At 38.5% G+C, this 67,495-nt stretch overlaps 4 protein-coding genes across 15 annotated transcripts in view; 2 read left to right on the forward strand and 2 right to left on the reverse strand.

The window, feature by feature from the left end:
* Window positions 1-5,068: 5,068 nt before the first annotated feature.
* brwd1 (bromodomain and WD repeat domain containing 1) lies at window positions 5,069-38,079 on the reverse strand. 2 transcript variants are annotated; one of them, XM_084126792.1, is made up of 43 exons: window positions 37,849-38,079; window positions 37,694-37,752; window positions 37,571-37,600; window positions 37,300-37,359; window positions 36,340-36,399; window positions 35,989-36,139; window positions 35,809-35,901; window positions 32,912-33,072; window positions 32,607-32,828; window positions 31,056-31,156; window positions 30,897-30,967; window positions 30,704-30,804; window positions 30,561-30,601; window positions 29,119-29,220; window positions 28,883-29,036; window positions 28,663-28,797; window positions 27,663-27,791; window positions 27,305-27,530; window positions 26,127-26,312; window positions 25,820-26,003; window positions 20,688-20,778; window positions 20,458-20,598; window positions 20,299-20,372; window positions 19,553-19,775; window positions 18,571-18,687; window positions 18,384-18,491; window positions 17,398-17,522; window positions 16,984-17,066; window positions 16,784-16,895; window positions 16,636-16,697; window positions 16,268-16,423; window positions 14,604-14,724; window positions 13,749-13,874; window positions 13,594-13,663; window positions 13,465-13,518; window positions 12,839-12,964; window positions 12,397-12,549; window positions 12,139-12,308; window positions 11,866-12,008; window positions 9,542-9,679; window positions 9,094-9,414; window positions 8,857-8,988; window positions 5,069-7,576 (listed from the first exon to the last, which is right to left on the reverse strand). In XM_084126792.1, the coding sequence occupies exons 1-43, from the start codon at window positions 37,895-37,897 to the stop codon at window positions 6,168-6,170; spliced, it is 6,570 nt and encodes a 2,189-aa protein (XP_083982918.1). In that variant the 5' UTR covers window positions 37,898-38,079; the 3' UTR covers window positions 5,069-6,167. The 2 variants fall into 2 exon arrangements, with proteins under 2 accessions (XP_083982918.1, XP_083982919.1); XM_084126793.1 differs by lacking the exon at window positions 36,340-36,399.
* Window positions 38,080-40,665: 2,586 nt separating this feature from the next.
* Window positions 40,666-45,064, reverse strand: hmgn1a (high mobility group nucleosome binding domain 1a). The gene is made up of 6 exons (XM_084126768.1): window positions 44,846-45,064; window positions 43,610-43,636; window positions 42,139-42,168; window positions 42,006-42,047; window positions 41,794-41,919; window positions 40,666-41,699 (listed from the first exon to the last, which is right to left on the reverse strand). Exons 1-6 carry the CDS (start codon window positions 44,861-44,863, stop codon window positions 41,640-41,642), a joined length of 303 nt encoding a protein of 100 aa, XP_083982894.1. The 5' UTR covers window positions 44,864-45,064; the 3' UTR covers window positions 40,666-41,639.
* Window positions 45,065-45,441: 377 nt separating this feature from the next.
* get1 (guided entry of tail-anchored proteins factor 1) lies at window positions 45,442-51,251 on the forward strand. Its single transcript, XM_084126767.1, has 5 exons — window positions 45,442-45,597; window positions 46,584-46,749; window positions 49,706-49,773; window positions 50,538-50,652; window positions 50,821-51,251. Exons 1-5 carry the CDS (start codon window positions 45,508-45,510, stop codon window positions 50,892-50,894), a joined length of 513 nt encoding a protein of 170 aa, XP_083982893.1. The 5' UTR covers window positions 45,442-45,507; the 3' UTR covers window positions 50,895-51,251.
* A 3,885-nt stretch (window positions 51,252-55,136) lies between these two features.
* The window catches only part of sh3bgr (SH3 domain binding glutamate-rich protein), a 31,411-nt gene continuing 19,052 nt past the window's right edge, over window positions 55,137-67,495 (forward strand). For 6 of the 11 annotated variants that reach the window (XM_084126755.1, XM_084126760.1, XM_084126759.1 and 3 more), the window contains exons 1-6: window positions 55,188-55,357; window positions 59,557-59,742; window positions 60,464-60,544; window positions 62,650-62,727; window positions 64,120-64,263; window positions 64,612-64,638. In XM_084126755.1, the coding sequence (XP_083982881.1) occupies window positions 55,313-55,357; window positions 59,557-59,742; window positions 60,464-60,544; window positions 62,650-62,727; window positions 64,120-64,263; window positions 64,612-64,638 (561 nt within the window). In that variant the 5' untranslated portion in view covers window positions 55,188-55,312. Of the gene's footprint in view, window positions 55,358-59,556; window positions 59,743-60,463; window positions 60,545-62,649; window positions 62,728-64,119; window positions 64,264-64,611; window positions 64,639-67,495 lie in introns of all 11 variants that reach the window. The other 5 variants (XM_084126762.1, XM_084126765.1, XM_084126764.1 and 2 more) reach the window with 2 other exon arrangements.

Raw genomic sequence — 67,495 nt, forward strand, 5'->3', positions numbered from 1 at the left:
AAATCAAACGTCCAGCACTTGTGGAGCTCATGTCATCTGCTAGTGGACAAATGAACACGGACAAATCAAACATTAACACGACATTTAGAAAGTCATAAATTCAGCTTCTTATTTAACTTTTTATTAAGATAATTAATACTTTGTATTAAATCATAAAAAATAGAAGCATTTTCCCAGAATCTCAGACTTTTGGTCCAAAATTCTGGGAAAAAAAGTCTATTTTTTATGATTTGATTAATTTTTGTTACATTTGTACACAGTAAATGTGAACTTGCACTACCATGGGGTTGGTAAGATTTAGTAATGTTTTTGAATTTGTGAATTTATTTGATAAAAAATATTATTAGAATTCAAAATATTAAATAGATTTTAGGATCAAAGCTGAAGTTTCTGAATTGTCTTTATGATCCTTCAGAAATCATTCGGATATGATGATTTGCGGCTCTATTGATTAATATCAATGTTCAAAACAGTTGTGCTGCTTAATATTTCTGTGGAAAGTGTTACAAACCCTTTTCAGGATTCTTCGATGAATAGAAAGTTCAGAAGAACAGCATTTATTTGAAACCTTTTGTAACAATGTGAGTGTTTACTGCACTTTTGATCAATTGAATGCGTCCTTGCTGAATAAAAGTATTAGATTATTTTTAAAATAATGCATCTTGTGACTCCAAACCTTTGAACAGCCCTGTGTTTAAGTTCATTGATATCTTTTTTCAATTAACAATGTGCAATAAAATAGTAAAGTTTGACAAAGAAGCGCCAGTAATAATGTGTCACTTGTGTGTATTTGTAACACTGGTGAAAGTGTAGGGCACATTATGATGAGTTAAGATAAGTGTCTTTATACTGCATTTGATCTCTGTCACCATGAGACAAATCACACTCATTATCAGCTCAGGCGTGGAAACCGCAGTCTTGATCAGGAAGTATCAGTTATCATCACATTAATCACTTTTCAGATTTCACAAGTGTATTTATATTCTAGCACACACTGGTAATGAATTACACTGTAATAACAATGTAATACGTTCGATGTTTTTTTGCATGTAGGCTGCTGTATCATTATAAGTTTAGGTAACACTTTATTTTACAGTGTCCTTGTTACATGTTACATGTACTTACAATAGTATTAACAGTAAATTATGCATAATTACATGCAACTAACCCTCAACCAAACCCTTATCCAACCCTGACCCTAAAGTAAGTACATGCACTTAATTAATATTACTCAGTACTTAAATATATAATTACACTGTAACAATGACACCGTAAAATAAAGTGTAACCCATGTGATTATGCATAATTTATAGTTATTTCTACAATAACTACATGTAACATGTATAACAAGGACACTGTAAAATAAAGTTACCTAAGTTTTACCATAACCCATCACTAGAGGCTTTCATAAGCGTGAATCAAAAATGGAAAAAACACATGTAAAAATATATTGTAAAAAAAACTGGAAAACATTATGCAAATTGATCAGAATAGCAAACAACGTGGATCAAAATATTAAAAGCGCATTTAAAAAAATAACAAGCATGAATTAAAACTTTAAACACATTCAAAAATTATATTGCACAAATCTTAAACTCATGTTTGTGTTCTTAAAAGTTGTTTTCCTTGGTTTTATTACTTTTGTACTTTTTTTATTTACTCTTTTGTACACTTGTGCTGTTTTTCTCTTCGCTCTTCTTTCCATGTTCTGCGCTTGCTTTTCCAAATGTTGCCGTTGGAGTTTCTGTAAATTAGGGCGGGCATAAGCCTCACCATTGGTCCACTAGTTCTAGATTGACAGCTCCTCCGTTAGCCAATCAAGCGAAGAGAGGAGTTGTCCAATGGAGTGATAGTTACAAAGGTGGATTTGATATGCAGTGATTTATTTACATACTGAGGCTTTTGTGTTTATTTACATAGGTTAATTGCTTTTTAAATAATTTTAATGTTGCTGTATTCAAAATTAAGCTATATTTAAAACATTAATCTTATAGTATTATGTCATTATGTAGCTATGTAAATAAATTCCGAACGATTCTGAACAGACAACCAAATAACATACTAGAGGTTCTGACTAAATTTTACCTGCTGCAGTCAAAATGTTTAATTAATTTGAATTAATTATTGTAAAAGAATTGTTTGAATGAACGATGATGCATTTTTGAAGGAATCTATTGAATGAATGATTCAATGACAAATACATTTAACAGTCTCCTGTCGCCACCTACTGGTGTAATGATGCAAATAATACAATCTTTATTTGAAGCGTCAAGTTACTTTGATTTACTGATTTAGGTGATTTATTCTTTTTATCGCTACCGTTGACATCAGTGTTCATATCCGAACTTTCATCCCAGTACTGTAATGCATAGGCTGTAATGATGTGAATTACTGTAACACAGAAATACGTTTTCATACATGACAACTGCTCTCTTTGGCTCCAGCACGCAGATCTGAATCAGTGTGATTGTGCTTGCCGAAGGTTTAATAGACAGATCCGAATCGTTGTCATTTAGGAATAAGATCATGTGGTGTTTGAATTGAGATTGCGATCTTTTAGTGATTAATCTTGCAGCTTTTTCTGGTTTTGGGGTGAAACCTAAAAAGGATGTAGGGCTAATTAATAGCCTAGGTCATGACAACATATGTTTTTACATTAACTCATCAGAATCATTTAAACAATTTCAACTTTTTTTGATTTCAACTAGATTTTTTTAAAGTCAAGTTTAAAATAGCCTAATTTAAGTTGAAATGCCTTAAATTCAAGACAGCAACTTATTTTTTTTTTAAGTGGAAATATGTTGTAAATATTTAATGTGTGGATTGAGTTTTTAATGAGAGTTGCCCAAAGTTCTGAAGAAAGAGAACAAAAGATTTTGGCATTTTTCCTAATAATCCTAAGCAAAATGTCATTGGGTTTAAAAAATAGAGCAGAAGGGACATGTTGCTTAAGAAATAGAATTTAGGGCAAGTGTTCCCATCATCCTCTTTAGTGTTGTAAAAGCTTGTAGGCCTATAATAAAAACCTTATGAGTTAGTTAGTCCTCAAAACCACCAAGCAATTCCTTATCCCATCAAAATGTGATCAAATGTGATCAAAGACAAGATTGCTCTCACTGACTGAAGAGGAACATTTCAAGGCACTGATCAAAAACAAGCAGCTATAGAAAGATATAATTCATCATTTATAAGCCAAATCACATCTTAATAATTAGTTTCACTAATCAAAACATCAAAAGAAAACGCAGCTTCTCCATCCTCAGAGAAAAATGAAACTACAGTTCGTCAATATGCTTAACTTCATTCAAGCTATATTACAGATGTGCTCTTCAGTATTGATATTAGGAAGTGTGCAGGAGCAAAAGCCAGAGATAAGGACAGAGCTGACTGTACGCATACACTTCAGGTCATGTAGGCTAAAGTTCAGTTTGCTGTCTGTGATATGTACTCTTGCACAATTGTTGTTCAAATCATTGCAATCATGCAGCTTCATTATAACACGTTCTGCTATTTTACTGCATCGCTGAGTGTTGACAGTGAGGCACAGTTCAATTTTGTAGTAGCCTAGTTATTAAATCGGACCAGTGTTTATACTAAGCCTACTTCCTTGTAGTATTTAATCTTGCAACATTTGTCATTGTGAATAGCCTAGTAAAGATACTATTTTAAGACTAACATCAGGCCATTCCAAACCCTTAATGAACACCTCTGGAATTGTATGCTCATTGCATTAAGACGATAGTAGGCTACAAATGGCAAAGCTGCATAAGCCACTTAAAGGGATAGTTCACCCAAAAATGATAATTCTGTCATGATTTACTCACCCTCAAGTTGTTCCAAACCTGTATGAGTTTCTTTGTTCTGCTGAACACAAAGGAAGATATTTGGAAGAATGTTTGTAACCAAACAGATCTCGGTCCCCATTGACTACCATAGATATTTTTTCCTACTTCCTACTAAGTCAATGGGGACCGAGATCTGTTTGATTACAAACATTCTTCCAAATATCTTCCTTTGTGTTCAGCAGAACAAAGAAACTCATACAGGTTTGGAACAACTTGAGGGTGAGTAAATGATGACAGAATTTTCATTTTTGGGTGAACTATCCCTTTAATTTGCCCAAAGAACCAGTAAAAAAAAAGATGTAATTTCTACACCAATCTTACAAAAAAGAAAGAGCTTTGAGTTGAAATGCTAAATATTTTAATTTACCAACTCACAATGACCATATTTAAAAGCACAATAATTATTCTGACATCGATCAGAATTCATTAAAATTCCACTTTGCATAAACACGCCAATCGCCATAACCTGATTGAGCTACCTGACATGTGCATGAATTAATCAGATTCTTGGGAGATTCAAACACCTAAATAACGACTGTAACAGAATATTAATTTATATCTATCTACATATGTGTGTACATATGGTTCAGTCAAGTAACAGCGCATATGACTATATAACGAAAATTACAAACCAAAATATGGACTTGATCATTAATTTGTGTACATGTAATCATGAGCAATTATATTTGTTAAAGTCTCCCTGTAGTCAATTTTATCCCTTAAAACTCACCTTTGTTCAGCAAAATTACACTTAAAAGTTTTTTCCTTGAATTTTTTTTTCGTGCGTAAAATAGCTTGATTGTAACTCTACACCCTTGTCTCATTTAGTTTACTTGGTTCTATGAATATGCAAATGAGCCCCGCCTCCACTCACTCACTCAGCTCAGAGATCCACTCGTTGACGATCACACGTTGATCTGATTGGTTACAAGGTAGTTTGTGACGTCAGAAACACCAGCGATTTCAAACCGTGTTTTTGAGACTGTCTTTGGTTCACTGCAGTTTTAAGGAGAAAATACTCAGCAATGATGTTGACTTATGAATTTACACATGGCTTGTCTTAAAGCACATTAAAAACTCCACATAGACATACAAACTACATTAAAAACTTTAATTTTTTACTTTAAAAGAATTGATGGGCCTTTCATTTGTCATGTATCAGCTCATTTAAAGATTTCTCAAGCAAAACAGCTGAAAAACGAGTTAAAGAAAACAAATCCAAATCCAACCTGAAACAGTACTTTATTCATAGGAGGTCATCCATCTCTCACTTCAGCGGCCAACAGACTTAACATCCTCGGTGTATTAAAGAAGCTCTTATGAAAAAGACATCAAGCAAATTGACAACTGCATTACATAAACTGCGATGCACAATTCAAAGACTGTGTACAAAAAGTTCATTGCTGTTCATAAGTTAAGTCAGAAAAGGAATTAATACTGAAAGTATGCAACACAGATCACTAAAACATCTTCCCAATATGAGAAATCACAGTACTTTGCTGGAAGTACTCATTTTGATTTACTGTACTTAGCAAATAGGTACCAATTCATATTTCATGGCATGTCAATTCATTTTAATTGAATACAAAAAGAAAATTAATGCTTGACAGAGGAATTTAAATATACAATGCTTTGCTACAGGACTGATTCTCAGAAACCTGGAAATATGGTCAAAGAAATCCAAACAAACAAAGAGGAGCCACAAAAGGATGACAGAAAAAAAAAAAAAGTTTGTACATTTTGGCTCAACGATCCCTTTAACAGTGATAATACAGAATTATTGTGTGTCCGAGTCAAAGACGACTTGTTCATTTTTCGTAAAGGGTGTTTGAACCTAAATGCTCATGTCGACAATACGACACTAGAATCCTAGAACTAAAAATAAACGAAAACAAATGCAAGTCTGAGAATATGGTAAACGTAGTTGACCCCTGAGTTTCTAATGCAGACTTAGTGTATAAAATACCTCATTACAGTGTGCCTTTTAGTGCAAGCCAGCAAATATGCTCAATTAATCAGGAGGTATATTATTAAGATAGCACCCAAGCAAACAATGCTTCTCTATGCAAGTCTTTCCTGTTGGCCGAATCACAGAGTGGGGCTGGTTTGAACAGCCAAACCAGTAGATCAAATACATCTCATTTATAATTCATTAGTTTTTGTTTTGTTTTTCATAGAAAATATAAATATCCCTGAATGGAACTGATTCACAGTATATTGAGGACTCCAGTGCTACTACCATTGTTTTTAATGTTGGGACAATCAAGTGTCTTCAAGGTCTCCAGTTAGTGTCTTTTTGCATGGCTCGACCCTCCAAGTCCTTCATTCGCTGTCTTGGTAATTCACAGTCCGCTTGCCTCGGTTTCTGGTCCGGATGCGCGTGGCCCGTCGAGGTTTCCCATACGACACGTCGCTATCCTCGTCGGAAGCATCCCTCTGGCGTTTCCTCACGGCTCCTCGGTCACGGTTTCTCAGTCTTCTCTTCAGACTGCTCCGTGAACCTGAGCTGGCTTCCGATTTGGACTCCCCGGACTCTTCGCTCTCGGAGTTGCTGGCATCCTCGTTGCTCCCGTTATCGCTTTCGCTCTGTTTCCGCCGTCGCCGGGTCGCTTTGGGATTCTTCTCCTGAGGCCTTAGTTCTCGACCGTTCTCCGATTTGCATCTAGTTTCCGAGTCGCTCTCAGAGTCTGAAGAGTGCTTGAAGCGTTTCGCACTCTTCCGTTGAGGTTTCACGCACTCGGTTTCATCACTGGTCCTGCTACTCTTGTTGTCCGAGTCTTCAGACTCTGAGGAGCCGCTGCGTTTCCGTTTGGAGTCGCCGCCTGACGGTTTCCTCGCCCGGGAGTTGGTCCGCTCCTTGCTCTTTCCGTTCTTTGATTGCATCTCCATCTCAGGACTGAATTCTGCATCTGAGTCCTCCATAATGTAGTTCTTCTTGGGAAGATTTCGAAGTGATTTTCCCTTGGATGAAACTGTAACGCAAGGCTTCCTCCTCGGATGAGTCTTCTTGTCTTCCTCTGATACGTCACTCTTTGGCCATTCGTCAGAGGAAAAGCCCACCTTTTTTCTCCTCCTTCGGTCTGACTTTCCTTCGCTACCCGAACTGGAGGCATCCGACCTTTCGTCAAGTTTCTTTCTGCGAGTGTTGGGCGCCCGTTTTCTGTTCCTGGGGGACCTTTTTTCTTCGGCGTCATCGCTTTGATTCTCATCATCTTCTGATTTGATTCTCTTCCTGTGTGCGTCAGACTCTTCCGAAACATCACTGAGTTCCTCCGAGTCCTGGGTTGTTGACATAAATGCATCTGTGGCTGAGGATTTTTTGTGGGTAACTTGTTTTGCGGCAGAAGCTTGTTCTGAGCTTTCTGATGAGGCTTTACTTTTCTTCAGCTCTTTCGCATGCACCTTTCTTCCGTTATGATGAGGGTGCTTTTGAGTTCTGGGAACCTCAACATCTTCCTCAGAGCTCTTTTCAGAATCCTGCTTGCTTTGCCGATGTTTCTGACGTCGGTTTCTGGAGCAATTTTCCTCTTCTTCGGCATCGGTGTCATTCAGTTTCTTTATCTTACTGACAGCGGCTTTCGCGGTCTTCCTGGTGTATTTCCGCCTGACAACGAGGTCCTCGTCCGACTCCCCATTCACACTTTCATTCTGACTCCCCCCATCATTCGAGTTGTCCTCACTGTCCTCCCACTGTAGTTTGGTGCTGTGTCCATTGACGAAAGGAGACGTTTCTAAAAATGGAAAAATGGAAGAAAATAGTGAACTTCCTCTCCACAATATATTGACCTTTCTTTATCTTTCTTTCTTTGTCAGTGTCCCATTAGCATTCAAGGGACACTTCCCATAAATCCTGATGTACTCGTTACATCATAAGAAGAATGGCGTCTACGCTAATATTAGTCTCTCTGTTTATCCCGAGGTTTACCGCAGTCAGCCGGATCCAGGCCGTATCCAGATCTGATGAAGGACCTGTGCCTGGACGCGACGACAACACAGTCCTGAAGTGTCAACTAGTCTCTCCCCTGTGAAGGCCTCCTTCCCCTCCCTTTACCTCTATACAGATAAAGCGTTGTCGGGATAATTCCGGTTCGTGTGGCTACGCAGAAGCGATAAAAATTCTGTATTAGAAATTAAGGCCAGACAAGTAGTTTGTTGAGGGTTGATTTGTAGGGAAGGACTACACGCCTGCGCACATAAATTCAAACACGCATACCTATAGACTGAACTCGTAATGTGCATGTGCACGCCATCAGCGCTCTCACAGGTTTTTAAAGTTTGCTCAGAGAGAACTTAAGAGTTTTCTGTTAAAATGGTGTCGTGTTAGCGGCCCCTAAGTTAATAACTAATGATCATTGCGACGGAAGTGAATCAATCAAACTAAATTTAGCTGGACAATAACTTTATTCTAGAGCTGCTGTAAAGCCAAAACAATCTCTGTTACTTTAATTTCCTATTATCACTGTAAAGCCGCTTTGGAACAATCTACATAGTTAAAAGCGCTATATAAATGAAGATGAAAAAAAAAAAAGGGGGTTAGTTAACCCAAAATTCATCCTATTATATCCATCATCCATTACTCATTTTCATGTCGATCCAAACACATAAGACTTTCATTCATCTATAAAACACAGATGAAGATTTTATTTTTTTAATCTGAGAGATGAAACATTCACAACCCATTTTACCTTAATGTGACTTCTGAATGGAACAACATATAATGAGAAAAACTGCAGGATGGGACTTTTGTCCATCAGGAATAGACTAGATTGTGAAAAGAAGGCATCATTACCAGAATGGGGAGTTTCCAGCAAATTGTGGAAAAGGTTTTGTCCAAGTGATCAGGCTATACAAGCTGAACACGTTATTATGACTCAAGTTATCACAATTAAGATGAACTCTTTTCTTCTTTGGAAAGTGAAAAACAGGGACATTGTTGATGGATAAACATTTTGATTTCATGCTGACTGTAGAGCTCAACGGTTCACCCATGAAGGCGATACTCCAAACATACCCTTTTTCTCTGCCGCTGATCGCCTGCGCCCAGCAGATCTACTCTCCTCTTTGCTGTGAGAAGACGAGTCACTGTCCGCGCTGACGCCACTTTTCTCTTCTTCACTAGCTGAAGCATCACTTTCATTTGACTCTATGAGAAGAACAACATTTAAAAGAGTTTAAGGTACATAAGATATTTGGAAAGAAGTTGTTTTTACATCAAACATTTCAAGGCAAGCGATGTAGATGTGTCTACCCTGAGAAGCTTCCTCTTGGTCTGAATCAGAGCTGCTCTGAATGATAGCAGAGCGCTTGCTAGCACGGGTTGCGGGACGACTGCTGCCTCCACGACCCTCCTCGTCCGAGCCGTCTCCGTCTTCCAGGATATCCATGAGTTTCATCTTATTGACCGCTGCCATGGCGGTCTTGCGGGTCCTCGGCCGGCGACTGACAGAAGATGACGACTCGTTTTCTGAGGTGTCTGAACCTTGCGAAGGCTCTTGGTCAGAGTCGCTGCAGGGTCGTGGTCTCTGACGCTCATGTGACCTGCTGTGCCCATTCATCTTGGCATGGCTCTCTAGGATGCATAAGACGTAAGATGCATAAAATTTGTATGTCCAGCCAGTCACATTTTTTCACTAGGTGGACACGGTTGAATACGCTTAATTTCTCTGCACACGACGACACATATTGTGGGGTCTCACCATGTTTTCGTCTTGCTCCTTTTTTCTGTGCAGCTCTTCTCGTGGCTCTGGTCTCTCGTCTGAAGCCACGAGACGAAGATAAAGGTTCTTCATCCTCTTCCGACTGACTTGCTGATTGTTTGCTGTCATGATCAGACCCTAGAAATCAAAAGCACAAACTTAAGAAACTATGGAATGAACATCAGGTGCTAAAGGCCCCATGTAATAAAAGGAATAGTTCATCCTATAATCAGAGATTTGCCTATAATCTGTTTTACCAGTACTTTGACAAATATTTACTATTTTCAACTTAATCGATTGTCTATGTAATATCTGGTCAACTGATAAATGGCTCCACCTGGTGGGTCTCTAAATATATTGCCCGTCAAAGCACAGTGCATTCAACAGGAACAACGAATGTAGGGATACACTGATATGAATATTTTGGCTGATTCTGATAACTCTTTATATATTTGAAAGCCGATAACCGATATATTGGCCAATAAATCTAAATCCAAAATTGTATATAATGTTTGAGAGCCTGGTTACAAAAACAAAAGTCTCACCATTAAAAGCCATGTCCCAAACACACAATTATAATATTCTCATTATAATTTAATGAAGACTATATGAGAGTCTTGTGCCGTCTCTCCTTTTTTGAAGTGATTCAAATCATATTTCAAGCAATTAAAGCCATCATAATGAACAGTGCGCATCTAAAGTGTCTCAGCTGAAGGAAATAATACATTATTTATTGGCTTGAATATATCGGCCACATTTTCTTATCGGGCCGATAACGATAACATTAAAAAGTAACATATATCAGCCGATACCGATATGGTGGACGATATATCGTGCATCCCTAAACGATTGGTTGAAATTGTTGATCCAGTTCACAAAACCAGGCAGAATGTTTCATTCACAACACGACTGATCTGGTTTTTGAGTTCAACTGACTCACTGATCAGGGGTCTCATTTATAAAACTGTGCGTAGGAACCTTACTAAAAGTGTACGTGCGCCTGAAAGCCAAAAATGGCGTACGCAAAAAAATATTCAGACTTATAAAACCATTCGTACGCCAGAACCTGCGCAGAATTCACTTTATAAATCCCAGTCAGCGGAAGATTGTGCGCACATGCGTCTCCACCCCGAAATAACCATATATGGAGCTTACAACGCCTAGTTTTACTATGCAGATCCTCATCTGCATATCATTTGCATATGATTATTCATCCACGTGATGACGTTTAACGGTACAAGACACATTACATTAATAAAAATCAAGTAGTTGCCTATCCTTGCCTTGTTTTTGAATACATAAATCAAATCAAATACATTTCAGAGAAAGTTTTTGTCAATCTTTTCCACTGGCCGAATTGTATTTTTAATTGATTTATATTTTTAATGGAAACAGATGCCTTGGGCATTATTTGCACAAAACTGTTTTCTCAGACAATCTGGTATTATCATGATTTAAGCAATTATCTCTGTGGTTAAAACATTAAAACACAGCACGCCACAGGAGAAGTGTTAAAAAACATCGCATCCACAACAAATATTTCTATTGATTGAATATACAAAATGTTGTAACTTCTCAGTAATGATTTAATGATTAAGTGTTTAACTCCATTAGTTTGAATGGCATATTTAATCTAAATGTTTATATCAGAAGTAAAACATAGTTTAAATCATTATTTTATTTATTTAAACTGTTATTTGCGTCAGTTTCACTAAACGGCCCAGCGCGCTCGCTGGCGCAGACATTTCAGAAGGGATGGATATTTGCTTCGAGTGACAGGCTTGGTGAGTGAAATTATATTTGTATTATCTTTCTGTACACGTTTAATTTTCTTTAGATTTTCTGTCTAAAAGTGACCAAAAAGACATTTAACTCCAGCTCACCATCGGTGTCGCCAAACTGCTCCATCTCCAAAACGTTCGTACGCATGGGTCAGAGTTTGCGTGCAGGTGCGCAAATTTTCCCGTCAAGTTTGTTTTTATAAATCACAACTTATGCGTCGGAAGTGGCGTACGCCTCTTTCAGGGCCTGTTTTGTGCGTACGCGACGGTTATAAATGAGGCCCCTGGTCACAACATTTGCAGGTCACTGGAGGTGAAAACTGTCAGTGAATAATGTAAACTTGATAAGTTTCTCCTTTTGTGTCCCACAGAAGAAAGAAGTTCAAACAGTTTCAGAACATCTTCACATGCATAAGCAGTTCACTAAGGTGGCGAGTCCATGAGCTTTTCATTTTGTGAACTGCTCTGCACACAGGCGTTGTTAAGTACAATGTGCAGCAACCGAGTGCCTTATATTTTAATATCGGAAACTGTCCGTCTCACCGGATGAAGATGAGCCGCTGCGTCTGAAGTTCTCCTTGGCTTCATTGACTCTGCGGCGCTCTGGTCCAGACACTTTGGCTGAGGTAGATTTGGCTGTAGACTGTTCTGTATTTTCCTGAGTCTTTATAGTAGCCCTCTTTTGACTGGGGCCAGGAGGAGAAATAAGGACAGGTTTATTGTCTTCTGCATGCAAACTATTCATCGCAAAAAAACAAAAACAAACAGAAGAATCGAATAAGAGAAAACACGTGAAGGCAGGGAGATCAGGCCTACCGTGTGGATCCTTGGTGGGAAAGAGCCGAGTCCTGATGCTGCAACTTCTTCCTGAATCTCTGACTGCGACGCAGCTTCAAGCTACTTTTCACGGCAGTCTTGTAGTCGGAAATGATTTTGCGTATACTCTCCTCGAAAAACGCCGACAGTCGCAAAGTCATGCTGTAAATCTGTAAAATAGCGCACGAGGATATCAATGAGTCTTTAAGAAGTACAAAGACTAGAGGAAAAAAGTTAGTCAAGACATTAATGCGTTACCTTTGACCGCTTGTTTGGCGTGTAGGCTTTAGCATTGGCGAAAATAAGCCTGGTGTCCTTGCAAAGGTCTATGGGATTTTCATAGCGGTCTTCTTCCAGAGACTGCCGCACACTTCCAAGGTCCATAGGCGTGTCGATGATATTACCGTAATCCTGGAGACACCGAGACATGGTATTATAAGACTAAACGATTACTATTAACTATCTTTGGCAAAAACGTGATTTTATTAGCTTTTTTAATTATTTTATTTTTTTTCTACTTATCCACATTCAGGTGTGGATAAAATTGCATATTCATACAAGAAATATTGTGGCGGCCATCAAAGATATGAAAAAAAAATAGCTGGCAACTTAAAAAAAAACCCCACTTTGGCAGGGAAAGAGATAAGAAAGATGACCACTTCCATAACAATATTCCATTGATCGTGTTTTGGAGACTCACCGGATAATCTCCCTGATCTACAGGATCCCGGAAAGGCTCTGAATCCTCACACTCAAACATGTAGTTCAGTAAACGTTTGCAGGAATACTTCCATGCGTCCCTGTCCAGTACGACCTCCACTGATGGCTAACAAAAAAATCACAAAGAAAGCATCTTTAATGCATTCGGTTTTCCATCTAAACAAACTTCTCATTTACTGTTGTGTTACAATTTTTAATCATGGGGAATATATACTATAATATTAAAGGGATAGCTCACCCAAAAATGAAAATTCTCTCATCATTTACTCTCCCTCAAGTTGTTCCAAACCGGTATGAGTTTCTTTCTTCTGTTGGGGGAACCAATCAGTTGATGGACCCCATTGACTATTCTTTTTCCCCATACTATGGAAGTCAATGGGGTCCATCGACTGTTTGGTTCCCCATTTTCTTCAGCAGAAGAGATAAACTAATGCATGTTTGGAACAACTTGAAGGTGAGTAAATGACAATTTTCATTTTTGGGTGAACCATCCCTTTAACAATGTAATAGAATCTCTGTTAAACCATTTCTACCAATGTGGGGTACATGCTGTCATATTACCCAACTCTACTACTGTACTATTATGCATAATATATCTCACACTACCTGGCGAAGTCTTTGTCCAGCAGAGGGTCCAGGTGCATCAATGTCATCCATGTCCTGAAAGCCACGTGAATTAATCTCATGCTTTCCAGGAAAACGAAGAGAAAATACAGGTTGAACAAGCACACTCACCTCATCGTCGGAGTACTCCATGTTCTCAACGGCATTATAGATCTCCATAATATCTGTACAGTGAGGTTTACTGTGGCCAGAGAGGGGGAAAAAGTTACAAAGCTAAACATCACAATATCACAAATAGATTTTTGCCATAAACGTCCAGGACAAACCTTATGAACTTCAGAAGAGCATTTGTTATGATTTTTGCAGACTGTGCAATCTTGCTGCGGGGCTCATTGAAGGTCTTGGCATTTTGTTCAATGTGTTTAACATCCCAGATCAGTGCAGACAGCCTCCTAAAAAAAAAAAAGACATGTTAAAACAAACCAAAAGCAAGCTACACACAAATATGGGAAATTAGAAAATAAAACTGTCAAACTCTCATTAATTCAGCCATTTTCCAATTTCTTTCTGGATATTTTGTATAATGTGCACACTACTCTTTTCCATACAAATAAAAGGAGTGCATGCTTGATGTGTGAGAACCAATGAGGTTTGCTCTTGTGTTTCAGGCAAGTATGGTTGAGCTGCCACTGGCAAAATTTGATGTGCTCCATGCATGTGTACTGATCAATGTCCATATGTGAATACAAGCCTAAATTAAATCTGTTTATCACAAACTGTCTCCACAATAGACTTTTATCAATCTGCTCGATTCATGTGGATTAATTTTGCGATCTCAATGAACTTTTTGAAGCGTCAAAGTCAAAGACTTGGGGACAGAAATCATCTGTGTTCTGAAGATGAACGAAAGTCTTATGGGATTGGAACAACATGAGGGTGAGTAATTGATCATTGCATTTTTGGGTGAACTAACCCTATAAATATTGGTGATTAAAACCGAAGACTTCGAGTTGTTAAGACTACATGCTGTTTTTTGCATGGAAAAAAGGCAGAATGAACACTGATCAAAATGTCTACTTTTGTGCACCATGAAAAACTAACGTCACACAGGTTTAGAAAGTTGTCTGTATAATTTGAAACATTTTTATTTTTAGGTGGACAATACCCATTAAGTTACAAACCTGTAGAACTTGTGCTTGAGCCGCAGTTTGATGGTGTTCAGGTCGGTGGGATATGCAATGACAGCACAATATGTAGGATACTGAGCAAGGTCGACCGGACCAGAGAAAGGAGCTGTGATGTCTGTTCAAAAGGACAGAAATTGACATTGATAAGCCAGAGGGTAACATTTAAAGGGTTAGTTCACGCAACAATGAAAATTCTGTCATCATTTACTCACCCTCATGTCGTTCCAAACCTATAAGACTTGACTCGTTCAACTTCGGAAAACAAATTGAGATATTTTTAAAATTCTCTCATCAACATTTTCAAGCTTTAAAATGTACATTTAAAAAAATCAAAAAAATCAACCAAATGAATTAAGTGGTATAATCCAAGTGTTCAACAGATTTATTTAGGCTTTTATTCAGCTTTAAACACTGATCAACGCACATTCATAGAGCACATCAAATACGGTAAATGGAAGCTCAAAACACGAGCGAGAACCACTGAGGTCTCTTCAGACTTGGATTATATCGCTCTTTTCATATGGATTACTTTTATGATGTCTTTATGAACTTTTTGCAGCATTGAAAATGTTAACTTCATATACTTTCAATGGATGAAGCAAAATTATGAATAACAAATTGTCCAACAAAGTACTTGTGGGTTTGAAACGAAATGAGGGTGAGGCAAAAGTGAAAATTTAAATTTTTGGGTGAACTAACACCTTTAAGTCCTTGTAGACCATCTAAATCTGATTTGCTTAAAAGGTACACTTTGTAATTTATGTGTTAAAAAATAAATAAAAATGAAACTACATCAATCCTTCCAAAATATATTTGTCTTACCCTGATTCCCTATGGCGAGCAATTACACTGAAAAAAATGATTTGTTGAATTTAATAAAAAACTTTTATTGTAATTGGCTGCACACAATTGATTTTAGCTACATTTAAACAAATCATTTCAACTTAATGCATTTGTTTAAACGTAGCTAAAATCAACTGTGTGCAACCACTTACAATAAAAAAATTGATTAAATTCAACGAATCATTTTTTTTCAGTGTATAAGCGTTTATATTTTAGACCTGACCGGATGGTTTTCACAGGAAACTGCGAACATGTCACTCGCCCGTGATTGTTTCGTCATATCCGTAAATAGAGAGAAGTTGCTCCGGCTACTTTGACGTGTGTCTGGTGTGGGAGTGGCAGAAGTTAGTTGTTACAAAGAGCGAGAAAGCTTGACATGGATCAGCTAAATCTCCAACCTCCGGGGAATCACCCGTTTTAAACAAACGCCGAACAGAGGAGAGTCTGCTGGGAAAGAGAGAACGCGACAGAGCTCGTAATAAAACAAGAACCAACATTGCATTGGCTTTTCGGAGATGGCGAGAACCGAGGGATTTTAAATGCTGTATAATCGACGTGATGGTGTTTATTACTCAACATGTGAGTAAGCTATTTAACTGAACAGATAAACTGCCATACGTCGTTCACTAACAGAGAGTCCGACCGTCACGCAGCGCCAAACCACAACCAAGACAAAAGTTCTTCCGCAAAATGCATGCAGTTTTTTTGTTTTTTTAACCGCTAGCGGAACAAAAGTAACAGTGTACCTTTAAAGAAATGGCCCAAAATTGATAAAGATAATGTAAAGAATAGGATAACTGCAAAATCAAACGCACCCACAGTCACAAGCTGTTCTATGCCTGCAATGATGCGTGCGCTCTCTTGGTCCCGACCCCTGTCCCCCCATTCACCCCCCTGAGGTTTATAGAGGATATCGATCATCTCCTCATCCGTCACTGGCACCCCCGCACCCTCCGACTCCGGCTGTTCAGCTGCAGCACGGAAACAATCAAGTCAATAAACAGACCATTTGCTTTATTAAAACACAATAACAAAATGACCTTTCAGTTAGAAATGCAGGAGTAAACAAACAAACCAAACAATCTGAATTTAGTGCAACGACTGCAAATTGCAAATTTTATCTGAGCTGCAAAAATCCTACAGTGCATCTGGTTTAAGCTAAAGCTCTAGTGGTCAGAAGTACCGTTTTCAGGAATAGCTTCCACATCCCATGGACTCAGCTTTTCTGTCTCGCCATTGTCCCATCTGCAAAATCAGAAAGTTAAAAATCACAGCCAGTGCCTAAGATCAATGCAACAGCTCTCAATAATTCAATCAAAGTTTGAGCTTACTTGACTTTGAAGCACTGAAAATGGCTGTCGGGATACTCGGACTGATATGGTTCCTGACAAACTATGGTCCCAAACCACCAGGCGTCATCGATCACGGAGCGAAACCGATCATCTACAGAAACAGAACAGACATGACTGAATTGATGCAGGGTACCAAAACAAACTCTCTCAACTCTACTCAGGTCATGCCTCATACTTACTTGATGTCCACACTCTGCTCCGTGCCTCGTCGTAGCTTTGACGCAGCACCAGAAAATCAATTACATCCGCCATATCATGATATCTGAGGAAAAACGGCACCAAAACAAACATTTTTGCTTAAAAATCAACACAAAAAATCTGAAAGATACCTTTAATTTTATATCAGATCTTGTCCACAATGCTGGGTAGAAACTGATTACATGTAATCTGGATTACGCAGTTCAGATTCAACATTTATTTTCTTCTTTTTCTTTCTATTTTTATATCAAAATGGTATTTATAAGTTATTATATTACCTAAAATGTGTAATGTTATAATTATGTTACTAACCACAATTTTCATCAAGTAAATTGTATTTTTGAATGGACTAAAATGTGTATGTAATCTACCCAGCACTGCTTGCCAGCACTTACTTTATGGAAAAGGTTCGGTCTGTTATTTTGCCTGTTCCAGGGTCAATCTGGGTCAGTTTCAGACAACACAGGGTTGGAGGGCAGACTTCATACTTGATCCCTGTTATTTTCACAAACTCTTGGTCCTGGTAAAAACATATGATTTATATTTTTCAATGCCAAACTCGCTGAAAACATTAAAGGTTAGCTGAGTTGCATGCATTTTTTTATTTTTATAAAGAAATGTTCATGGTTAAATACACAGAAACAGAACCGTGAGACAGCATCTGTAGCCTGTTGTCGGTCACTACAACAAATAAATGCAGACGGAAAAAAATAGCCTTGCCGCACTAACTATGTTGCGAATTAATCTTTGCATTTGCAGATAAAGCATTGTTTCCATCCCATGTGCTCAAGGTAACAAAACCTTTACTTCATGGGAAAGTATCATTAATAGAATAATACATTTGTTGGAACAGGTGAAGTCAGTGAGACTTTCTTATATAATAAATGACTTGAAACGCAAAAAACGCCGTCATGTTATCTTGCGTTCGGATGCTGGTGTTTGGGAACGCAGTCATGCAAGACAGTTCTGGCTTGGTTATACAAAATCATTCTGATGAAAGACTTTGGGTCAGGCTTTTCAGCACGACTAAAACAGTATTTTAGATGGTGCGCGATGAGATTGGTTCACATTTTATGGGCATGTTTTCTTACCGAATAAAAAGTGATCCATCCTAATTGAGTGCAGACATTTTTAACGCATTTTATGATTTTTTAAAGCATTTTGGCATATCCATCCAGTATAATTTTAATGCGACATCCCAAAATTTGCATAAAAATATGTGGATGGAAACATAGCTACTGACAAGTGATGCATGCATGTGCGCATACTGTTAAAATCAGATCAACGCAAAGTTTTACAAAGCACTTATGAATGCATCTAATAAGAACAGTTGTATAATAGTAAAAGTGTCAGTAAAATGCCAGTATTGTTTTGATCATACTCTTAACTCCATCTTCTTCCATGGCAGTCTGTCTAGGTTAATGTGGTACAGTTTTGTCCTACAGACCGTCTCCACATACGCCGCATGACCCTGACAAAAATAGATGACCTGTGAACAGAAAAAGAGACAGTGGATTTAGACATGGATCAGTTATCCTTAATACAGACGAGAGGATTGTATTCTGTACCTCGTCTCCCATTTGAGGGACGAAGGGGGACTTTCGGGGAATGACGTCAGTAATCCATGCTGGGGGACGGAACTCGTTTGAGATCTCTCTGTTAATGGGTGGCCTCGGTTTTGGTGGCTAAGGATAAGAAAATTAGTTTAAATTTAAAATACGTTTTTCAAACCATTCTTTCATGAAGACAAAAATTAAGTGCGAGCCAACAGTAAAAATGCCAATCCAGAATTACAACTAAGGTTTTCAAAAGTACTTCACAGTACCAAGTTGATATTTCATTTTAAAGGATCAAATAAGAACTTGTAATCCTGACAGTAAAGGCCCCGATATACTTCAAGCTAAATCGAGCAACTAACTGGTGTGACGCCATTTTGAACAAAATCAGGACACAGCAAAGTTCGTTTATAGTTTGTTTCAGGAGTTTGAAAAAACTTGCCAAAACGAACTTTCCGGGAAAACTTTGCTCCGTCTGGTAACCACCTTCGTACTACCGTTGGGTCATGGTGAATACATAATAGGTATGTGGCTCTGAGGTTTCGCCGCCTTTACATGGAAATCTTCTCCGGTTTATTTCTTCCGGTCAGAGATCCACGAGTAAAAACATCCAAAACACCCTGGAGAGCCGCTTTATAGTAGAAAATGTTCTATTTCATGTTTAAAGCTGTTTGATTTAAAGCAACTTATTGTATAAAGGGGTACATAAATAAATGTGACATGACTTCACTGGAGAGCAGAATCTGATGCTTTCTTAACTGCCGTTTTCTCACCGCTGTTATTTTTTATTTTTGTGTTTATTTTGTTACTGAGAGATAGCATTAATCTAAACACTGCTCTCAGCAGCATGGGCGATGGGATGTTCGCTAACAGTATACCGCTGGTCACAAATTTCCAACTTCTTTTTACCCCTGTGCAAAGAACGAAAAAGTACTTTGCCGTGAGTATATCAGGGCCTTACAGTAATGGATGTGCTGTACGGCCCTATTGACACCTTTGGCATTTTGCTTTTGGCCTTCTTGTGCTTTCGGGGTGAAGCCATCTGCTCCTCTTCATCTAGAGTCTGGTCCTCATCCGCTGCCTCTTCGTCCTCCTCATCCTCTTCCTCAGAGCTGCTGATCCTGCGGCTTGTCCTCCGCCGGGAGGATGGAGACGCGGACCGTCGCAAAGTTATTCCTGCATCTGCCATCCAGTCGGAATAATCACTGGAGGAGCGGCTTCAGTTATGAACAGAGAACAACGTACATCTTACCCTCATGAATATGTTAGCGATGACAGCATGAAATTAAATTACTATATGGAAGACTTATCAGTTTAAGGGTGTAGCTTATTATTTTGTCACCAGCAGGACCAAACAGAATTCCAAAAATGAGCATTTCCACGTCAACCTTCTGACCTGGTTTTGCATTCACACTGTTCCTTTGAAAGTGGACTCAGATTAATTTAATCGAATTTCACAATATAACCAGTTACTCTTTGAAACAGTACATCTAAATGTATATGTAAGTGATAATCACAGATAATCACTGTGCATACATTCTTTTTTTTTTAAACACTTCAATTAGATGTCATAACATCAATGTTTTTTTGAGTATGAATAAAAATGGCCGTGACAGGCATTCAATCTTTAAGTGAACATTTTTTTATTTTTTTTGGATTAACTGAGGAATTATTGGAAGCAAATTGCAATTCTGCTTGGTGCCACTTGCAGATATTACACACTTTACGCAGCAAGAGTACCTTGAACTATCACTCCTCCATTCCTCTTCATCCTCATTGGACAAATGAACATCACTGCCCTCCATTTCACTGTCCTGCACCAATAACACATAAACGCACATCATTATTGACATGTCTGATATGAGAGAGTTTTAAAAAATAAATTAACAAACGTTCAACCTCAGAAGATGCTGTCTCCTCCCCTTCCTCACATGAGTACTCGATGTACTCTTCAGCCAGACTCTCTTTACGCTGCTGGTTTTTCTGCCGTTTGCGTGACTGCGCACGTTTGAGACATGGTCCTTCCTCATCAGAATCATCCTATGGGCAAAATCATCCCAGCTTATTGACGTTCACTCAGTGTTGACATTAATAACCATAATGCAGTTCATTAGGAAGAAGAACCCTACCCTGAAGCTGGCGTGGGTCACTCTTCTTTTCTTGATGTTGTAAAGGCTGACCTCCTCATCTCCCTTGGCTGTTCTGAACGACTCCTGCGCCCTAAAGGAAGAAGCCATTGCATTGTTAAACAGCCTGTCTGAATGCTCTAATAACCAGGCTTAACTTAACCACCGCCACCAAATCAACACCAACATCAGTCATTTTTATTGTACGATAATCGACATGGAGTTGCTGCATCATTTTGTTGTTATGGGAATGCTTCCAGCGAGACCAGTGTCTAAAGCACGTGTGAAAACATGCCAATTCTATTGGCTGACAGAGGTCAGATGATTCAGTTCATCTACATTAAACGGTGTAATGAAGCGTGTGGGTTACTACATCCAACAACCGAACATTTTAACTTACCCTCTCGTAACTTCTGCATCCTTTAGCTTGGACTACAAAATTGCAGCGAGAAATAAAAATGGCGGATTGCTGGAAGTGTTGGGCCGGAAGTCAATGTCCTTATCCTTATCCGCTGCAAATACTGTGACGTAATAGTTCAAAAAACGTCATAGATAACAGAAAAATCGGAACAGGTTGAAAAATATGACCAAAACAGAATATAAAAATATCAACGAAGCACATGAAGAGAATAATTTCATATTTTCTGTACTTCTAAACACTCCAAATATAGAACAAAATGCATTTAAGGGCTAAAAAAGTGCATTTGGCATGATATGTCCCCTTTAAGACTCTGACTATCTTAAGTAGGACTACACTGCAATGCATTCTGGGTAAAATAAGATGCTTATCAAAACAAAAAAAACATGGCGGATCGAGTAACTGTGCGTTCACACCGCCGCCGACTTGAGCTTCCAAAGTTACCGGAAGTCATTCATTTTCAATGGAAGCTGGCTTCTCTCAGCTGCAAGGAGCGTCAAATTCCTCGGCGTCGCGTTTTGGGCGTTTTGAGCGTTTTGAGCGTCAATCTGAAAGTTGAGAGAAGCTCAACTTTATGGTAATGAGCTATGACGCGGTTCAGCGGCAAGCAGCGGCAAACGCCAGCAACCAATCGGAATATAGACGTCCTTCGCGCTGGCTGATTCCGGAGAAACATACGATGTAAACTTTCGTTCCTACCAAAACATTAGTTCCGAGAAAAAAATATTAATTGCAGAGTTTAACCATCATAGAGTGAAAGTGTATCATTTGCATGTGTTTTAAAGTCCTGTCAGCTTGACAGGGCATAAGAACGAGCAGAGAGAGAGAGAACCCCGGCCGCGCGCGCGCACTCACCCGAGTGCTGTCTTGAATGCAAGACTCTTGCTCTCTCTCTCCCTCGCGCATATTAATCAAAATCTATTGAAACGGTGGTGTCGAAAAAAAACTCTCCAGGGATGAAATGTTTTCTGTGTTGACAAATCTTGCGCGATATCCTAAATTGCCGAATGCATTGTTTTTTCTGTTTACATTTCATGGTGTGACACTTCTCTTCTCCCATGATCGAACACAGAATGCTGCTACGTCAGAGCGGCCAAAGCGTCAACAAGCTTCCCCGTACTTTTTGACAAGCGTCTTTGACTGGGCGGCCAGAGCTTCTTTGCAGCTCAAGTCGGCGGCGGTGTGAACGTACAGTAAGCGCATTCAACCGCTCAGTGCAGTTTACCCCAGCGGAAAATATGTGTTTGTTAGAGGAGTATAACAGTTACAAGGACATTTTAGCAGAGAATGTAGTACCAAGAAGAAATGTTTAAATTATGAGCCATTTTCCCTTTTCTTTAGGCTGTTTGTAATGTAACTGATTATTACAGCTGGTTGCCAAGGTAACAGAGTCTTAGACCTAAGTTAGCTTGGGTGTCTAATTTTTTTGTTCTAAATTAAGTCAGTCTTTATTTTTGTGAAACAGTCTAACTTGACTAGACTAGTCTATGAGCAAATTTTAGACTTGTCTAACACTATAGACCGGTCTAAAATAGCTTTGTGAAACCGGCCCCAGGAAGCTATTGTCTGATTTTTTTGTGTGAAAGACATTGTCTATTTTGTGTCATGTTAAAAATTGTAACATGGCAAAAAGACAGTTTAGGAGTTGTGTCCTCGTTTTTAAACCAGGGACGACACGCTTGAATTGTGTGTGATCTATTATTAGTAGCAGAGCACACTCTGTCAGCTCTTGAGGGATCCGGCTGCCCTCATTGCGAGCGCTTCCCTTGAGAGATGGAGCCGGGCATGTCTCCGCGTGGCTCGGATGGCTGAGCAGAGGCGGTGCAGAGTCTTCGATCATGGGGACTGAAGGTTGAGTTGGCAGAGGCGGAGTTTGAGACAGGTGCTCTCGCTCTGTCCCCAAAAGGTCACTGTTTAGAAACTGGAAGCTTGCTCAGTGATCTCTTTGATCAAAACGAGGACCTATTATTAGCTGCATCAGTTAGACTTTATTTTAAGGTGACGTAGTTACACTGTATTAACTCAGATAAGTACAGAGTAGGCTTGCTGCGATAGTCGGTGTTACCAGTGTTAATCTGCAACACCCGTTACATCACTTGCCCACCGGCGAGAAGTTGAGCTTCCATAGGAATTAATATAAAACGCACGCTCTGCGCCAGTGGACAAGCACTGGAAGCGATTTAAAAGAGTTGGAAGAGCTGCGTGAAGTTGTGACCCGTGCAGTGGCCAAGTTGAATCTAGACTGGCCAGAAGAGAGACGTGAAGTAGCTTGCAGTAAATTTAGATGAGCGCTCCTTGTAGATATGAGTCTTTAACCCTACAATGTTGAATTACTAAACTGTCGTGGGTTCACAAAAGCACGGGCATGGGGCGAAGCTGAAGGTGGAAATACGCTTGCAATGGAGAGGTCCATCCTTGCCATCCAGACCATGTAGAGTAACATCAGGTCTGTTTGGCAAGGCTTAAGAGGCTGCGGGGGCTGGTGGGTCACTCCACATTATGGCATTATCATCTTTGCCTGAAATCGTGTGTTCACTTTCCCCCGAGGCCCACAGGAAAACTTTGGTGCTACCCCACTACTCATGGTGCTTTGAGGAGCAGCAGTCTCCGGTGGGGTTTCTGCTTAATCTCTGCTCAGAGATGCTGGCGAAGGGTGGCACCCACTCCCTCCTCAGAGGGTGTTGGGGCCCATAAGATTGTTAGGGCAGTCAGTACTTGGAACAGGGTTGGGCATTCCCCTCTCAACGAGTCCCCAGCCGATCTTATTCAGTCGTTCCCTGCGAACAAGCAGTTTCAGAGCACAGAACAAACTGACCTACCCCCTCTTTCAGGTCAAAGCAGAAACATTTATTCCACTTTCAGACTGTCTGTCGGCGAGCTGTTTCAGGGCCTTTTGACACTAGTAAGTGTCTGTTGTTCTTACAAGATTGTATTGCCAACCTCGCCACCTATGTTGTTTCGGGAGTCAATCAGATTTGTCGCACAATCTACGCTCAGCGATGCTGCCGGAGTGTCGCCAGCCCATCTCAGCAGGTTCTGGGACGCGGGGTTGTCAGGGTAGTAGGCATCCCCCTTCAACAAGTACCCAACTCGTTTTGTTCAGTTGTTCTCTGAAAACAAATCCTTTTAGAGCAGCGAACAGACTGTTCTCCCCTCAAAGATGTGAGGTTGATACCTCTGTTTGCACATGGCAAGATAATGGTTTTACCTGGATCCTGCAGTTCACAGAGACAGAGGTTTCAGGATCAATTCATTGCTCGTCCACCTCATCTAAAATTCCATGCTTAGTCATGATGTTAACCACAAGCTTAGATGCTTCTGGGTTAATAACTTTTGCTCTGTAAATCTATGATTGCCTTACACAGCTTGGTTGGGAAGGTATTTTAAGAGCTATAAGCAATGCAAGAGGAGGGCCGAGGCTCTGCTTTAAGGCTCATGATGGTTTGCAACCTGTATATTTCACTGAGAAGATCTTTGTAGTGCGGGGTTTGGTTCTGCCACCCCTGGCCAACTATATGAATAACTTTTGCTCACCAAGTCTGTGATTGACTTTTATAACTTGGTAAGGCCGGCATATGAAGCAGAAGGCCTATAGCCCCGCTTTCTTTGAGACCCACTGTGGTTTATAACCCATTATCTCTCAATATGGGAAGAGTTTCCTTGAAGTCCAGGGCTTGGTTCTGCCACCCTCGGCCAAGTAAGTGAATGGTTTCTGCCTCGAGAGGGGATGATCTTATAGGGTCTAATCATTTGACTAAGGTCATTAGACCACTCAGACTGCTAAAGCTCAGTATACTGCTAACACTCACTCTTTATCAGTGGATCCAGTGCTGTGGCGGGTTGGGCTTTCCTGCACACTTTTAAAACGCATGGTATTGACATGGTTTTTAACACTCGGCTCAGGTTCCTTTAGCTTAATAGTTTTTGCTCACCAAGTCTGTGCTTGCCTTAATTCACAGCTTTGCTGGGCAGGCATTTAATCAGTATGGTGGCGTGGGTATTAAAGTTCCCCTTGTGTCAACACCATAAAACAACACTGAAGTTCCCTTAAAAGGGAATGTCTCAGGTTATGAATGTAACCCGGTTCTACCGGAAAGGTTTTTAATTATTGCCCTAAAGTGAAACATTTTAGGGACACAGTCAAAAGTGAAGGGACACAGTTGAAATTGAGTTTTTAAAGATTCTAAGGTTAATGTGTAAATACAACATGCATATGTAAAAGAAGGCATTAAATACGAAAAAATATGAATTTGATACTTGACAAAGGATGTGCACGTGACCTTTCCAACGTGATTACGTAATGCGTGAAGTCGTGGACACGCATCACAGCTAGTCCAAGATGAGTATATACATTTATACTCTAGAATTATTTTAAAAAGTATATACATTTTTATGTTTTTTAGAAACTGACTGATCTTTCGCTAAATAATTCGTCGGCTGGGATCGTGTAGAGCCTTTGAAGCTGCACTGAAACTAATGGGGACCAACGGGTTGAAGGTCCAAATTGCAAAGTCCACTTTATGGAGAAAAATCCTGGAATGTTTTCCTCAAAAACCTTAATTTCTTTTCGACTGAAGAAAGAAAGACATGAACATCTTGGATGACATGGGGGCGAGTAAATCAGGAAATTTTAATTCTGGAGTGAACCAATCCTTTAATGTGTACACAAATAAAAAAAACTGAAGAAAATAAAATGTAATTAATAAATAAAACTCACCTGTAGCCACTTGTGGTAAGATCAGGTACCACCACCCTGCGCCTCCAGGCCTGAAGGTCCCTCTCTGTGGCCATCTGACTGCGTGGAGCATTCTGGTGCATCTGCCGAACTCCCTCTACCTGTCCGCTGCGCCGCAAACCCACGTTAGGTGGAGACTGCACCTCCATACGCTCGTTCACCGACACTGTGCAATCAAACAGCAATATTAGAGATGGAGTGGAGATTAAATTGCAAATCTACTTATACGGGTGTTGATCTAAGAGTACAATGCTGTGATTTAAATGCCAAGATTTCAATGTATGGGCACCTCTGCGGGGAGTTCCTGGCTCTAGCACACGGGCCGCAGCAGGAACGCCACCCTCTCCCTGAACTGAAACATGTCTGTCATGGTGCAGTTGAAGCTGGCGGATGGCAAAATCCAGGGCGCTGGGACGAACCTCCTCACTCTCCGCAGACTGTTGACTGATCACCTGCTCCACCACCTCACCATCACCTGAAACACGATGAAGGTCCATTTTCAAAGGTGCAAATCAGAAACGCTCAGCGAAGATATATAATAGCCAAAAAATTATTTTTAGTAACACTTTATTTTAAGCTGACAGTTACATGTTGCAAATACTTACTATAGAAATGACAGTATATTATGCATTGAGCAAATTACAACTAAGTTACAATAAAAAATTCAGCAAATTTCAACCATATAGTAAGTATATGTAGTTAATTAAAAATACTCAGTACCTATGAGTAATTGCACTGTAACATCACCTTAAAATAAAATGTAACTGACTTTTCGGTTTTGGTGAAAATCATTGATCTAATAAGCGCTTCTCTGATGGTGCGCAAGATAATAAACAGGTAAGATCAGAAAACGTTTCTTTTTTCTCAAATTAGTATTACATGTCCCCGTCATTATTTATTCATGTGCTGAAAAGCAGTGTAATGAGTGATATTATGACTTAAATGTCCGTCTTGTTGGAACTTACTCGTTTGTCTAGGCTCAAAGCTGCTTGCTAGGAACATTTTTTCCTTGCAGAAGTTTTGCGCTTAATGAGCTAAAATATTTCGACTCAAATCAATATTTTGTGTCTAATTATTATACTTCGCATTGGGGGTCCTGATCACCAAGTGGGGGTTTATTCTGGGATAACCGGATGGATATACATAGTCCCTCAAATCATTAAAAGGCTAATATAAAACATTAGCCTTATGTGCAATTTGAATTACTCAGTTTTTATTATTGATTTTTAAATACATTTGATTAAAAAAAAATTATTGTTAAATAAACTCTCTTTGTTTTCAGTTTTCAACTAATTCGGTTTGGTAAAATTTCATTTTGGTGCATCACAATTATTTTAATACAATAGAACCGGTTCTGAAACTGGTTTTTCAATGAGCTATTTACAGTGAACCCTGTCCATGCTAAAGCAGTCAACAGTGAACTATGGATACATTACAACAATGTTATGACAACAGTAGGGAACTTACTTGTGGCGACATAACCCAGTTGAGGAACTAGATGCTCATCTGCAATGTTTTCTCTTCCTGGGACCAGTCTCTGGAATCTGGGAGGGTGAGGGTTCCCATCCACGTCCACCAGGAAGGGAGGAGGCATCAGGTGTGGGGCCTGCTGGGTCTGCTCATCCAGGACAAACCCATTTGAGTCCCGGATCAGTGGCCGATAGTCAGTGTGGAAAAACATCTGGTCTGGAAGCTACGGATCATTTTGGAGACATAAATTAAAAGATGGAGAAGTTATATTTAGGAACTTCAATTGTTTTATACTAGCCATGCAATAGACGTCAATTGATCAGCTTCAGATTTCTCAACTAGAAATCATACAAACCTTTTCATAAGGCTTAGAGGTCCCAAAGCCAAAAATAACCAGATGTCCATGAGAGTCTGTCATTGCAAAGCGATGCCCATCAGGGGTGAACTTACAGTCAAACACAGCACCATGTCCTTGACCTTCAATCTACAACACAGAAAACACACAAAAAATGTGAATGTCTAATACATTTTTTTTTACTTTTATTCAGCATAGATCCAACAAATTGATCAAAACTGACAGTAAAGATAGCCAAGATTTATAAGTTACAAAATGCTGTTCTTCTAAACTTTAAACTCTCCAAAAAGTCCTAAAAAACAATTATCACGTTTTCCACATAAATAAGCAACACAACCGTTTTCAAAATGGATAACAATCAGAAATGTTTCTTAAGCAGCAAATCATCATATCAGAATGATTTCTGAAGGACCGTGTGACACTGAAGACTGGAGTAATGATGCTGAAAACAGCTTTACATCACACGAATAGATTACACTTTACAATGTATTCAAATGGAAAACAGTTATTTTAAATTATAATAATATTTCACAATATTGCCGTTTTTACTGTACTTTGATCAACTAAATGCAGCCGTGGTGAGCAGAAGAAACTTTTCAAAAATGTTTTACAAATCTTTCCGACCCCAAATTTTTGAATGGTAGTTTAAATAAAAAATTGCATATAGTTTCAATTTAATGAATGTTTGAAGCTTGTTATTCTACTCTGTTTGCCGTAATGGCTATTCATCAGAATAACCCTAAACACTCATATAAACGGACAACACAAGTTAACTATAAATTTATTTATCACTAAACCAGCATGACATGTGTCATACACTTGCACTGATTCAAATGAGTAGTTTTTAAATGTATTAGATAGAAGCTCCATTTTATAAGGTTAAAAGTCGCTAAATAAAATGAATGGTTATTGACTATTAGGGGGCAGCCCTAGTGCACACTTGCTGTTACGGCTGTACAAGTTCTGGAAATAATACTAAAAGATCATTGGAATACTCTACCATATTAAAGTAATGCATGGTTTTAATGCCTCTGATGAGGTCCCATATGAAGACATTCCCATCATGGCCCGCAGACAGCATGATGCGAGGGTCATAGGGATGTGGCTCCAAAACATACACCTCGGCCTCGTGACCCTGTGAGAGGGGGAAGAGAGATTCATTCAGCTCTATACGCTTCACCTTTAAATCTCAGGATCTGTGCGGCAGGATCTGGTCTTACTTTAAGGATATGTAGCAACTGTCCAGTGTAGGAATTCCACACTTTGAGAAGATAATTGTTGACGGCAGTAATGACCGTGTTGTCATGGCGGTCCCAGGACACCATGGTGACTTTGGGTTTGAAGAAATTTTCATCCTCTGTTAAAGGTGCAGACCTTCAGGAAACAAGGAAGAAGAAACTTCATTATCAGATCGAGATCGAGACACTTGTTTGAGTTTTCCAGAGGTTTTCCATACCCTGGAAGAGTGGCAGACATGTTCAATAAAATGCTCTTCCACTGGTGTCTCTGATGCAGTCGCCATATACGAGCGGTGCCGTCTCGACTGCCACTCACAAACCTAAAAGAGATATTACAGAATGATAAATAAAACAGAACAAACTGAGGTAAAATTACAGTAATGCACCAAAATTAGTGTACAGAAACAGAAATCTAGCAAAAAGAAAAATGTAATAAACAATAAGATTAATTACATTTATTTAATAAGAAACATTCAAATAAAAAACGAGCTGCATTTAAACCACATAAATTGCGTCCTGAAGCCCTGTAATATGCAATATAGTGCATATATTTAGCAAAAAGCTCATCTCTAGAATTATTTTTTCCAGCTAACTATCAAGCTAAGGACACTGGATGGCTTTCCTAAAGTAAATGTAACGGCACATGACTGTTTACAAGCTGTTTTATTGATGCCTTTCCACGGCTGAAACACTGACGAACTGTGTGTGCAGAGATCATAAAAAAGTCTAAATTATATTAAATTAGTCTATTGTTGTTATTATTTATGGATTTTTCTATTGTTATATCTGTTACTGATACTTTTCCAGTGATATCTTTATTATCATTAGTTATTGCTTTTACTATTAGTATATATGTTATACTTTACAGCTACTCTGGTTTATATGCTTCCATTCCCACACTTACCTTTACACACACACACACACACACACAGGTTATCAGAATTTACTTATATTGGATATTAGTATGTTTGTCCTGTTTATTTTGTATTTAGCACATATATATGGTGTCACAATTTGTGTTTGCATAATTATATATAAAAATAAGATAATAAAAAAGACTGCATAAAGCATAGACTAAAAAAAAAAAAAAACTTAATTCATAAAAATGTTTTAATTAAAAATCTTTAGTCAACCCAGCCCTAACATCCACACAGCTCACGTTTACTTGTCGGAGCTAATCTATTTTGAAATAGGCACTCATTAGAGAAGCACTAATTACAATATCAGAGGTAGGGCAGAATCTTTTGGCAAAAAATGGCAACAATTTATTACATTCTTTAATGACTTACCAACCTTAGATGTGGATTGAGTGGGGGTTTATATATACGCTTTTTTTTTTTTTTTTACTAATACCATCTCGATTTTGCATGTATCTTTGCTTGTATGTAGATATACATTAATGCATGCACACATGTAAAAAAAATGTTTATTATTGTCCTGTTTATTAGATTGGGGATTGCTTTGTTGGGGCTGGGTAGGGTTGTTTATGGTGAGTGGGGTGGTATAAAATGTAAAAATGCAGTTTGCAACAATAAAGATTCTATGATAAAAAAAAGAGAAGCAGTAATTAAACCATTTCAGTCAATGATTTTGGTGCTCCAAAACAGTTTCTGTCAAAAAACAAACAAAAAAAACATTGGTTTTATTAAACCACCATTACCTCTCTCCTGAATGACAGAACTGGATGCTGTCCACCTTGTCCTACAAATGAAACCAAGTATTGTGAATCAGGGCACACCATATGAGATATTCCCTTAAAATCTGTTGATTATTGAACTATTCCTAAAAACCAGGCGCTCTTACTGTGTGCGAGTCAAGCTCAGCTAGTTTTTCAGGACAGCCGCTGCCCAGGTAGTATATCCTGATGACATCATCTGTGCTTCCTGTTGCAAGGAACATGCCACCTGTATAAAGAGAAACAAATGCACACTGAAAAAGCCTTACGTAAACATACACGCGTGAAGAGAGAGCAGTTCAAACACGCGGTCCCTCTCACCAGGGCTGAAGGAAGAGCAGACTGTCTGAACACCAGGCCTCGGCTTCTCCGTGAATTTGTGTGGACGATCGCTGGTGAACATTAAAGGAAAGAAAGAAGAATGAACATCAATCTCTGACTGGCTTCTCATATTTTCATTCTAACGTGTATAACCCTCACCTGAAACAGCTATTATTCACATCCCACTGCCAGAAACACACCGTTGCATCAGTTCCTGTGGACACCATGTACCTTTTGGAGCCCTTGACAAATGGAGAGAACTGCAAGGAGAAAGAGGAAGTAGAAATACCTGTTAGAGCAAGCGAACGACATGCCTGTATAAGCAGCACTCAAACACATGAAATTCTGGTCAATATTGTAATACCGATTATTTAACACGATTATGAGTGGGCCGTATGACTAAAACCTTAAATGAGCAAGATTTCTGAAGGATCATGTGACACTGGCTACGTTTACATGCACAACTTTTGTTTCAATCGGACTGAATTCATTCCGATTGATGAATCCGAACGTGGATGAGAATAAGGCGTTTACATGAAGGCTTTTCAGTCCGATTGAGCCGTCAACCCCTAACGGATTATCTGGTTGCATGTAAACGTAGCCACTGAAGACTGGAGTAATGATGCTGAAAATTTAGCTTTGCATCACAGGAATAAATTACATTTTATAACATATTCAAATAGAAAACAGTAATTTAAACTCAAGTAATTTTTCACAATATTACGGTTTTTATTTTATTTTTCATCAATGCACTTGGCGAGCATAAGTGACTTCTTTCAAAAACATGAATTATTCCAAACTTTTGACCGACAGTGTCTGTGTATGATACACACTGCTTATCAATTCTGATTCTTATCGATTCCTAATTTCGATTCCAATAAGGTGCAAAAAAAACTTAGATATCGTTCACATTTAGTCTTATTGCAAAATATTTAATTGTAGCTGAATATCATGAACAAAAAAATCTTACACTTACACCAGGAACGTTTGCCTGTGGTTTAAAAGTACCATAGAAAAACACCTAGCCTAACTAATATAAATGTCAAGCATTATTAAAGACAATAAACACTTCCCTAAAAAAATTAGCAATCGCAAAAAATAGATACAACTGAATAAAGATACGATTGAAATAAACATTGCTTTAAGATTTTCAGGTACAGAAACTGTCATCAAATGTAAATAACACTGCACTTTATAAATAAAATATACATTACAAATACAGTTACAAAAGTTATTCAGTAAAGAACGAGTGAATTTTCTGTCTTTTGTTGTTTGATTAGTGTTATTATAGAGACGGCAGCAGGAATATTAGGCTGCTGTCACTTTAAGAGTTGCCCAATATAGTTACACACGCCTGCAGAACAGAAAACAGCGATCGAGTCGTCTCGTGCTTGAACGGCTTAAAGTTATATTGAAATGCTCACAAAGGAATCGATAAGAGGAATCAATTTTTATTTTATAACAAGTATCCGATTCCTGACCTCAAGTATTCGATTTAGAATTGGAATCTATTTTCAATTTCCAACCCTAATGATGACGAAGAGTGAGCTTAACTCTACCGCTTTAAGAGCGATGTAAATGTACGTGTCGTTGAACAGCATGTTGGGATACGATACTACAATCTCTCCTCAAAGGCAGATCGTGAAGACATTTTAATCGTTCACAAACTTAAATGGTGATATCACATGATAATGCATTCAGCGCTCTCACCTGTAAAGAGGTAATAGATCCACTGTGGCCCTGCAGGACCGCCACCGGGGCACAAGTACGAAGGCACCAGACTCGAATGGATTTGTCGCAGCTCCCGGCCGCAATAAGGGTGTTCTCAAAGTTAACGGCGAGGTCTGATATCTCAGCGCAGTGTCCTCTGAGAGTGGAGTGAAGACTTCCGTCAAAGGAGGACCAGATCTTCACCAAGGCATCGTCTGAACCCTGCGGGTCAGGAAACGGACAGGGTCAAGCGTGGGACGTCAAAGACCCAGAGCTGAGAACCCCAAGAGATTTGTGACGCTCACCGTAAAAATCCTGGAACCCGTTCGATCAAAGGCGATACAGTACACGGCCGAGAGATGTCCCAGGATCCTCCTGTGCATCCTCATGTGCTGATAATTGCTGACAGGGTTGATGGAGCTGAAGCGCTGAGCTCCGGTGAGCTCTCGGCCTCGACACACCTCCACTACAACGACAGAGACATTGCATTTCTCCGTTTGCCAAGACAAGTCAAAATGCATTAAACGTGGATCAGGGACGGCAATGAGCCAAAGTCAGAGGAAAGAGTCAACAGGCCAGGGCTACATTTCCGCCATTAATTCAATGTGCTCTGTCACGCTGAATCATCTTACATCAGCGTTCATGGCGTGAGATACGATGCATTAAAATGGAGGCCATTAACGCAGCATCCTTTTATTCCCAATTCATGAAGGTGTCCTAATGTTTCTTTTTACCCACTTCATATGAGAGCACCTCTGACAACCGATCCATGCATAAAAATACTAATACTGTTTTTTAACTAGTGGTTTTATTACTTATTTAAGCACGTAAATTCACAAAAATGTCAGAGAATGATTTACGTAGATATTCTCAAATTGTTTTATGGAAAAACATGGTCAGCTCATTTGATTTAGTTTTGCCGCATTTTCCACCATTGCTGAGTATTTTCTCCTTAAAACTGCAGTGAACCAAAGACAGTCTCAAAAACACGCTTTGAAATCGCTGGTGTTTCTGACGTCACAAACTACCTTGTAACCAATCAGATCAACGCGTGATCGTCAACGAGTGGATCTCTGAGCTGAGTGAGTGAGTGGAGGCGGGGCTCATTTGCATATTCATAGAACCGCATATACTAAATGAGGCAAGGGTGTAGAGTTACATTTAAAGGGTAACTAAACCCTAAACCAACTTTTTTTATTTAATGATCTGTAAGAATGAGGCTTTATTAGTGCTGTTCATTGATTCGAGTAACTTTTTTGACATTAGGGTATAAAGTGTTTTAATTTTACAATATATGGTGTAAAAACGTCTGAGTGCTGCCCTCTTAAGGTTGAACGGTGGCTACTGCAGTTGAATTTTCCTATTGGATGTTGCGGTGGCAAGTGACGTAAAAGGTGGCAGGTGACGTAAGCAGGTTCCAGCTCTACCACGCCCCTGGTACGAGCTCACCACGCCCTTGGTATGAGCTAGCGCAGATTTATCTGTATTGTACAGTGGGCAGGAGGGTACGTAGGTGTAGTGTTGCTGGTTGCAACAGCACTGCTGGACTGCATAACTTTCCAGCAGACTTGGAAAATAGGCGCCAGTGTTTGCATGAACTTGGCCTGGAAGACCGTGAGTGTGAAACATGCATTTTCGCGGGATTTCTTCTCCAATGCAATCGAGGTGGAAATGGGCTTCTCCACACAGCTCGCGCTGAAAAGCGACGCAGTGACAAACGCTGCTCCTCCTGCATGGACTCGACCACCGCAGCGGCGTCTTGATGTGAGTGATCATATTTAATCACAATTTATGGTTAGGCTAAAGTTATTCCTCTGGGGTCGACAAACGCGTCGGCGCATTTTGCTGGATTTTTTCACATAGCGGCAAAATATGAATATGCCTATAGAGAGAGCGTGCGCTATTGACATCAACTCGATAAAACCAGAGAATGACGGGCTCTGATAAAACTCATCAGATGCATGTACTTTACGTCGTCTTGCGACCCTGTGAGCAAACTCCATTTTAGAGTCTGAGTGACAGCAGGTCTCAGGTGCACGCCCCCCCGCTCACGGTTCGTCCCCTCTCTCTCCGCTGGGGTCTGCCCACTTTTCTAGCATTTTTCAAATATTGACAGTGGGTGGAGTCAGGCTCTGACCAGGGGTTTAGTTACCCTTTAAGCTATTTTAAGGCATGAAGAATTTTTTTCAAAGAAAAAACATTTAAATTGTGATTTTGTTGATCAAAGATGAGTTTTAAGGGATAAAATTATTGACTACAGGGGACTTTAAATATTAACATTAATTTAGTAAAAAAATAAAAAATAATGATGGTGAGTCTAGCTATAGCCTAATTGTCCATGTTGTAGTGTTTCAATTAGCTACATTTTGTTTATTCATTTTTATATAATGTATTTATTAGTTTGTGTTCTGACCATTGGAAAACTGTTTTCATTCAATGTTAAGACTTGCTCATCGGCCTGATTATGTTTGCATTGATTTTTCTGTTTTAAGAGTTTAAGTCTGCTGCATAGGCTATTTATTTATTCTTTTTTTTTTTATGCCCTACATTTTAAAAATATTTTCGTTAAATAAGATAAGGCTTATAGGTTATTTATTTTGTTTGCATTCTGATCTCAAAAAAAGTTTGTGCAATGTTTGCCGGTGTCGCTGCTTTATGCGCGCTTGAGCACTTTATGATTTATATTTTAAATGCTCATTATTATGGTTTAAGTATTTCCCCACAGACGAATGGCTTAAATGAACTAGGACTAGGAAAATCTTTAGTCGTGGGCTGCCCTAATCTTATTCAACAAATAACTAAAAGCGTAAAATAAGTTCACCATGCAAATGTAGTGTTTATCATCATTTATAAGTGATTAATCTGGGCACATCACTACTTTTTTAAATTCATGTACCCTTGCAAAAAAATAAAAAAGCTAAGGAAAAATAAAACCTTTCCCTCGCAACAGCATCTCTTCTCTAATGACGTGCTCCGCGTGAGCAAACAACAACGATCCAATCAATTCCCGACGGACACAATTAAGTCCTGCCCTACTGTTTCACTCAAGCATATGCATCACAATAGGGAATAAGAGATGTTTGCCACTTCCATTTCATGCCAATAAAAGAAAAAAGCAGCCTTTAGTTTTTTCCTCTGAGTCAGTTCAAATTTAGCCAGGGCAAGAACTTTTTGTTCCAGGTGAATAACTGAAGGTACTCACCAATATTGGCATCCCTGCAGCTTAAAGGCCTCTCTGGTGGTCTCCCTCTATGAAGGGCCGCGAACGTTGAGGCTTTCCATCTGCTGCTGCAGTCTAGAGAGGTGGTGGTGACATTTAGACTTGGATAACTGACAGACTCACACCAAGGCCAATGCGGTTGAAAGCTCAGCCTGATCTCACCTTTTGACCGTCGCAGTAAAGAGTGCTTCCCGGCCCCCAGGAGAGAGTGCACTCCTGGCACACCAGAAGGAATCTCTCGGTCCAGGATCGGACCGATCTGCTTGCATATCTGCAAAAGGTGATCTGGTGCGATATGTCTGTTGGCAGCAACCTAACAAAGAACAAAAGATCTTTACACCATGTGGATGCAATAAAGTCGCTTAGTTTATTTCTGTCATGTTTACTAATGACATGCATTTCCAAATGAAAAAAAAGTGGTCACTATATATTAGGTGTCGTACAAAAATTAAAAATTAATTAAGTACAATGTACTTTGTGTATTGATGTTGCATTGACAAAAACAAAACCCACTTGTGCTGCTATTGAGGCGGACACAGGAAAGGTTTGCTGGTATGGGTACGGACAGGTTTGCTGGTATGGTTTAATAAGAGTGGGTTAAAAGGTAAGGGAAGAGTCAACAGTGTAATTATAGATGTAATTACAGAAATTATTTACAGATGTTATCATATGCACATGTACTTTAAATACAAGTACAATGTTTAAAAACATGTACATAAGTGCATTATATCAATTACTTTAAATCTTAGCACATATTAAACTATATAAAGAGGTACCAAAATACAAAATGTTATGAATTATTTGTAATAGCAACACCTGTCCTTAACACTAAGTATAATTGCTCTTTTTTGCACCTTAGGTAATCCCAGTTTTCTTGTTTCTTCTTTTTTTAGTGGATGTATCTGATTTCTGGATTCTCAATGTGCTTTTAACCAATCAAACAGACAACTAAATTCTAATTTTAAGTAGCTGTCTTGTTAAATTAAGTGAATTTAAACGGTTAAGATAACTGACTCTGGTCGCGACCCGTCAGGAAAACATAAATAAGAGCCTGTCTCATGCGACTGAGTGCAAGGAGTTTATGCAAATCGAGTCCCTTTATCGGCCAATCAGAGCGCAGGTCACATGCAAAATAAAAAGCCGACGCCGAGTCCTGCTATCTGATTGGACGATTTAATATCGTGACGTAGCCACAACCCGACGAGGCCCCACCCTAAGTGCAATACAGCACTAAATAATAGGGAAGCAAGTCAAAACACAGAGAACCCACAAGAACTGCTCGTAATAATAACGCGTTACGATCAAATCAAAGTTGTCAAATATAGTACGCATGTTTAACAAAACGGAAGGAAATAATTCAGATGCCTGTCATTTAAAGTCGAGCCTAAATCGGTCACAATACACACACGTGTGAGAATTAAAACACACACCATGCACATGCTCCAGGAAAAACAAAAAAATCAAAACACTTACCAAATCTTCATAAGATCGTGGGTGTTCATTTCCTTCCCAATCCAAGCGACGTGGAAGGAGCTATCAAAAAAATAATAAAAAAGCCGGGTTAATGAGGAATGCGAAAGGAAAGCGACTTTTTTATTGTCTTAATAATAATAATAACACTAGCGGAAAATGTAAACAAAGTTCAAAGCAAGAGATAATGGAAAGTAGCATATCGCCGAATCCATGTATCCAAGAGGGAGCCGAACACACAGACTGATGGACATGAAGTCCTCGAGAAACACACCTGGTTCTCCTCCAGCTCACACACCAGAGCCTGCAACAGATGAGAGCGAGCTCAGACACACTCGGGCATCGTTTAAAACACACTATTCTCGCATTAAAGTCTCGACGACTGAAGTCAACTCACCTCGGCCGCTTTCCGACACGGCCCCGTGCTCAAATAGCGCGATATCAAGTAATATAACTCTGCGAAAGGACACCGTTTATTATTGGATTTACGACACAGAAGCGATAAAAGTACCTGTTAATAATATTCCTAAATACTACTTTTTTGTGGCTTACCCGATTCAAGGGGCGAAATACTCCCATTTCTGGCTGCAGTATCGGCCATAGCTCAAAGAATACGGTATTTGGAGACGAACTTTATGTGTAGTTTGTAAATTATATAATTATTTAATGTCGATTGTACGCTTCGTACCCCCTCCACGATTGCTCCCGCTTTCTGTTCGGCCAGTTTTCGGTCGCCATTGGAAGTATGAGGCCTGAGCTCATCACAGCTACTTCCGGTTGAGCACCGGAAACAGGGGGAGGGGGTTCAACCGCTCGTCTTCTGCTTCTGCAAAACAGAGGCCACGCGGAGGTTTAAAAACACCAAACGTTCAATGTTCAGGTCGAAACGTTTATTGTCGTGCCGTTAAAAGCAAACCTTTCATCGAAGAGCGACGAAAACGCGCGTTGCTGATTCGAGGAAGGTCGAGGTCGTGACGTCACGTTGAATGGCGACAGTAGAAACCGTTTATCTTTTGTCTATAAAACAGTCTGAGAAACTGATGGTTTGAATATTTAAAGATATGCAAACGACTAATATTCACCACCCCTACTTAGTATTACTTGCTTGCGGGATCACGTGATGTTTATTATATTAAATGTGACGAATTTACTTGATTTACACACACATATGCCCACTGACAAGAAACAACACAGATTCTGAGGCAGAGCAATGCAGTAAATGACCAAACCTTTGGATCTTTTGTCTTTTAATCAAAAAGCAGTTGCATACGCTTCAAACGTATCAGTGTCTATGCATTACAAACAAAACATCAAATCAAGTGACTTATTTTCAAGAGAGCAAGCATACTATTCATGCAAAACCTTTTACAAAATAAGCTTGTTAGGTTTTAAATGATAAAAGATGATACAGTTCCTATCGCTGATCATATTCATTCATATTGTTTATAACTATATTATTATTGCACACATATATATATAAAGTTGGATGTATAAGTATATATCCAACTTTACCCACATACAGACAGTACTTTCACGTAAAGCGATATATACTATATGCCAAATCTCAACTTCTTGATTGTTTATATCATTGCAAAATGTAAACCCAGCAGTAATCTGTTAAATGTGACTATAAGGCACTTATCTTCATAGATATTACAATCATTAACATTGTGATTTGCTGTAAAACTGCTTTGAAACAACAGAAGATTGTGAAAAGTGCTATAGAAATAAAATTGTTCAGATTTTCAGACATTCTGGCTGTCAGTCACATTTACTCTGTCCTTTGTTACTGGGAAGAACTATTACTCTGCTACGAGTACTTGAAGAAACGTACATCCACTTAAATCACATTATGTGGTTAAAACACTTAATTCTGAGGTTTAATTTGTTTGCAGATGCCACTTGCTTTTATATTTGGAGACATTTTAAATGCATCTTGAGTGTCCACATATTTATGGACCCAGTGTATATATACTGTAGTGAAACTCTAGTTACATTTTTAGTATAATGTTGTATTTTAATATGAGCTGGTTTGTGAGAACAAAATACATAGTACGAAGTGTTGATTAAATGATGATTACAATGCCGTCAACCAGACGTGTTTATGAATATTGGTCACATACTTTCAGCCTGACCTTTAAGACACTAAAGTAAAAGCTTCCAAAAATATAGACCCTAATTCCTAAATCACATGGATGTTTAATCTCCTTTTCACTGAAAACATAAGAAACTCTGATTAGATTAACAAACAATATATACAGATGAACCCGCACTCCTCTGATGTGTACTTCTGGCTCTGAAAATTTGTGTTCATCGGAGTGGTGCAAGACCTTGTCAGTTTTGTCACATTTGAAAATTGAACACACATATAGACTGAATTCAAGGATTTTTTTGTGGTTGTAATAGAAAATCCTCTCCTCGCAGATTCCCTCGGGTCAATTCGACCCACATAAGAGTGAATGGGAAATGGGGTAAAAAATGTTTTTTTTTTTTTTATAAAACCTGGCACAATCCATAACACACACACACACACACACACACATAAAGAGATGAGACCACAGATAGAACATCACCACTGCAGAACACACACACACACACCTAGAAATTCCCATTAAAATTAATTTAATGTCATATAATGGGGGCAATGTTCTTTTTTTCTTAAATAAAAATCAAGCAGTGGCAATGCAGACCACACACAGATATTAAGTGGTTAGATTTGAAAACATTTACAATGCAGAACAGTGAAATAAGAATTCCCAGTCCCAGCTTCATCAATGAAGAGTTTCTAATAGATATTATAGTTTATAATCAGGTCTGTGTTCAGATTTATTTCCAAATATCTAAATGTGTCAAATTATTTTATAGACATTAGACTGAAAGGGCTCCCAGATTTTGACAAATTAATTTCCAGGATTTATAGATGAAGACTTCAGATGCAAAAGCCTCTAAGTGCCATCTGAAATTTTCTTCTAGAATGATCATTTTTATCAAGCTTGTATATTTAAGTTCACTAATTTCACTTAGATGGCAATGAAACTTACAAGTTGTCATTTAAGTGAAATTACTGAACTTAAATATACAAGCTTGATAAAAATGATCATTCTAGAAGAAAATTTCAGATGGCACTTAGAGGCTTTTGCATCTGAACTCTTCATATATATTCATATAAGCTCCCAAAGAGCAATTTCTAGCTAATGATAGAAAATGAAATATTACACAAAAACTATATACATATATACACATTTAAAATGCAAAATAATGTCAAAGAATTACTTTTCTAGCTATCCCTTTTCACCTGGATTTTATCTGTTGGATATCGAATCTTTTGTTCTATTTAATCATAGAAAGGAAAACAGTAGGGCAAAAAAATCATGGTGAAATAACACCCATTTTATTGGCATATCATACCACTCATTACAGAGACAGCTACATTAAAAAAAAAAAAGGAAATAAAAAAGAAACTGTACATTTAACCTAAAAACCTTGAGTGATATAGCTACTGCTGGCATGTTCACGTGAAAGAAATTACAGTAATTTTCTTATAACATAAGCTACAACCTGCATGTTTAACACTGTAACACAGCTCTGTTATTAGCTTTGCTAACACACACGATTCCATTTTTCATCCTCTTAAAGTACCATCACATACTGCATATAGTAATTACGAAAACCTTTTCACAGCAGCTATACAACAACGTTATTGCAATGCTATCACCACACAGAGACAAAAGTCAATGTAAAACACAAATCTGATGAGTGTTCCAGTACTAATGAGCAGGATCATTATTCAAAGCGGTTGATTCATAAAACGGTTTGAATAAAGAGGTTTCAATTTATAGAATACAGCTTACAATAAAAACAAACAAACCATAAAACAAAGAACCCCCTCCCATACAATACGGGCTACACACAGACGTCCATCACATTGCCTACGGAATGTTAGTGTCTCAGGCAAACACTCCCAGCTTCAAGAAATTTCATTTTTAAAGTTTTAAAAATGGCACAATCGCATCATCTGTTGCAACCTGTTCCGCTCCCCTCCCTTCTTTAAAACCAAAACAGAGTCAGAAAAATAAAACAATAACAACAATAACAAGAAGTAGTCATTAGTTGTTTCATGACTGCAAATCTTCTTCGGGAAAAACTGGAGTGGGAAAAGATGGAGTCCCTCTTCTAAAGGCTTTTCTGTTGAAAGTCAGCTATAAAATGAGCTTCTAATATTGAACTACTAAAAACCTGCCCTTTTTTGTTTTGTTTTGTTTTTTAGAAAATAGTCAATAAAAATATTCCTCTGTATTGTACAAGAAAAGAGGTATTGGAGCTCTGGTGAAATGTAATCTACGTTATTTAGCAGCTCCCTCTTTCTCGTCGGCCTCCTCGCCCTCTTCCTCTCCATTGTCCTCCTGTAACAAACAGACAAATAAATAACCTTAGCCACTGAGCAGGCAATATCACACAGGACCTCAATGATGGATTCATCATTAGAAACGGACTCACTTCATCAGCTTTGGTCTCTCCGTTCTCCGCTGGAGTTTTCTCCTCCTCGGGCTTCGCGTCCTCTTTCTTCTCCTCTGGTTTGGCCTTTTCTACATCCTTGGCCTTCTTGCCCCTTGCAGGAGCCTTCTGTGATGTTCCAGAAAATACACGGTTAAGCCATTGCCCATAACATTTATTGAGAGTAATAAAGCTCGTTTGGGTAACTGATTTACCTTTGGCTTGGGCTTGGGATCAGACTTTGTCGTTTGGGGTTTCTGCAAAGCAGAAGTCAGCGTAAGCCATGGGCATCACGAAAAGGTAATTGTGTAAATATGAAATCAGGGGGATTGACAAAACCAAACTTACTCCTTGAAGTCTCTCAGACCGTCTTTTGGGCTGTGTGATTATTGGATGAGGACAAGATGGGAAGGCAATGAAAAAACAAAACAGGCATTAAGTATCAGAGTTGTATGCAAAACTGTGTTATAGGGTACAATGGGGCTAAAGGCACATTTTATTTGATTTTCCTCTAAACCACTAGATGGCACAAAAACTTGCCGCAGCACTTTCCAAAACATCCGCTTTTCAAGGTGCACGTGGAAATTTGTCTGATCCTTGACACGTCGCGGGCAGCAGCGCAAAGTTAGTTTGCTGCTAATTTGATCTAATATTTAATTCTTTTTTAAAAAAAAGTTAAGTGGCAACTGAGATTCGCTAAAATTATTGAATATATTTTGAGACAAAGGTCTTCTTTATGATTTTCAGTTTTGTTCAAGGTAATTAAAGCAACAGTTTTTTAATAATGGAAGAATATGTAAAAGTATGGTATTTGGGGTAAAAGGCACAATAATAAACATGATAATAAAGATCTGTCTGACTTTTCCATTTGTTGACATGACATAGTTATAGTTGGGTGCAAGGCAATGATGAATCACATCCAAAATAAGTTTGTTAATGTTTACACATAATGTGTGCATATTTATATATAAATACACACACACATGCATGTTTACATTTAAGAATTTTCTTATATATAAAATAATTTATAATATATAAATATTTATTTATTATATAAATGATCAATAAATATATATATACAGTATATACACATGCAAATATTTCTTAAATATATACATACATGTGTATATTTTATATATACCAAATAATTATACACAGTACACACACATATTTTATGTAAACACAAACTTTTATTTTGGATGCAATTAATAGTTTCACAGCCCTAGTTGGGTGTCCACCTTAGAGATACTCAACATAATTATAATGAAACTATCATATTTAAAAATGTGATATTAATCATATAATAAAATATAATTTATTTTTACTACTGTAAATCTATATTCAATTATTATGGGATCTCCTTCAATGCTTTTAGAATCTTTACTTTTTAAACTCATTTTGTTTCTGTATTCTTATAATATATTTTAATGACAGTATATTTACTGAACAAAAATGAATTACTTTATTAAAAAATAATCTTACAAACTATGCTAAAGTGATTGTTTTTAACAAGTATTAAATTATTAAAAACATTTTAGCTAAAGTCTTTATATAAATAATGCCTTTTAATAAATCAACCTTTTACCCCACCATCTCATACATTTAGAAGATTTTTAAACAAAATAAATGTAAGTCATTTAAATAAAATGTACGATATATTTACACAAAATCTGTTGCTCCATAAATGTTCAATACAAGTATGCATCTATATTTTCTGCAATCATACACTATGTGAATAGTGTATCCCCCACTTTTCTGAAGGTGTGCCTTAGCCCTGTTGAACCCCACACATGTAACAGTAATATAGACTGAGACTCACCCCAGCTGCTTCAGTGTCATTGTTAGCCTGTAGCAGAGGAAACACAAGCTGTTAGTGTGTGTACATACATGGCTGACTGAGGGGGAGGTGTCGTACCCCCCACACCCCCTCCAAGTTATGTGCAATTATGTAATCTAGAAGTGCATGTGGGGGAGGGGTCCCGTGCAGCGTCATACAATCCAGTTCCTTTATCGTCGAGTTAAATCCGTCGAGAAAACACAGCGAAATCAAATAAAAAAGTAAATAGAAATACCAGACGGCGTAGTTAACGACAGCACGCTTATTTACGGCAGATTAGCGTAACGTATTATTATCGCTATTAGCGATGTTTTTAACGACAAATGTCCGTGTCGAAGGGAGGAGGGGAACATTAGCTCCGCCCCCAAGACACAATCCACGAGCAAACACGTTAAAATCGACACATCCCGCCTAAATTTGTGAACATAAACCAGATTTAGCGTCGAAATTTCCTTTAGTGGTTAAATAAAACGCGAATAAAGTCGGTGAAAACTTTCTTAATGCACTTTACAAAGTCCGTTTCAAAGGTCAAATGAACAATACAGTCACGCAAATACTTCGTTATGAAATAAACCTGCTGGGATAACAAACTCATTTGAATATAAGGCATGAAACGTGTTTAGTTAGGCAGCCATGACTCTCAAGACTAAGGTGTGTGTGTGTGTGTGTGTGTCCGTCCTACTCGAGGACCATATGGATCCGTACACAATTACACATGTATTTACAGTTACACAAGGGCCTAACAAAGACCCCACGATGTCCCCAAACATACAACTTTCATTAATTCGCATGTATATGGTTATAAAGATCTTAAAACACCGCAGGTAAAAGGAAAACATTTGCATCTCCATGAGGAATAACATGCACAAACATTACGAGGTTACACCCCTTTGTGTGATTATTACTTTGCGTATTTTTTTTTTTTTACATCTTTAATGAAAAAGTTAAGGCGAGAATGCGCTTTATAATATGTTTTTATTTTTTATATATATTTTTTTACATATTCACTCGCGGTCGACACACACTAAGTAAAAAGGCGCCAGATTCATGCCACCGACTCGCCTGCCCTAGATTACGAATTAACACATGCACAAATGCAGTAAACACTCATATAACTTTACATAAAGCGTCCTACCGACGTGCATATTTAATTATTGCATGCTTTTAAAAATCACACATTATAAAACAGAATAAAATTTCCAATAATGTTGAACTTACTTTGCTCCTTTTCGGCATGGCTGCTTAAAAGCTTGTGTGCTTTCAGAACAAAAAAAGGAAAATAAATTAAAATAGCTTACGCACTGGTAAGTAAAGTGTAAAAACCAGGTCTAGGAAACACTGAAGCAAGCATTAATGTTCTATCGGAACAGAAACTAGCTGAAACCGGATTGGATCTCCCCTTTCTATATTCTTTCCACTATAGCACTAACCTGATGCGGGCTACGCTCCGCCCCTTCTCAGCGGTGATTGGCTGAAACGTCCTGGCAACCGCATTTCAAACCAAAGCAAGTGCCCGTGTGGATAGGTTGAGATGTCAATCACAGATTTGCTTGTATCTGTACTTTAGGCGCCACTTTCTGCATTTGTTGTTTCAGTAAGCATGTAAATATATCTTTAGTATTGGTTGCATAATGCATTGGTTATATATATTATATATATATATATATATTCATGCTTTGCAGATAATTTAATGCATTTAAAGAAACGCGTCGCTTAAGAAAAAAAAACAAACACTTTTTGTCTTATAAGCATTACCTTTTCAGGTAGTTTAATGTCGTTGCATATTTTAAGATTATATAAGAATATGTTAAACATGTAACTTGAACCGGTTAAAAGCAGTGTTTGTATTATTGGGGGAGGATCAGGGTGATGAAAAGAAAATGGCTGCCGGGTTTAACTGGTTCCTTGTACTGAGCTGTGTGTTTCTGTGCAATCTCGTCAAAACACTCCTGCCATCCATTTCTTCATTCGTAAGTATTGATTCAAAAGGGTTTCAGGGACTCTTAAGCACATCTATATTTTCAAAAGTATGTTCGTCGTGATGTGACGCCATTATAATGCTCGGTGTTACAGCATGTCTGATACCCCTACAGGAGCTTCATGTGGTCACAGCAAACAAAAGCTGCTCTGTTAAACTACCGCCATTCTTTAGCTTTTACTTAGTAAAACTCATTCATTAACACCAACTAGCGGTCAGTAGTACTTGGACCAAACAAACGTTTGATGTGGAGTATTAATATTTTCACAAACCAATAAAAAGTGCCATGCTTTCATGAATTAGGCAATGCCATGTTACTTGGATGTACACATGCTGAATGATCATTTATTAATATAACATGCCATTTAATGTAAATGGTACTCCAACATGCTCGTACCATATATGTCCAAAAAACAACATACCATATCCAAAAACATGCTAATGTCTTGTTTTTTTAATGTTTAGATTATTGTTGTCAGTATAAAGTCAACATAATCTATATTTTATATAAATATAAAAGTGATATAGAGATATAAACTGTTAGGGGGGAAAAGTCAACTGTGCGATTAAAAAGTTGCAATTACCTTTTTATTTTGTTATTCCGTGGCAGAAAATAAAACTGAATTTTAAGATGTAAACTCAGAATTCAAAACTGTGAGAAATAAACTGAATTGCGAGGGAGAAATCAAAACTGTGAGATATAAACTCGTTATCGCGAGATGGGGAAAAAAGTCAAAACTGAGATATAAATTCAAGAGAAAAAAGTCCGAATTGTGAGAGAAACATTGCAATTAGGCTACCTTATTAATGTTTTTATTCTGTGGCGAAAATGAACATCCATAACCTTCTTAGATCTTCATCAGTAATAACAATAAATCTCCCTTTTGATACCCTTTTTTGGGGATATTCAGCGTAAAATCTTTGAGTACATTTGAATGCATCTAAAATGAATGAGCACACGTGTGTTTGTTCTCATAGCTGTCGAAGATCTTTCATAAAGATGCTGATCAGGAGACTGAGATGAGGACGGAGATCCAGAACATGAGGATGGAGCTGTCCAGCATCAACATGATGGACGAGTTTGCCAGATACGCTAGACTGGAACGCAAGATCAACAAGATGACTGATCAACTGAAGACTCTAGGTAATCAAAACCTCATGGAGTTTTTATTTTGTGATTTCTTAATAGGTGCATGTGCAGCAATATTGCGGATGTAGTGACAAGCTAATGATTGCTTTCTAACCAGCACTACACAGAAAGAAGCCCACAAAACAGCCAAATTGTGTCGTAACTTGTGTAATATTGATATATTGAAAACAAGGAGCAAAGGGCAGCAAGTGTTAAGATGTTTACAGCCAGCGGCACACCTGATGAAAGTCAAACTAGCATGAAACTTTCCAAAATTGCTTTGGTGAGCTTGTTTGTGTGATTGCCGTTGTCCACTTTATAGTAGGGCGAAAACTGAGGAACCAAAAGTTTCTTCACTTCACAGGCCAAGTGTGGAAAATGGCAGGTGGGTTTCAGATAACGGCTTCAGTATTCATGAAGGAAGACAAATGGCTCAGCTGCTGCCTGTCGCTGTCCTTCATGTCTCGTGTAGCCACAGTTATTGGAGTAAAGCATGGTTGTAACTCGTTAAAGGGTTAGTTTACCCAAAAATTTAAATTATACCATCAATTACTCGTTCCAGTCCCATAAGACTTGCTCATCTTCAAAACACCAATGAAGAGCCTTTAAATGAACCCTTAGAGATTTCTGTCCGTCCATTGAAATAGTAAATGTATGAATTTCGTAGTTTAATCCAAGTCTCCTGAAGAGATACAGTCACTTTATACTAGGGTTACACTATTTGGGGAATAAAAACTAATTGCATTTTCTGATAAAATTTGTGATTTAAAGTAAAATCCAGGTTTGCTATGCTCGTTTGTAGGGCTGCACATTTTGGCCAAACGTTTGTGATTATATATCTGTAATAATAATAAAATAATGAATTAATTAAGGTACATTTAATTGGTTCTTGTGCATTAATCAAGCACGTTTCAATTTCTTTTTACCATATTTTGATGTGATCTACATATGTGCATTGATGTTTATATGAGAATAAAAAGACTAAATGTACTCTGATCATCATTTAAAGTGTTTGTGTCTCTTCAGAAGACCTGGATTAAAGGGTAACTCTTGCCAAAATGCAACCTTGGGTCTTTTTGTTAATCTACCCCAGCGCGAACTGTCGTTTAAAAGCATAATTAGAATGAAAACGCTACTTTTAAGTTTGACCGTATTTTCGTTTTGGATCAAATTGCCTTTTGAATGGGAGTGATTGGGGCACGACTATGATAGCATCAAAAATCGCTATTTTTAAAACACTAAGAAGGCTCGACACAACATGAAACTTTGCTCGAAGTATCACCAGGGGCTCTACACATGAACTCCAGCATTGAGAACAGTGTTTGTGTACACAGAGTTTACTAAAAAGAAAGATTTTGAACAACTCACTATAGTTGTGTCCGCCGGCATTTTGACAGTCAAAAATAGTCGATCTCCGAATGCGAATGAACTGACTCTGAATTTTAGTATTGCTTCTTATATGAGGATCCTTTTTAAAATACAAGGTCAATATTGATTTTCACTAACGACAAAACAACAAATTATGCGTGAATGTATATGGAACTAAGCTTTAGGAGCTTTCCATCTTTACTCTCCTCCCTGTTCCATTGCATTCGGAGATTGACTATTTTTGACTGTCAAAATGCCGGCGGACACAGCAACAGTGAGTTGTTCAAAATCTTTCTTTTTAGTAAACTCTGTGTTCACAAACACTGTTCTCAATGCTGGAGTTCATGTGTAGAGCCCCTGGTGATACTTCCAGCAAAGTTTCATGTTGTGTCGAGCCTTCTTAGTGTTTTAAAAATAGTGATTTTGATGCTATCATAGTTGTGCCCCAAGCACTCCCATTCAAAAGGCAATTTGACCGAAAACGAAAATACGGTCAAACTTAAAAGTAGCGTTTCCATTCTAATTATGCTTTTAAACGAAAGTTTGCCTCGGGTAGATTAACAAAAAGACCCTAGGTTGCATTTTGGCGAGAGTTACCCTTTAAATCGCTTGTTATTGGATTTCTAAATTCCATCCATTTAGCTTGGTATTGGATTGCATTTGGACTTCATGAACTTTTTTGAGGGCGTCAAAAGTTTTGTTGTAATGGACTTTCAAAAGAGAGACAGAAATCTTGATCATTTGTGTTTTGAAGATGAAGTATAAGTCTTACGGGTTTGGAGTGACATGAGGGTGAGCTATGACTTCCAAAGTCTAATATGGTTTTGATCCATGTGTGTAGTAGATCATTGTCTACATCTGTAGAACCTGACCATGTGAACATGGACAGTGATTCACACTGTTGGCCTCCAAAAGGACAGAAATGCACCTTGAATGTAGCTCACATGACTCTTGTGCTATGAGCAACAGACCAACATTTACATGAATAAATTGTGAAAATCTTTCATCTCATGGGTGCCCAATCCTCTTCCCGGAGAACTACTTTTCTATGAAGTTCAGCTCTGATCAGACACATCTGAAGCTGCTGATTTAGATATTCAGGATCAGGGTTTGAACTGAAATCTGATGGAAGGTAGCTCTACAGGAGTGGGATGGGAATAAATGATTTGTTTTAAAGCAGGGTTCCTCAAATCCAGCCCAGGAAGAGCACTGCCCTGCAGAGTTCAGCTCCAACACTAATGAAGCTAGTTCTTCAGACAGAGATGGTCTTATTATTGGCTCTGTGGCTCTACCATTGGAGAAAGTGTAATGGCCAACTTGGATCACGTGTGCCTTTATAACCAATCACATTACATGGGCTGTATTTTAGGGTTTTTTTTATGCCCTTCCCTCACTAACTTCTTATTCACTTATGTTTTACAAGTGCCTGGCTTTACACTTTTTTTTGCTAACCCTAAAGCAGTTGCTATAAAATGACAGGTTCAGGGTTTGAGCAAAACTCTTGGCCTCCTGGGACTGGATTTGAGGAAAACTTGAGCAGATAGAAATTCTCTTAGGCGTTTTGTTTATATTCTTTGTTTTTGTTTTTTCTTCCTCTCTACAGTCAAATCAAGAACTGCACAACAAGCCAAAATGAAATGGATTGTGAATATTGTATTTTACATTTCTCAGGTAAGTTAAGAGCATTTTTAATTTGCGTATTAACCCCATGAAGCCTACTGGATCATGTTTGATATGCAAATTTCAACCTGATCAAAACTTCGCTGATAAACCTGCTATACACAATCTATAAGTAAAAGGCCGTTTAGTATAATTGTAAAAGCGTCCACCTTCAGACCATGCCTTTTTTTGCTATGAAAACTTTCCAATTGTTTTTTCTGTAGGGGTAACCACAAGAATAATTTTTATATTGTTAGTAATATTTCTAGATGAACACTTTCTGGACTGACGCAACTTCAATTCAAAGCACTTTATTTGTCCCCAGGGGGAAATTAAAAAATTTAAATCTAAATTGATGGAATTTAGAAATCCAATAACAAGCGATTTAAAGGGTAACTCGCGCCAAAATGCAACCTAGGGTCTTTTTGTTAATCTACCCGAGGCGAACTTTTGTTTAAATTTAAACATTTCGGTTTACTTGATTACCCGTACATCATGTTTTAGAAAAATCACGTAGTGTGACAATGATATTTTTTATTTATATGCATTTTATGTTAGTAGTCTGCAATACTGTTATAAAGATATCATAGAAGATACTCAACTAATTAATATGTAAACATTTTTAGATTTTGTCTAAAGGTTGAATGAATTCTTCCATGACTATTATTCCATACGTCAGGCTTTACAGTGTTAATATGATGAATGTATCTGCATGCATCACTTGTGCATTTCTCTCATAATGGCGTGTTGTTCTGTTTTCTACTGTCTGTTGTTAGGCGGCCGTCATGATCTCACTCATATTGAAGTATTACGCAGATCCGGTCACAGTTGTGCCCAGTAAATGGATTGCTCCGCTGGAGAGACTAGTAGCCTTTCCTTCTGGAGTTGCAGGTATGTCCCAGTCACCCAGTTTTAGTGGGATAAATTATTGATTTAAAAAGTATTTAACAAAGTGACATCTAAATATATTCATGATTTACATGCCATCTGGATAAAATAAATCTAATCGCATGGGGTTTAGGGTGTTATAAAGTGTTTTTGTTTTGTGATTTATCTCAGGTGGTGTTGGAATCACATGCTGGCTAGTTGTCTGCAACAAGGTGGTGGCCATCGTTCTACATGCTATCAGTTAAACTAAGACCTCTGGCCTTATTTCTTTTAATTAAAAAGAAAATACCATTCACTGTTCCGTTCAACAGTTCAAGTCTGTGGTAAATTTACAAGTTCTTGTTTAATGATATTTAAACTGTTTTTATTTGCATTTAGTAAGAAAATGCTGACATGTGAACATTCCTAACAAACAGCAAAACACTGGTTTAAGCTTTGATATAAGTTGATACCATCAAAAGATTGTTTATTTATTACTTGTACCATAATTGTATATTTGGGCTTGCTTTGGTTTTACAGTTTTTTTTTGGTCAGTGTTACAAATCTATTTATTGATTGTATTTCAAAATTTTTTCCATGTATTAATAAATGTGAAAATGAGGTATGTGAGTTTTATTGCTTCAATTGCCTTTATAGTGGCAAGAATATGTTTAGGAACCCTTTGAAAATGACTGGATTTCTGCATTGATTACTCATAAAATTTGGTCTGTTCTGGCTAAACTAATTACACAAACAAACTTTTTACAGATTTATTGGATATTCTAAGTAATCATTCACAGTGCAGGGTGAAAAAAGAATGACTTTAGTAACTTCTCGATTCCCCCTTTAGCAGAGAAAGCATTCTTTACTTGGTTTTCTTGTGCGATTTGGGTCTAAAAAGAGTTTTTAACAGTAAAATCTGTAAAACTTTTTTTTCTTAATTGTCCACAGAACATTTTCCTAGAAGCTTTGTGGCACATCCAGATGATCTTGGACAAATGCTTCAATGTTTTAGTTTTTGGCAGCAGTGTTATTCATTCACGAACACTATTCTTACACTATTCAGTGTTTTTCCTTCTTTCTTTTTTTTAGACTTTCACAGTTTGTAGAGTTTTCAGGAGGTCCTTAGTTGTCCTTGGGTCTCCCCTCTTTCAGGATTGCCTGTTTCATTCATTAATTCATGAACACCTTTAGCAATAACTTTGCAGCCTTTTCAAGTTTTGTGCATCTCTGTAATGTGTTTTTAAGCTTTTGGGATGAGGCATGGTTGTCTTGAGAAGAACAGATTTGTCTTTGTTTGGCACCTGTGCAACTCATACTTCCAATCTCGCCTCCTTAATTGACTCCAATTAGCTTTTGTATTCTAGAATTAGTAATCAAGAGGTTCACTCCGTCCAGCCTGCTCTGTCAATGATCACTGTCTTCAATAACATTTTGAAAAGTAAAACTGTTTGTGTGTTTTGAGTAATCAATGCAGACATCCAGATATCAAATTGTTCAAAAACCTGTTCTTGCCACTGTATTTGATTTGTTTGTATAATGTAATATGATTAAAAAATGTCTTTGTAGCACCCGTTTCACACATGATCTGTTTGCTGTGCGTACAGTCCTTGAGCACTTCACACAAAACATGGGGTTATACTTTTGTAAAATACACATTTCATCTCATAATTTTGAAGAAAAAAAAAATCAAGAACTGAATGTACAGTAAGCTGTTAGATCCTGCTGTGCCTTGTTCTAGTTTTGTCACTGACGCTCAAAATGTCAACGAATAGCATTTACCAAATACAATCAGAAAATGTGGAATAAAAAATGTTTTGAACCATGTTTTTTTAAGAATAAAGAATGTAAGAACTGCACATGAAGAGTTCATTTCAAATTGTCATTTGAGTGTCATTTGAAATTTTCTTCTAGAATGATCATTTTTATCAAGCTTGTATATTTAAGTTCAATAATTTCACTTAAATGGCAATGCAAATTTCCTATTAATTGTAATTTAAGTGAAATTACTTAAATATACAAGCTTTATAAAAATGATCATTCTAGAAGGAAATTTCAGATGGCACTTAGAGGCTTTTGCATCTGAACTCTTCACATTATTTGTGCACACAAGAACATTATGCAGACACAGGTTTCAGTCTGGGCTGCCTTGTTGTCATATCTTCAGTTATGTCTCCATGCCTCAACCCTTCTGTCTAATAAAAAAGAAAAACAAGAAAGCACAGTGTTATTAAATGTTGATGTTAATATTCAAAGACATTCTTTGGAATAGTGTGTACTGATGAAGACCAAGAACATGCATTAAGAAAGTAAATAGGTTCCATTTTGTGAAATGGGCATCTTATTTTATCCATTGGGAATTGATTGGATCATGAAAAGAGGGCATTACACAAATATGCAAGAATGCAGGCAAACCAAATGCAAGTTTAATAAAATAATGCTTCAATAGCTGTTTGTGAGGCCTTAGTGACATCAGCATCAGGAAGAGCAAGTTATTACATCTGAACATGCAATAGAAGTTTTGGTAACACTTTACAATAAGGTTCATTAGTAAACTACCTTAGTTAACATGAACTAAGAATGAACAATACTTCTACAGCATTTATTAATCTTAGTTAATATTAATTTCAACATTTACTAATACGCTATTAAAATCAAAGGTTGTATTTGTTAACATTAGTTAATGCACCGTGAACTGACATGAACAAACAATGAGCAGCTGGATTTTTATTAACTAACATTAACAAAGATTAATAAATACAGTAACAAATGTATTGCTCACTGTTAGTTCATGTTAGTAAATACATTAACTAATATTAACTAATGAGGTGCAGTTAAATGCACCAATGAATCAATCACAATAAGACCAGGAATGTGCATTAGGCTAAGTAAAAAAGGTAAATTTATTGTTGACTTCAACAAAAGTCATTTAGTTAATTTGATGATGTTTTATGTGTTTAAGTGTTTAGCGATGTTGTGTAGATCAAGAAGAGGAAAGGTCCAAGCACCGAACCCTGAGGAACCCCAGTGGTTAGTTTAAACTTACTCAAAAAGATAACTTGTCTTTTATGCACTTTTCTTACTATTAAAAAACAAACAAAATTCTAACTTTATTTAATGTGACACATTATTTCATTTCAGTGATTGATATAAGAAACTTTATGGTGCACATTAAAGATGATGCATGAATGTACATTTACACTATATTTAATTACTTGATTAACGTTATACATGATTAGCTATAATGTTAGCTATAGCTTGCTAATTATGATTGTTGATATGCAGTTGTGGTCAGAATTATTGGCACCCCTGGTAAATATGATCAAAGATGGCTGTAAAAATAAATCTGCATTGTTCATCCTTTTGATCTTTTATTTAAAAAATTCACAAAAATGGAACCTTTCATTGATGTAAAATAATTGAAAGTGGGGCGAAATCAAATTATGAAATAAATGTTTTTCTCCAAAACACGTTGGCCACAATTATTGGCACCCTGTTATTAAATACTCTGTGCAACCTCCTTTTGCCAAGATAACAGCTCTGAGTCTTCTCCTATAATGCCTGATGAGTTTAGAGATCACCTGACCATTCATTCCTCCATACAGAATCTCTCCAGATCCTTCAGATTCCCAGCTGTAGATCATTTGCAAATAATTGCTAGATATACATTACTGAATAAAGCTCAAGAATTTAACTTATTCACGCAACAGTTGTATATTCTTATATAGTACCTACGGTTACAGCTTCTGTCATTTATTATGGTTATTTTAATTGATGGTTTTAACCAACCTTGCAACATAATGGACCAATACAGCGCTTAAATTAACATGCAGAAAAAAAATTTTTTTTTGATAATATAACAATTATGATAATATTTTTGTGTAGGCACAAGATATACTTCTGTTTGCCTACAAGAAACTATGTGTTAGGGGAAGAGAGAGAGTGACAGGATATGCAAAATAATTTTTTTTAATGCAAAACTTGCTATCATGATATTGTCCCAGCAGATATTTGCTTAACTATTGGCTATGGATGTTTTCTGGGGAGTTGTTAGCTGAGTTTTGTTAGGGTGTTCAGGGTCATTGTAGAAGAGCATTGCTAGTTTCTTGTTGTCCAGAGTCAAAAGCACTCATCCTCAAGCCTCTGTGATGTTCTGATCCCACACGACAGAGCCCAGGACAAAACTTTAATGGGTAGGGTCTCTCTTCCCAGATAGCCAAAACTTTACAAGACCTCATGGGACCCCCTCATCACAGGGCACGGGACCACATTCCCACTTGTTTCCCTCAACAGTGGGAACTTCCAGTTTGGATTTGTAATTATGAGAATGATAAGCAATATTAACAGTGATGATTAGCAGTATATTAACCAAACTACTGACCCGTTTTTAAATAGCAATGCAAATTGCACGTTTCTTGAGAAACAGCATCTCTGGCCATATATGCAGGTCGTTACACTAACTTTAGCAGCTCCTGATGTGGACAGACAGCTGAAATCGCCAATCACTCAGACAGCACTGGGATAAACCGGGACAAACGCGCCAATGATGCTCTGCGGACAGAAATAGACCCCAGAGTCCAGACTGAGACTGAAGCGCGGTGTATGTGCTTTCTAGCCGAAGGGGGGAGGATATCTGTGTCTTTAAACACTTTTCCCTGATCATCTAACCTCGCACTTCTACAAAATGGTCATTAAAGTCTTCCTGGCATCCTCCTCGGGATCGACGGCGGTAAGAAACCGGACAGCAAGTGTGTTATTGTTCAGTCATTCAACAGGTCGATGAGCCAAAGCGCTTTGAGTTCGATTGTGTTTAATGCAGATTGCGGAATGAATCAATCGATAGTCCAAAAGCGTGTTTGCAATAATTAGCGCATGTATTTTAAAGCCTTAAACAAAGTTTGGACTCAAGCATGTTTAAATAATCCTGAGTGACCTAATAACCAATGCAGCTCCGCCAGTTTCCTTAAATATCTCTGAGATCACATTCCAGAAAGCAGCATACTGATCCTTTAAACATGAAACTTCCAGAACTGATTTGAGTTACTCAGCAGGACGTGTTTATTTATTGATTTAAGTGTTTTTAAAGATATAGCTTAACAGTACTAATTATCTAATCTCTTAACTTTATCACTAACAAAAAAATGTAGGGTACTTTACTCTCATGTTTTAACTTGTTGGGGTTTACAATCTACCCCTGAACCGTGTAAATTAGCGTCCATGTCTAATGAGGGAGTGTTGTTACAACTAGAAGCTAGCCTAATGTTCAAGTCCTCCTGGGAAGTTGGTATTTACGAGGTGGGAAGTCGTGTTTACGACGGCAGGTGTGTTTATCGTCACTTTCGTCGGAGTAAGATGGCGGTGTACTTTCTCTTCATTTTACACAAAAATACAGCAAGGTTTTTAAACTCTACTTCTAGAAAATGAAGAACAATGTGCATCAGGTGTGTTTTGCTTGTGTTATATTTTTAATTAATTTATGATACTTGTTATATTATATTGTTATTATTATTATGCCATATATTGTGTATGCAATTAGCTTACTTCACTTTTATTAGAAAAGCCTGACAATATCACTGCTAAATACCTTAAGGTGCTGTTTGTAATTTTTTGACTGTAGGCTTAAAAGCATAAAGCATAAAAATACCATAATATTTTGCAGATATTTAGGAAATATGCTAAGTTCACTTACTCGTTTCTCTGAAAAACAATGCTACAGTCAGTTATTTTACTTTGAAATGTGCGTTTGGTGTCGAAATATAAGTTTTTTTTTTGGTCTGTGCAAAACCGCAGGTTGCCAATTTACCCAATAGTCTTTCGCCACCACAGGTTGCCAGTTGGCGGAAAACATAGCCATGGAAGCCAGCGAACAAACTGGGTCAGAGATTACAGATTCTACCTGACCTAAAAAGCCTCCGCACCCATCTAAAAATATCCATGTTTGGGAGCATATTAAAATGCGATATTAACTCATCATCAGTGTTGGGGAAAGTTACTTTTAAAAGTAATGCATTACAATATTGCGTTACTCCCCCAAAAAGTAACTAATTGCATTACTTAGTTACTTTTTATGAAAAGTAATGTGTTACATTACTTTTACGTTACTTTTTCTTCTCACCTGGGCTGGGCTTGCTTTTTTGTTTTTTTAATAACAAGACCAACAAAAAAGTTATATTTTTGGCAAATGTTAAGGCCCTTTCACAAAAGTGAACTGAATAACCCTCAGGCTGAAGGAAATGTATATTAAAATGTATCTTAGTGATCATAAATGCAATTCAAAAGCTCCATACCACTGGCCGTCCTAACATCTGGCACAGTTTTATCATTGGTAGAATATAAAATATTTTAATTAAAGCATTTCAGTCAAATATAATTCATGCAATATATCAAGCCTTTAACCAGCAGGGGGGGAAAAAAATCATCCCGTGGCTACAGTTTAAAGTATAGCCCAATTACCTTTATAATAAATAACCAATATATAAAACCAATATATAAAAAACCAATATATAAAAACCTGTGGACTTGGCAACCCTGCATAAATATGTAGATTGGTCGAATTCGATTGTATTCGAAAATTAAGACTGATTTCAATGTCTAACTGTTAGTTGGTCTGGCTTGTTCATAAGACACAGTCTTTACATAGTGTGTTTTTGCAACTGGCCCCAGATATTGATATTTTTGCACATATATTTTTTTTCTCATGACGTGTCTTTATCTGTGTACTAACATTATACATTTCAAAAACCTAAATATGAATTTAATTCATATTTTGCAGTAATAAACTCCCTACAGTTTAGACTTTAATTTGTTGCAGACAGAAGATTGAGATGGATAGCAATAAATAGATGAAAGAGGTAACAAATATAGAACAAACACATAAAACATAGGGTAACTACTCTGAAAATACAGTATAACGTGTGTGTGTGTGTTGGTCACTCTGACAATGGGGGTTTTGTACAACAGGTCGCGTCACTTCCGGTTCAGGTCTTTTGTATGTGCTTTGTTAATGTCGCCCTGTAGACAATAATTTTATCCCTTAAATCTCATCTTTGATCACCATAATGACATATTCTAACGTTTCTTCTTTGAATTTTTTTTTCTAAAAATAGCTTGAATGTAACTCTACACCCTTTTCTCATTTGGTATACGCGGTTCTATGAATATGCAAATGAGCCCCGCCTCCACTCACTCGCTCCAGCTCAGGCCCTGTCCCAAATGGTGCACTTCATGCGGACTTTCGGTCTCGTGGACTTGAATTGCGCGTGCTCGCTGAGTCTACGAGTCCGTCTCATTCAGCATTTTACCGCTCTGAAGGGTGCTCAGCAGCGCCCCCTTTGTACCCTTGAAGCAGTCTTCCGCCAAGCCCGCATAGAAGCAGGCTCCACACACTTTAACTACCCAGGAATCCTTGCGAAAGGCCAATCAGACAACGGATGGGAGGAGATTTCACTCACGGATAATTGTTGACATGGCTGAGAAGAAAATATTACGTTTTTTATGACCTAAATGTACATTTTACCAGTTGTTACCTACAGTTTATACAAACATTATGGTCATCGACCAGTGGTTGATGTCTCAAACATAATAATAGTGCGTTTAATAATACGATCGCATTATGATTCATTAAATAAATAGAACCGAATGTCAGGGCTTTACTGAGTCATATCAATGTAAACATAGTATGAATATTGAAACCTGTAAATTGAAAAAAATATGTTTAAATTATGTTTTAAAATTGTAATCTTAGTTCAAATGGAACATTATGTAGCCTATTATTATGTACAACTGTATACATCATTTAAATAAGCATGATGTATCTATTGTCTAATGCCCAGGTGATATGCACAATATCAAAATATAGAACTGTAAAATTAGGCTGTGTAGTTGACATGGAGATAATACGTCGGAGCGCAAAAATGGGATTTCTCCTGTCCAACAACAACCAGGCCGTTATTTCCGGCGTGCCGATCGAGTCTGTCCCAAAAATACCTCTCAATGCGCCCTCGTGGACTCGCGCCAAGGGCCCTATAGGTCTGCACTACATGACGTCACCAAAGTGTGGACTCTGAGGAAGTCCACAAGTCCGGAGTGTGCCATTTGGGACAGGGCCTCAGAGATCCACTCGTTGACGATCACACGTTGATCTGATTGGTTACAAGGTAGTTTGTGACGTCAGAAACACCAGCGATTTCAAAGCGTGTTTTTGAGACTGTCTTTGGTTCACTGCAGTTTTAAGGAGAAAATACTCAGCAATGGTGTCGACTGATGAATTTACACATGGTTTGTCCTAAAGCACATTAAAAACACCACATAGACATATAAACAACATTAAAAACTTGATTTTCACCACAGGGGGACTTTAAATATAAAGCCGTTTTACTTAAGATACCTTCAAAGGAGCAAGCAAAGATGAGCTTAACCGATGTCCATCACATTTGGTATCGATTTTTTTTCTTCTTCTTCTCACTAATATTTTAATATTTAAACTGAATAAAAAACGAATAATTAAAAGAAATAGATAGGTTAACCGATTACCTTATAAGTCCATAGATATCGCCATCAGTTTGTCTTGTCATAACACTTTATTAACACTTTCTCTGAAAAGCGGATGCAATGAGACCAGTTTTCCTGTTTTCATTTGGAAAATGCCAGCCTATAGCCTACAAATTATAATCCTTAATTCTGCAAACTTTTCTGTGTTTTTTAAAAGGTATTATGGTTTATGTCAAAGAAACATTTTTATCATCTGACAATGACATCATTACTATATTTACATTTCAAATGCATTATCTACTACAGTTTAAAATGACCTGCTATCTGGAATGTGTGATGTATAGGCCCTATGTTTTGAATTTGGAAGAATTTGAATGTTTTTTTCTTGGGAAGTGTCTTGGGATTCACATCAATAATCTGTTATTACTAATACCACAGATCAAAAAGAAACAACAAGATGTTGTCGGGTTTCTTGAGGCACTTAAAATCGATTACGCACAGCTTGACATTGCTTCAAATGAGGACAATCGGCTGTGGATGAGGGAAAATGTCCCTGGAGAAAAGAAGCCCACCAGTGGAATTCCTCTTCCTCCACAGATTTTCAATGAGGAGATGTATTGTGGGGTAAGAACCTGCTACAACAGAGGCTCCTATCAAACTGCCCTTCTAAAAGTTCACAATTTGGGTCAAGACCTAATGAGTAAACGTTTTCACAAGTCGTTTATCCAGGTTAAGAGATGTAACTAAAAAACTGTATAGTTAGTAGTCTTAAAACTTGGAAGAAATTTACCATATACAAACCATGGGTTCCATTGGGAATTTCCTAAGGGGCTGTAAAATGGTTCAAGCTTTTTTGAGGAAAATAATGTCTGTGGTTAACTGTATTATAAATTACATTATAAATTAAACTAGAAAAATAGATTTTAATTCCGTTTGCTGTTTTTTTTTATTTTTTATGTGTAATTGTTTGCAGTTTATGTAGGGAACAAAATGTGATCTTTGAGGAACTTAATGAATTCATATGAATTATCCACCAATTCACCAAAATGTAATGAATCGCAGTGAGATTGTGTTGGAATAATGACTAAAAATTGTTATCCATTCTCCTCTAAAAGTTATTGTACGTCTTTATGATATTTTAAATCAAGTGCAGAAGTCATATGGACAACTTACTTCGACTACATTCATTTTATGGTACTTTTATGGTACGTTTAGCAGATGCAGTCCACTAATGTTTTATAGAAGAAAACCCTCTGCTTGAGCGAATTCCATCAGAAATGACACATTTAATTGCTAGATTATTTGCTTTAAAAAACTAATGATGGTTTCCTATCCTAAATTGCAGGACTACGACACATTCTTTGATGCCAAAGAGGACAACACAGTCTATGAATTTTTGGGTCTGACACCTCCACCAGGATCTAAGGTTGTTGTTTTTTTGTTTCTTTCTGTGTGCTTCCTTTTCTTGAATGATAGAAAACCATCTTAAGGCCAATTTTTACAGCACCGACAGACAGCATCAGACACTTTGTCGGGTTTTGTTGAATCAGTGTGTTGGCTCTCATTGTTGCTGATTGAACATGTTGAATTGCCGGATGTCAGTCTTGAAATTACTGAGAAATGACATACTGTAAACTGGTGGCTGACTTGGTCTGCATCTGTCGGTGCAGTGTGAATTGGCCTTTAGACTGCAATATATTAAAGTGATACCAGTAAAAAGGGATAGTTCACCCAAAAATGAAAATTCTGTCATTATTACTCACCCTCATGTTGTTCCAAACCCATAAGACTTGCGTTTACCTTCGTAACACAAATGAAGATATTTTTGAGGAAATCTGAGAGTCAAGTCAAGTCACCTTTATTTATACAGCGCTTTTTACAATACGGATTGTATCAAAGCAGCTTCACAGTGATAACATGAAATAATACAACAAAGTTTGTTTCTAGAAGAAAATTGCGTCATCGTCCACCTTAAGTAAGGCAGATCAATAATATTGTTGAATATTAAATGTCCCCAACTAAGCAAGCCAAAAGCCAAGGCGACAGTGGCAAGGAACCAAAACTCCATCAGGTGACAGAATGGAGAAAAAAACCTTGGGAGAAACCAAGCTCAGTCGGGGCCAGTTCTTCTCTCCAACAGTGTATGATTATGATTCAGGCAGCATTAAAGGTCAGAAGTCAGATTGGATCAGAACATTCAGAATATGATCCAGTTCCATCTGGTTGGAAGTCGGAGTCATCACGCCGGTATGGAGACGAGTTTGTTGAGGATCATGCAACTAATGCCATGCTTCCTAATGATATCTCCCAAGGGTAGCATGTACAAGGTGAACAGCAACGGTCCTAGTACTGAGCCTTGTGGTACGCCATACTGAACTTTTGATCGATAAGACATCTCTCCATTTACTGCTACAAACTGATAAACGGAAGCTCAAGCATGTGTGAGAACCAATGAGGTTCATTCTCGTGTGTTACACAGAAAGTTTGAGCTTCTGCAAGAACCAATGAGGTTCATTCTCGTGTTACGCAGCACGTTTGAGCTTCAGCAAGAACCAATGAGGTTCATTCTCGTGTTACGCAGCACGTTTGAGCTTCAGCAAGAACCAATGAGGTTCATTCTCGTGTTACGCAGCACGTTTGAGCTTCAGCAAGAACCAATGAGGTTCATTCTCGTGTTACGCAGCACGTTTGAGCTTCTGCAAGAACCAATGAGGTTCATTCTCGTGTTACGCAGCACGTTTGAGCTTCTGCAAGAACCAATGAGGTTCATTCTCGTGTTACGAGGTTTTACGCAAGAACCTGAAGCTGAACTTTTTGAAGCGTCAAAGTGGTAGTTGCTTAACTGTCTATGGAGGGACAGAAAGCTCTCAGATTTAATAGAAAAGATCTTCATTTGTGTTCCGAAGATGAAGGAAAGTCTTACGGGTTTGGAACGACATGAAGGAGAGTGAATAATGACATAATTTTGGGGTGAACTAACCCTTTAACACTATAGGCCAAATAACAACCAAATCTTTTTTCACTTGTTCCCAGTCATCTGCCAACTACCCAAACATCGCTTTGGTACCGCTTTAGGCCTCAACTATTTTCAGATGTTTGAATGACTTTATTAAAAGTTTTAGTAATGCAGAATACAGAAGTAGAGACAAAAGAGAAAGATATTTGAGACAGTATTCGCCCAGCCCAAATCGAATGTTTTTCCTTTGTCCACCTTAATGTCCCTCAAAACATTTAGCTTAATACATAGAAATTCTCATTAAAAATCTAATCAAATCGTTTGAAATGCAACAGCCAGTAAAGATATCCCAGGCTCCTTGGCATCCTCTGAATCAAGCACAACAATTACCAGACAAGTCTTTGGTGGTGGATGGATAAACATCTGTAGAATTACATTTAATCATGAAAGTGTGTTATCACTGTAGAATTCTGTCTTCTTCCTCTCTTTTTTTTAGCAACTTTGGTGAATTTTCCCTTGCTGACAGTGATTGAATTGATTCTCCAGTTCTTTAATAAAAATCTCTCTTGGTGCAGGAGGCACAACAAGCTGAACAATCACAAAAGCTTCATAATGGATCTGGCACAGAGGAACATCTTGGTGATGACACAACAGTAATACCCAAATGAATTTCTTTCAGTCTTTGTTTTATATATATTTAACCGAAATTCACTTCCCGTGCATTTCCAGACACATGTCTTTATTGTATGCCCTTCGTCTGCTTTGTGATTCTGCTAAGTTTTTGTTCACCAGTCTATCACAACCTACACTCTCAGAAAAAAGACACTTTGTACTCTATTTACCCCTAAAGGGTGCATATTAGTTCCTTAAAGGTACATATTAGTACCTAAATTGTACATATTAGTGCCTAGATGGTATATATTAGAACCTTTTGAAAGGGTACCATCCCATTGACAACGTTTGTACTATTTTTTTTTTCTGAGAGTGTAACTTAACACCATGTTCGGATAAGTATACTACTCATACTACTTCAGCAGTAAGACTGTTCAGAGTACATTTGCTAGAAATTTCTGCATGGCTAACATTTGCGAATTTGTTTAGTGTATGGACCCTTTTTACATTTCCGGGGGTTCTTAGAAGCAGCAGTAAACTTTTATAGTGTTGAACGGGAGATGACAGCAAATATAATTTTTGTATTTGCATCTGCTCTAAAAGCAAAAGAAAGATTCTGTGATAGTGATTTCATGACTTTACAAAAGAGGGAAAAAATATAGAGAGATTGATTACATTGGTGAGAAGAGAGAAAGATGTTAAATTAGCCGTCACTCCCTCAGCCGTTGTATTAGAAACACCCTCGCCTTGAAACACCATCACACTGATCTTTTGACATGTAAGAGATCATTGTACAGTGATAGTATGCCGTTCCAAACATAGTCACATATAAACATTTCCACATTTCCGCATGCTGTTCCTCTTAACCCACTGCATTTTTGTAGAGTTATTAATCACATTTAATCAGGCATGCTTTCTCACTTTGTCAAATACTTAAGTCAAAAGAAATGCAATTTTAATTACTTTTGCTCATAATATGATGTTCGTTTATCTGATTGACAATCATTTCAAAGTTACATAGATATGACTCTGCAATTACAACCCTATGCAATTACAAGTACTTACAAACTTATTTTGTATTTACAACTATGTAATTACAACTCTATGCACTCTAGGAAAATGTTTTTCTTCCAATGTTTTTCTTGAAAGATATAGATGTGCTTTTGAGGATTTTTCAACGTTTCAAACTTGTATGGTCATTTTGTTTGGCAACGTTGTCTAACAAACAAACCCTCTTTTCTTTCTTAGTACTGTTTCTCAAATTCCATTGGCGATTGTTCTTCCGAAAACCCAGTTCATTTACTCATGCCTGTTTTCATCCTGAGGGACCTGTTGTAAAACTACCCATGATCCCGTGGTGCCTTTTGTCAGTCCTTTAGTGTCATAACAGTTTTAATTTCCCCTTTCCTGGGATTCTTTGTTTGTTCTTCTAGAAGAAGGAAATCAAGGAGGCTGAGCAGAACGGAGATGCACACACAGCAGAGCTGGAGGACGATGATCCGGGCGAGAATGTACAGACAGACACTCAACAAGAGGATGAGGAAGAGGAGGAACCCGCAGAAGAAGATGAAGAGAGTGTAACTGACTGATAAAAACTCCTAATTAACCCTCATTCCTCCTCAACCATCCTCTGCTTTCCCGTGGCTGCTCATTCTTCATCCAAATAATCCATAATACCTTTGCTTCATCTATTAACCTCAAGGTTTTTTTTTCATGCAGGTTCTGTAATCTCTCCTATGCAACTGAAATAAACATCTAATGTCCTGCTTCACCATCTCCTCACTTCTAGTTTGATTCCTTACTAGGGGTTTTCTTGTTGACAATGTGACTATTGTGTCAGTGATTGTTGGTGTTTATTCAGTAAATATGTTTTCTGCCTCATGTTATTTGCTCATTTTCATATTTGTTACCTTTGTTTTTGTTAGAGAAAGGAAGCTGAGGAGGAAGAGCAGGTAAGACAAAAGTTCTTAAACAATTCTGCATGCCTTAAACATTGTAGACAGACAGAAAGAAAGAAAGATAGATAGATAGATAGATAGATAGATAGATAGATAGATAGATAGATAGATAGATAGATAGATAGATAGATAGATAGATGATAGACAGATAGACAGATAGACAGACAGACAGACAGACAGACAGACAGATAGACAGACAGACAGACAGACAGACAGATGATAGATAGACAGACAGACAGACAGACAGATAGATAGACAGACAGACAGATAGATAGACAGACAGACATATAGATGATAGACAGACAGACAGACAGATAGATAGATAAAAACTCCTAATACCTTTATGGATTATTTGGACAGACAGACAGACAGACAGACAGACAGACAGATAGATGATAGATAGACAGACAGACAGACAGACAGACAGACAGATAGATGATAGACAGACAGACAGACAGACAGATGATAGATAGACAGACAGACAGACAGACAGATAGATGATAGATAGACAGATAGACAGATAGATGATAGATAGACAGACAGACAGACAGATAGACAGATATATAGATGATAGATACACAGACTGTCACGACACACATGAGGGAGACAGTAGATCCAAGTGCAGTGAGATATTTATTGGGTAATCCGTGAAACGTAATCCAGTCCAGGCAAGTGTCAAATACCATACAAGCAATCTAAACGAGAACAATGAACACAAGGAACAAGCAGGAACAAACCAAGAAGTGTGAGACATAACAAGGACTCCGTAACAAACACTAACACAGACAGGGCATATATACACACAGAACTAACAAGGTGATGGGAACCAGCTGAGTGCAATAATCAGATAAGTGACAGAACAGAATGCTGGGAAATGTAGTCTAATGTGAATGACACCGTGAGAACGAGGACCTCTAGTGAACCCCAGGGAAACACAACCAGACACTGTGACAGAACCTCCCCTCTACGGAGCGGGTACCAGACGCTCCATGACAGCAAACAAGACAACACAAGAGTCCAAGAGGAAGGTGGAACGTGAAAAATCCGAGGGAGGGATGGGAGGGCCAGGACCATGCAGGGGAACAGGAACAGGGGGTGATGGCTTAGCCGGCGGCCAGGACGAAGCAGACAGCTCATCGGGCGGCCCAGGCGAAGCAGACGACCACTCGGGCGGCCACGGCGGTGAAGACCCCTCGGGCGGCCACGGCGGTGAAGACCCCTCGGGCGGCCAGGGCGGAGACTTTCCCTCGGGCGGCCAGGGCGGAGACTTTCCCTCGGGCGGCCAGGGCGGAGACTTTCCCTCGGGCGGCCAGGGCGGAGACTTTCCCTCGGGCGGCCAGGGCGGAGACTCTCCCTCGGGCGGCCAGGGCGGAGACTTTCCCTCGGGCGGCCAGGGCGGAGACTCTCCCTCGGGCGGCCAGGGCGGAGACTCTCCCTCGGGCGGCCAGGGCGGAGACTTTCCCTCGGGCGGCCAGGGTGGAGACGACCCCTCGGGCGGCCATGGCACCGGAACAGACACCACCGGCTCAGGAACAGACACCACCGGCTCAGGAACAGACACCACCGGCTCAGGCACTGGAACTGGCACCACCGACTCAGAAACAGGAACTGGCACCACCGACTCAGAAACAGGAACTGGCACCATCGACTCAGGCACTGGAACTGGCACCACCGACTCAGGCACTGGAACTGGCACCACCGACTCAGGCACTGGAACTGGCACCACCGGAACTGGCACTGGAACTGGCACCACCGGAACTGGCACTGGAACTGGCACCACCGGCTCCGGCACTGGAACTGGCACCACCGGCTCAGGCACTGGAACTGGCACCACCGGCTCAGGCACTGGAACTGGCACCACTGGAACTGGCACCACCGGAACTGGCACCAACGGCTCAGGCACTGGAACGGCTTCTGAAACAACCGCATGCTGTACAGGGACGGCCTCCAAAACGACAGCACGCTGCACTGGGACGGCTTCTGAAACAACCGCATGCTGTACAGGGACGGCCTCCAAAACGACCGCACGCTGCACAGGGACGGCCTCTGAAATGACCGCATGCTGCACAGGGACGGCCTCCAAAATGACCGCAAGCTGCACAGGGACGGCCTCTGAAATGACCGCATGCTGCACAGGGACGACCACCGGGGCGTTGGGGAGATAAGAGGCCCTTCTCCTCCTCCTCCGTCCTTGATGGCGAGGTGCAGCCTCAGTACTAGACGAGACCAGCGGCGAGGACTTTGAACTGGACAGGACCAGCGGTGAGGACCTTGAGCTGGACGAAACCAGCGGTGAGGATCTTGTGCTGGACGGAACCGGCGGCGAGGATCTTGTACTAGACCAGTCCGGCGGCTCCGGATCAGAAGAATGGCAAGGCGGAGGACGGTGTCGTGGAACTTGTCGACCACCTCCTCCCCTGCAACCTCCCCGAGTTCCGGAGAACTTCGCCAGACGAGTCCCCAGAAACGACTCACCATTTCTGATGGACGAGTTTGCTGAAGCCTTAGCCGCTGCTGCTTCCTCAGTCTGCTGGGCCCATAAGGCAAAACATTGAAAAATGTTTAGTCGAGGCGCTTCCTCCCCGACCTGCGAACCTCCTCTCTGTGGTCCCCTTCCTTCCCCATACACAGGAGAAGGGTTACGGAATCCCGAACTGCTGGATCTATTCATTGTGACGGAGTCCTTCTGTCACGACACACATGAGGGAGACAGTAGATCCAAGTGCAGTGAGATATTTATTGGGTAATCCGTGAAACGTAATCCAGTCCAGGCAAGTGTCAAATACCATACAAGCAATCTAAACGAGAACAATGAACACAAGGAACAAGCAGGAACAAACCAAGAAGTGTG

The sequence above is a fragment of the Abramis brama genome (assembly GCF_963993115.1).
Source record: "Abramis brama genome assembly, chromosome: 10".
In the NCBI taxonomy this organism is placed as follows: Eukaryota; Metazoa; Chordata; class Actinopteri; order Cypriniformes; family Leuciscidae; genus Abramis; species Abramis brama.

Coding starts and splice junctions, on each gene's coding strand:
- hmgn1a (XM_084126768.1), bottom strand. Junction 42,169..43,609: donor ATGACACTGAAGCAGCTGGG/GTGAGTCTCAGT, acceptor ATAATCACACAG/CCCAAAAGACGGTCTGAGAG. Junction 41,920..42,005: donor ATCCCAAGCCCAAGCCAAAG/GTAAATCAGTTA, acceptor GGAACATCACAG/AAGGCTCCTGCAAGGGGCAA.
- brwd1 (XM_084126792.1), bottom strand. CDS start 37,897: ATGGCCGATACTGCAGCCAGAAATGGGAGTATTTCGCCCCTTGAATCG. Junction 29,037..29,118: donor ATGTCTGCCACTCTTCCAGG/GTATGGAAAACC, acceptor TGTTTCCTGAAG/GTCTGCACCTTTAACAGAGG. Junction 27,531..27,662: donor CCTCTAAGCCTTATGAAAAG/GTTTGTATGATT, acceptor AATGATCCGTAG/CTTCCAGACCAGATGTTTTT.
- get1 (XM_084126767.1), top strand. CDS start 45,508: ATGGCTGCCGGGTTTAACTGGTTCCTTGTACTGAGCTGTGTGTTTCTG. Junction 45,598..46,583: donor TGCCATCCATTTCTTCATTC/GTAAGTATTGAT, acceptor TTGTTCTCATAG/CTGTCGAAGATCTTTCATAA. Junction 49,774..50,537: donor TTGTATTTTACATTTCTCAG/GTAAGTTAAGAG, acceptor GTCTGTTGTTAG/GCGGCCGTCATGATCTCACT.